A 72,089-nucleotide genomic window follows, 5' to 3' on the forward strand; every position below is an offset into this window, starting at 1 on the left:
CTTGCTGAATTGTTGCTTAATAATGGTAATGATAGCTGAACTAAAATTATGCTCTACACATTACTGTTTAAATGATTTTTCAATTGAGAAAGTAGTCAATGTTCGACTTTTCTCATCGGTATCAACAATGATAAATTAAAACACTTTTCAGAAGTATAACAAGAAATTTATTCGACAAGCATTGATTCCTTAACAAAAGAGTTTAACAAAACATTTGTCTGCATCTTATTAAGCTGGTGTATCGATAAGCATATGCTCCTGAACAATGTGCTTTTCACTTGTCATATAAACGCCTTCAGCCCGTCATAGTTTGACTCGGAATTTTGTTCGGATAATGGGATAAATCATGGCTAAAACTGTTAAGACAACCAAGTTATTAAAGAACCAATATTTTAAACGAATCACATAACATAAAACAGAATAGAAATATGTAGCTTAACATGGAGTGCCAAGAGACGTAATCAACGTAAAAATGAGGCATTTATTTATTATTATTAGTCGATTGTACGAGACGCTTGGATCGATGCATTTGACATTTCAGTGCTGTCGTGTTTACTGAATATTGTTTCCACAGTCACCTAGATAACCCAACAGCATTCAGAAATCGACACATTTCAAGTATCCCTTATCAAGATTCCATGGCAAAAGCATAATTTAAAAAATTGCTTAACGGATCTTCGACTGAGCATGAGTAGATTACCTGAACAGATGTTGTGAGTGCACCATGTCCAAGACCATACCGCACCACATGTTGTCATATATGACATGTATACATGTTTAAAGAGATCTATATTTAATAAAAAAAATATAAAAACATATTCATATCGCAATTAATACGTCTAAAAACAATATCTTCAATAACGAACAATATTTTTTGGCCGCATTCGATTCACGTTTTCTCATCGTGCGATAAAAATACTGACAGCGAAATCAGAATGGAAAACACGTGTTTTGGGCTGAACAGCTGTTCAAGTATAAGGCGTTGTTCAGTTGATTAGCACGTGCTTTGCTAATTCACCACTGCTGAACACAAGTTCAGGAGTGATCATTATTGAGTCATGGCAAAATTATGTTTTGCTTTGGGTGCTGCATTTCACCATCTCTAGGATGGCGCAGATAGGAAGGCATACGGCTGGCAATCGACAGGTCCCGAGTTCTAATCCGGATTTAGGCAATTTTATATGTAATTCTTATTTCATAATAGGTGTTCTCAACATGAGAGCAAATAATTATTCTCGTGAGAGTTCAACATTTTTGCATTTTATTTATTTTCAGTCATTTTTGCCAAAGCCCAATAACAACTTTCCTGTACATTTGTAAAACGCTTTGAAAACAAAAAAATAAGTTCCTGCACAACATGATGCTTTATAACTTCTCCAAATTTGTGTGAACAAAACCCGAACATAGGTTGTGCGTGAAAATAATTCAAATGTTATTCAACATTATGCTGAATTAATTCGTCATAATGGTGCCTGTTAAATGAGTGATTGTTAGTTGGGAGGACAGTAGAACATGGAATGAAAAAAGAGGACATGTCCTCCCAAAGGATACCTGTCCTATCTATTCCTCGTGCTTCTGAATCAAGTAAATACAGCTAAATCGCGGCTATTCGTTGCAGCTATATTATACTGTGTTAAGACTTGGAGAAAACACAATAAAAATATAATCGATTATTAAGACTAATCGATTAATCATAGCCGAATAATCGATACCGGTAATCGACAAGCATAAGCATAATCGATTACAGATTAATCGATTATTTGAAATTTTGCGACATCACTACCCCTTTCCTTTGTCTCGCTGTACTGTTGGAACCCGAGGTTTAACCCATTACACACACATACACATACGGCATTCTCACGTTCCCAATAATATAGAAGTGGGCGATATTATTCAGTAACCCTTGAGTGGCCTGTGACATTATATAATAACTCTTTCATACCGTAGTACAATTAGTACATCGTTACATATACAAATTACGTCACGATCAAATCTCCCGTTATATTTGAAAAGGGGCAAACAATTTAAAATTTCGTTTCAGCGAAAAAAAATGCTAAATTTGCTTCTGTTTTCAAAATAAAATTCACGATATCCTTTAAAAACAGACGTCAATCCAGGGCTTTCTCAAACAATGCCTGCTGAGATTCCATCGGATATTACTTCTGGGATTTCTCTAGAATTTCCAAGGAAAAGTCCTCCAGAGATTTTTTTAAATGATGAATTTCTGATACAGACTCACAGCAGTTGGAAGCTTCCAAATAAGATAAATTCATCTTGGTATCAATTGGCTTCTTTAGCGGTGTTGAGATAATTTTATATTCTAAATCTGCATGCCAAACTGAGCCGAAATCCAAATTTTCATGAATTTTGGTGACCGGGAACATATTTAAAAATCAAGTTGAAGTTTGTATGGGAGCAATTTGTTGAATCACCCCTCGTCGCATTTTGTACTGGGCGGAGCTGTCAAGCAGTTGCCCAGCTGTCAAAAGGTGATTTCAAAAAATATCTTTGAAATTAGTTTTAGGGATCAAAATAAAGTTCTAAAAATCTGTAAAAAATCATAGTGGCTTAGAAAAAGGTGCTCTTTCGTTAAAAAATAAAAAATCGATTAATTTTTCTAAATTTAAAAACCCAATTGGTATTCCTCCAAGAATTCCGTATGGAATCCTTCAGTCCACCTGGGATTTCTTCAGGAATTTCAGGGTTTCCTCTATAAATTTTCCAATATTTATTCTTGCAATTCATGAAAAGATTTCTCCAAGGATTTTTCTAAAGTTACCTCCAGAATTTAATCTTGGTGGAGCATAGGATGTCCTTTAGGGAGGAAGTCCCAAAAGTACTGTTGGAATTTCTCCAAGCATTCCAGGAGCTCCTCTTCCTTGAAGTTTCTGCAGAAACTCGTGCATGGATTTCTTCAGAGTTTCTTCTAGATATTTCTCAGGATATGTTTAGGGCTTTCTCCAGGAACTCCCAGATACCCGAGCAGGAGAGAATAGGTGCAAGGATGGAAATCTAGTGATCATGATCAGATTTCGAATGTGTCGCGGTCGAACGGCATCGCGCGATCATAGCAACAACGATAACATTTTGTCGTCAAGCATCATAACAAACTTCGGTCCGAGAAGAATGATTCGCTCGGCATGTGCGGGCGCGATGCGATCGTTATCATGAAGTCGAAATGATAAATTAGTGATTTCATTCACTTTTTGAGCATTCTTGGTGATTTTACTTCCAGATATGCTTATGAATGTATTATTTCGAACCATGAATGCGGCTTACGGGTGCATAAGTGGCAAACAATGTGATGTATAAAATTTATCATGACTTGTAACATGATCCGATAACGGGTCATCACGCGATAAAGCGTGCATCAGATGCTTTACAACGAGCATGGTGCGAGGCGTCGGCATCATGCTACTGCAAGAACAAGGCTATCTTGGATTATTCGTATCCTGTATCATTTATCGCTTGAAGTGATTTTCTGCCATCCTTGAATAGGTGTAAAATATTAAACTGAGGTATTATCCGTAGCAAGAAAATAGAGAGCGAAAATGGTGCAAATTCGCTAATAGACCTCCGCTCGTACGTTTAATCGTTATGGTGTCTTTTACAATAAGTGCGCGAATGGGCCAAAGAATATTGCGCCGAAAACACCAACACGATTTACCGTACTGGCGGAGGTATACGAGCACTCGCGCTCAAAAATTTTCGCGCAACGCATAATATGCAAAACCTGAAACAATAAATGGTGCCTGTTCTATAATTCAATAATACCTCAAGCAGTCCTCAATACCAAACCAATAACTCGTTGAGGTATCTTTGTTAATGACTCAATACCTTGTCTTGGTATGATATCTAATTCGTTCCTGCTCGGGTATAGACCTTCAGGATGTTCCAGATGAACCTTCCCTTATGCCAAACGTACGTCCGACGAGCGAATAGGAGAAGAAACGATATTCGCGTGTCAAAAATTTTAATGTCCAGCTTCACGGCATAGTATGCTATACACGAAGAATGATTTTTGACGATAGTTGCCCTCAAAACCAAACTAGCGACATTTAGTGGCGTCTGTCAGTTGATGTCGAGTTTTATAATAGAGTTAATAAACTATAGAGGACGAATGTCGCTGCTGTTCCCATTGTTCTCGTTCGCAAACATCCCGGGTATCTATCTGTCAAACTGCATACTTTTTCGCTTTGACACTTATATCCCTCCCTATCTTCGCCAGCAAGAGATGTTGCGGCGGCGACGCCAGCGACATTCTCCCTCTATAGTTTATTACCTCTATTAGTTTTATTCGATGAATGAAACGTTGAACATATTTATTTATTGCAGTTACCAAACCTTGTCTGTGAATATGTTTTGCTTCCTGATTTTTGGCCGTTCAGGCCAAATAAAACATCGCATTCTGTTGATAACGGGAATGTCGACTGCACACGGTGCAGTACTAGTTTGACGTATCTGTCATCTGAAGTTGCACCTCATTTTCCATCACAACATATCGCAGTAAAATAATTTTTATTATTATAATATTAATTATTAGTCTCGCATACTCAATAATTTCGAAATAATGGCTTTTCTGAACAAATTAGTGCTATTTGCCGGATTTCTGTCTCTTCTGCATGCCGCATATTCAGCAGCCCAACGTAAGTTGTATTAAATCCGCTCACTGGACCCAAGTTTAGCTGTAGTTTTCATTTCTCCACTAATTTTCAGATCGAGCTTACCTGAGGATTACGGATCAGGAGTTCACCAACCTCCCAGTGGATGTAAGTGCGGAATCGATTTTCATCAGTAAAATTGTTAACTCACAAATATTACATCAATTGCAGATCATATTCCAAGCAATTCTCAGCCTCGTGCTTATTATCTTCAACATTCTGCAAGTAGTGGGTGACTTCAAAGAAATTCGTGCGGCAGTGGACCTTCAAGCCAAGTCGTGGGAAACCCTCGGAAACATTCCTTCGTTTTACACCTTTAACCACCGGGGCAAAGCTCTGTCCCCGTACTATGAACAACCCAACCCGGCGGCGATGGACCGGTCGGATCTGAGCACTTTAGAATGAGTCAAGTCGTACCGTGCGCGCGGATGGTTCCATTTTCTAAGAATATCACTTGCCGAAAAATCAATGATTCTCATGTTTCGGACAAAGACGCATTCTATGTTAGGATGTGGAAATGCATTGAAATTGATTATAGGAAGTGTCACTCCGGAAAATGCAATACCATCGTCTAAGATACAAATTTTAAATTGTAATTTATTTGCACCAAAAATCTAATAAATGTAGTTCTCGCAGAGCTAAACATTTTGAATCTGTTAGTTTTTCGTTGTGTTTCCTTGTTTCAACATAAAGAATTCATCGATTTGGTAATTGTTGTTGTAATTGTAATTGTAATTTATTATCATAAACGTAAGCCTGGCGGTATAACCATTAATCAGGTCAAGGAAATTAATTTGGTTTAAAATTCTGCGAATTCAAAAAATATCACCCTCATTCTTGTTTTCAATCGTATCCACTTTCGAACGTAAATCGTTCGCATTCCCTCTTACGCCAGCAAAATTAAATGGGGTAAGGATTCGAACGAACTAAATCGTTCGAAAGCGGATACGTCAATAAACAAGAATGAGGGTGTATGTTTCAATCATTGAATGCAGAGCATACAAAAGGAAAGGCCATCTGCAGCAGCACATGGGAGTTTCAAACAGCATTTAAATTAAGTTTGGCCAACCACGAACTAGGAAGTTTGCCCGGTAGCGGTCAAACTCGATCAAAAATGATGACATGAGAGTGACACGGATGGGCCGATGGCCAACTATCAAATTTTTAAATAGACCGTTAAATCGGTGTACGATGGAAATCATTAGAGTGTTACGTCAGTTTGCCTCGAATAATCGCGCTGTTGTATTTTGTACACGTTGAAAAAAAAACTCGCTTTTTGTACTCCGCTTTAGTGTGGTCAGTGCTGCAATTTTTCGACTGGCCTTTATGATAGCGATATTTTGCTTTTTTCATTTTCTCCGTTTTGGTTTTCCTGTCAAAGTTGCTTTCCGATCAGCAACACGAGAGCGAAATGAAATAGGTACTCACACTCGCCCGCAGCGTGCTAAAAGCGAGAGCTGGCAGGGCTAAATTTCCATTCAATTTTCTGTATTTGAGTGTTTTCACCAGTGCTAACGTATAGGGCACTCACTCTCACAAGCCACCGCTTGAGACGAATGGCCTTTCAGCATGAATAGTGTGTGGATGACTGGGAATTGATCTTGTTGGGTCGCTCACGAATGGAGCTCTCGGACTCTGTCAGTTCTCACATCGAGGAACTGAAAACGACCACCGCAGTCATTCATTTTCGGCTGAAAAACAGGCACTGAGACTGATATTTTGCAGGACTGAGTGTGGTGCTGACGTAGGTAGCCAACCGCGTCAGTTACGGAAGGTTAAAACCACCGTCACGAAAAAAATCTCTCAATGCTAATCACGCTTCGTAATGTTTTTAGTGCAGACGTCTAAAAGATGCAAATACAAGTGCAAATACGACGCCATTTGCGGAAAAACAGAGTATTTTTAAACTGCTAACCGTTCAAAAGAGGAACTATGTAGACTTGACTAGAGTGAGACCGTGAGACGACTGTTTGTCTCGGCTAAAACCAGCACGCAAAAACGGCTACGCTCAAAAATGTGTTCGGTCTGCACATTTTTAGTAAACATCCATGCCGCACATGACTGTGTTGGAAACACACATTTTTTTTAAATTGCTCGTACGCTCACATGAGCATGTATTTTGCAATAATTTCGACATGGTAACCTCACTGGGTTTATAAACCACCTTCAAATACCGAAAAATATTGATATTTTGCAAAAATGTGAGCGTACGAGCAATTTAAAAAAATGTGTGTTTCCAACACAGTCCCTGTGCGGCATGGGCGCTACTCAAAAATGAGAGTTTTTATTTTAGAGAGAGAAGTGCGCACATGTCGGCTACATCTTGGATGTCAACTTCAATCTTGAACCCGAGTTTGAACCGCCTTAGTTTTGTTCTAGCCCACTGTGTAATAGTCTATGTCGACTTTAGCGACTGCTAAAATCATCGCATTCACTTCTTCGTTTATTTGTCATTTTACTTTTCTTTTCGTCAAAAATGTCATGAATTTGTTGTTGTTGACACTAGCTGATAAGAGAGTAAAATTAAAAATAATTTGTTCTGACTGGTTCAAAAAATAGCGCATTAAGTTAAAATATGAATATTTATCTTAAAAAATGGTAAGTACCGTTGTTACATTACTAGTTGAGTGCTTAGTAGTGAAATATTCACCTGTTCTACATTCCTACTCATTCTAGCATGCCACGAAATCCGTACGGCACCGTGATCTACCGCATGATCGGTTCTTCTGAGGTTGCAACAGCTTTGAGGCCCTTCTACTTCGCCGTTCATCCGGATCTGTTTGGACGCTATCCGCAGGAACGGCAGGTCAACGAAGACTCACTCAAACTGCTGAGCGCACATCTGGAATCGTTGCTGAATCAGCGACGGATTCTTCACTCGACGCCCAAAATACTCCCCTTTTACGTAAGGGCATCCAATCTGCCGGAGCAGCGTGGAACATTCAATTTGATCAAGGTGCCACTGGAACACACTATTGATACGAAGCAAGTGCTCAAGAAAATTCTAGAGGCATGCAATCTTTCGACAGAGTTTGTCGACAAAATGCCTTCATCCGCATCTGGTGCTAGTTCTGGTCAAAGATCAAAAACGGCGGATTATTTCTACCGCAAAAGAGCGGGAAATGGTGCTGATCAGGAAGAATCTACGTTCGAAAGTGAATTCGATATTTTCGAGTTCCGAGTTAAGAAAGCCAAAGAAAATGAGTCTTTAGGCAATTGGCTGCGCAAGCAAATCATTACGGCCAATGTTCGCACTAGAGCCCTTCAGGAGACGAAGGACGAAGTGGCCAAGTTGAGAGAGTCGATGACCCGTTCTTTGGGGGTTAAACATATTGAGTACGATTGCGGTTGGAACGTGGAGCATTTTCGAGGTTGCTTGAAAAGCTTAGAAAGACTGGTAGAGCTGCATCCGCAGGCGGTTGATGGTCTCAAAGACAGGGTTGTTGTGTTTGCTTCCTTTACTGGAGTGAGTCTCGATGGGCACGTGATGTTGTATACTGGAGACGTGCAAAGGAATTGGTTAGATGTAAGTTAATGATTATCTACCTATGGTTAAATACTTTTCTAATGATTTCTAATTTTGGTTTTCGATCTCTGACTATTCCACGATAGTGCAATTGTGGAACAATTGCATTTTAAAAACAATATACATATGGTATTTCTTTGTAAATGATTTTTTTTTCAACTTAAGTAATGCAGACACATTTTTCAAACCTGCTTACCCATGGAAAATAAATCCAAGCATTTTTTGCACTGCGTTAATATTTTGCAGTATTGTACATTACTTTTAAGTCATCCAGAGATGTGTTCGTTGGGTGATACAATAATATTGTTCAACAACGGATTGTTCACGAGATTGAATCATATTCGAGTTTTCGAAGCGCTGCTGTGTTATGTAAATGTCCCATACTAATGCCAGCATCTGTCGATTTCAGCTTCTGCTCAACATTGATAAACACGATGCATATCTGCGAAAGCTTCCTGCGTACGAATATGCGCTATCTCAGGTGCTACGCAATATTCGGATAGGTCGTCGTAAATTCATGCCAAAAGCCCAGGCAATGGCATACGCATCACACCTGCGTAAAATAACGACCAGTTTACTGGATTACCTGGGTAAAACAAAATACCCAAAAAGCTGGCCAACTGATTTGTCCAAATTTGAAATAGTCGTCGAATCCGAAGCTGGTCCCTTGATGGTTAGTCCCACCGGTCAACTGATAGTGCCCGCAACGTGTCCTGGAACGATTCTGATCGATTTTCTAACCAACCACATGGACGAGGCGTACGAGAAGCAGCAATCTTACAACCGCCAAAAGCACGTGGAGCGGGATCTCCACTCGCAATGCATCAAGCAATTCAGTCTACTTTCGCTAAGTAAAGACGACTCCGTGACTCCCGATCGGATGATTGAGTGCCTGCAGAAGTTGATCGCCACCCGTGGCTTAGAACTGAACGATATTAATCTCAATATAACAACCTACTATTCGGTCCTGAATGACGGAACCGTGTGCATACCATGGGATTGGAAGTAAATGGGCATAGCAGCGACACAGTCAATTGGTTCTATCAAAGCTTTATAGGTTCTTTTCCTAGTTCTAAAAGATTTTCATATATATCTTGCATGTGACGAAGTCAGTAACAATTAAAACTTAGATATTTTAAATTGAAGACAATAAAATTGTGAATAAATTTCAAACAACATATTTGCACTATTTTTCATCGATATGTCCAAGGATCGGTATATTAGCCTCACTCCATTCATATTCGCTCCTCTTTGCTGAAGCGAATCGAGAAAGATGCAGCATACGGATAGTCGTGATCAAACACGCAACCCCATCGCCAGCGGGAAGCGATGCGCCAGTTGCTTGACATGGATATTCATTGCCGTTCGTCGCAGTTTGGATCGCAAGCGAATGAATGAATGACGAATGGTGAATGCTGGTGAGCGATCGAAGCGGCTATTATCATAAGTAGAAGAGAATTTCTGCATGTAAAGCATACATTTTTACTGTATTGTTGTTGAAATGCTAGATTAGCAAAGAAAATAATACGAAAACATCAAAAATTCGTATGCACAATATCAATCGTATCACTCACGAATCGCATCACCGCTCGATCGCTTGCGATGCGAATGTGGACGAATGAGTAATTTCCAAGTGTGGCTTCCCACCGTTCGCCGGAGTTTGCTGTCGTCGCTGACAAGCATATACACAAACTAAAGCGACAACCGTTCGCTGCTGACTGTCTTCGAATGTGGAAGACGATAAAAAGTGGAAATCAGGAACCCTGAAGGTCTGTTTTATGCGCAGAACGTGACTACTCATACAAATAGTTTAAAGGTCCCATACAAAAAGTGTGACTAGGGGAGAGGGGATTTGAAAAAGGTCGATTTTTGCATGACATAATTTGTGTATCACCCCTGTGCATGAAAACAAAAGTATTTTCACATGGGAATGCAGGTTAGAAGCTGAATTCTTAAATTCTTCTAAAATATACAAAAATAAAAATACAAATACAAATATTGATTTTCACGGGTTAGGACGCTACCTCCTGTCAAAATTTCATTCATAAAATTGGCTCTAGCTCGATCGTAATGGACTATGAGTAAAAATGTAAAGTAAAATGGACTATTGTAAATTGCATTGTAAAAAATGTAAATGTTTTACAATATACTTTCAATTAGCTACACTATACCGCATTTAGTTCTTCACCACTGGACTGCGAACTGCGACTTCATAAGTGCGAAAACGTAAATAAAAGTGCGCGTTTGCAGCAAATCAGGTTGATGTCTTCGGCGCACTATTTCTTCAATCTATGGTGAACAAGTGCTCTGAAGACACCGAGTTGATTTGATGCAATGAGCCATTTTACGAAGTGACAACAATGTTGATGATGATATTGGTTTTTACGGGTTATTGGACACTACCTCCTGTCAAAATTCATTCATAAAATCGGCTCGTAAAATGGACTATCGCGCACTTTTATTAGCGTTTTCGCACTCGTGAAAACTATTGCGCAGTTCCCACCCAACTGGACCCCTTTCGCAATTAGTATAAGTGCGGGATCGTGAATAAAACTGCGATTTTGCATCAAATCGTTTCGGTGTCTTCTGCGCACTTATACAGCCCTTTGTAATCCATAAGTGCGCAGAAGACACCGACACGATTCGATGCAAAATCGCAGTTTTATTCACGATCCCGCACTTATACAAACTGCGAAAGGGGTCCAGTGGGGTGGGAAATGCGCAATACACTAGGAAAAAAATCTTCATTCCTTCTATGTGTCCGGGACCTCGTCCGGGACATAGATTTTTGCAATAGGGGTAAACAAATGTTTTCCATTAGTGCGACTCATACTTTTGATGAGGCACCATACAGCAACGACTCATACAATTTAGAGCACATACTATTCATGTGCTAATTTGCCTGCGTAATCGGGTATTGGTTGCATATACTTTGGATGTGGTTTGGCACATGGATATTTGCCATTAAGTATGAGGCAATTTTCCTGAGTGTAGTGCGATAGTCCAGTGGTGAACTAAATGCGCTATATAACCAAGACTATAATTGGGGAAAAAGTTTTGAAAACCTATTTTTTATGCCTAAATATAGCTTATCAGAATCTCATTCAATATTTAGTAACTTAAAGAACTTGTTGAATAAAAAAAAAACATAATTATTTTGAAGCACTTAAAAATGCCTATCCTTTTCCATGTAGTACAAATAATTTGTTTCAACAACTCAATTCTCTCATAGAGGCGCCGTCATCGCGAATAGTGTCAATGTATCAATTCAGTCGTTGATAGGCAGCATCCATTTATTACGTAACGCTAAAATCAACATTATTAGACCCCCCTCCCCCCTCCGTAACGCTTTTTTGTATGAAAATCCTAAATTTTTTGTATTGTGAAGACGAGGAACCGGATGGCAAACAAAACACGCCGAATAAACTCAAACAAATTTTATTGGTTGTCTTCGCGTTAACAATTTTTCTCGAACTGCTCGTCTCGCTGTTGGAGGGGTCCGCTCTCCAAATCTCTACACCCAACTCTACCCAACTACAATTACACTCTAAAGCAAAACATCACATTTCTTCGTTAATTCAAGAAGTTTACAGCTCGGCCATCCTGCACAAATTATTCATCTGCAAAGAAATTACTCAAATTCATCTTCCAAATATTCAATATCTTCGTAATCAACATCTGTATCCTCTTCCTCCAAATACTCCACATTCTGATACCCCTCTTCTTCTAATTCACTGTCTTCTTTCTCATCTTCCAAATACTGAACATCCTGATACTGTTCATCTTCTTTTTCTAATACACTAGTTTTCATTTCTTCGTCTTTCGCTTTCTGATATAGCCGCATGTTTAACGGATCGAATATCCCTTCAAACCTCGTCCCCGTTACTTGAAACTTATCAAGATCCCCCACCACATATCGGTTTTTATCCAGAACCTTCTTTACAATATATGGCCCACGGAATTTCGGTTTAAGTTTATTCCTTTCTCCCGGCACATTTACTCTCCTCAACATCACCAAGTCCCCTTCAGAATAGCCGGTATTCTTCTTGCAATGCCTATCGTACATTCGCTTATTGTAATTTTGTTGACGCTGGTTATGCTCAGCTGCCTCATCACGAAGAGTGTTTATCTCTTGCTTTTCCGGTTCGTCATTCAATTCCAATAAATATTGCGTCAGATCATGGTCAATTCGTCTTCGTTGCTCCACTCCGAAGAGCAACACCGCTGGGGTCTTTCCAGTTGCTCTATTGACTGTATTATTGAGCATGTATTCCGCGTCGGTAATGATCGAATCCCATCTGTCACCTGTCTCCTCGACGAGTTTGCTGATCAATGGCATCATAGTTCGATTATATCTCTCGATCTGTCCGTTGGCTTTGGGACATGCTGTCGCAACCTTAACATGGCGTATGCCATGGTCTGCTATGAATTTATTGAAGGCATGCGACGTAAACGCGGTGCCTCGGTCAGATATCAAAACCTTTGGAGTCGAATATGTGTGGAAATAACTTCGAAGAGATTTCATGACTTCAGTTGTTTTGGTCGTCTTCGTTGGATACAGTTTGATGAACTTTGTGCAAGCATCTACTACAGCTAGAATGTACTCATTTTTTCCCTTTCCCTTCTCCAATGGTCCGAGATGGTCAATATGCAGCACTTCAAATGGAACTTTTGGTTTCTCTACGCTGAAAAGTTCTCCATCGTAGCGTTTGTTGCGAGGATTGAATGCAATACAAGAAATACAACACTTGGCATGATCCTGCACCTGTTCTCGCATACGAGGAAACCAGTAAGTCCTTTTGATCAATCCGCAAACCTTGTCCACTCCGAAGTGTCCCATGTCGTTGTGGAACTTGTTGATAACCGATGGAACCATTTGTAAGGGCACATACAACAAGGACTTGTTACCTACTTTCTTGTATAAAATCTCATCCCGAACTTCGTAATCTTTCAATGATCCCAAACTCACCGCTTGCTTCAAATTTTCCACCGCTGAGTCTTGCAACTGAGCAACATAAAGAGCATTTTCAAAAACAGAAGACACCGTCCGATAATCCTCTTCAATCAGATGCACGTTTACCCGTGAGAGTGCATCTGCATGTTGCATCTTCAATCCCGACCGGTGCAATATTTCGAAGTCGAACTGTTCAAGGTATAACGCCCAACGAGCAATTTTGGGATTAACATCCTTTTTTTCCAACGTTTGCTTTAGGGAGTTACAATCTGTCAAAATTCTAAAACGTAGACCGAACAAGTAAATACGGAACCTTTGGAGGCAGTACACGATTGCTAAGGTCTCCAACTCGAAACTGTGCAATTTTGACTCACTTGGTGACGTTTTCTTACTGAGATACATAATCGGATGCATCAACCCATCATCTGTTTGTCGTTGTAGTAGTACACCACCGTAGCCTGCCGAAGAAGCGTCCGTATGAAGCTCCGTTTCCGCCGTTGGAGAATAGATTCGTAGAACTGGTTTAGAAATCAGTGCTTGCTTTAGCTTCTCTACCGCCTCTAGATGATTCCTTGTTAATACAAACTCTCGATCTTCCTTCAACAAGTCGTACAACGGAGCTGCCAAAATGTTGAACCCGCTAATAAACTTTCTGAAGTAATTAACAAGTCCGAGAAAACGTTGAAGACTTTTTCGATCAATTGGAATCGGAAACTCGCGAATAGATTCAATATGCCGGTCACTAGGTTGAATACTGTTGAACTTGACATCGTAACCAAGATATTCTGTACGCGTTTTCAAAAAATGACACTTAGATAGCTGAAGTTCCAAGTGATTGTCCGATAGAACTTGCAAAACCTCACTCAACGTTTGAAGATGCTCTTCAACGCTTTTCGAAGCGATCATCATATCGTCAATGAACACCACTATTCTCCCGTCCCGAATGAATGGATCAAGCACTTTAGTGAATCGCGCTACTTGGGCGGTGGCTTCTATATTCGTCTGTTTTCCACTATAACTCAGTCAATCTTGAACCAATTGACACAATTCTTGGAATGCGGTGAGATAGGTATAGTATCTACCCGTGTACAAAATTTCAAGTCAATCGGTTCAAAATTGACCGAGTTACAGTGGAAAACAGACGAAAATAACAGACGAAGAAAACCACCGCCCAAGTAGCGCGATACCCTATATACTTTACGAACATCGATGGGGAATTAGCGTACCCAAAAGGCAAACGATTGAACTCGTATTGCCCGCTGTTAGTCACAAAGGAAGTGTACTTCTTACTTTCTTCGGTTAATTCAACGTGGTAGAATCCATTTTTGAGATCCAGTGATGAAAAATAACGTTTTCCCTGAAGCTTCAAAATTTGATCTTCTATCACTGGCATGGGAAAGTGATTTCTTTCAACGATTCTGTTCAGTGGTTTGTAATTCACACACATACGGTAAGTATTGTTTTTTTTCTTGGTCAGCACTACACGCGAAGTATACGGCGAATCGCTTTCCCGGATTATGCCCTCCGCTGACAAGTCAGCAATGATTTTATCAAGCTCATTCTTTTCAACGACACTAAGTCTTTGTGGCGTTGCGGAGAAGACTTTGTTTTCCCTCAAACGTATTTCCGCTTGGTACTTGACCAAGGGAGCTGCCGGTCGTTGGCGTTCAAAATAATTTACCTTCAAAACCTCTTCAAGTTTATGCCGAAAAGAATACGTCTCGTTATCGTCACCCACATCAAGATTCGCATAATCAGCATGAAAAGTGCATGTCGACCCCATTTCCCCAAACATGGACCAATCAGAAAGCTTCGACGGATTATCAACCAATTCTGGAAGAGTGTTTACTGGGAATGTTATAAACTGAATTTGATTTTCCCTGAGAAAGCTTCTACCTAATATCAACCCTACTTGCATAGTGTCTTCTGACACGACCAAGAACCGTGCAGTAAATTGGTTTTGGCCAATATATACAAAACTGTTCCACTCACCCACAACTTTTACTTTTGAATTATTTATACCCACGATCTCCTCACTTGTTTGTCTAACCGAAATCTTAGAGGGTAGCAAATTTGATTTTATGAGACTAGCATAACTACCTGAATCCACCAGAGCTAACGCACGGATGCGCTCCTCAGCCACATCCAACTCCACCATCGCCTGAGATGATTCATCCACTGCTACCGCATTCAACGAGCCACCCTGGAACACCGCATTCGTTGAACTTCGTCCTGCCACTTTCGGCCCCACCTGATATGGCTCCTTTTGCACTGCCGAAAAACACTTCTCCGTCGCATGGCCGACCTTCAAACACCTGCCGCACCGCTCTCTACGTTGAGGTTTTGGACAGTCGATGGATTTGTGGCCAGGTTCTCGACAGTTGAAGCAAGTTACCTCAGTGCTGACCCGGCCGACCGGTTCACTCGTGGAGGTGGGAGCGATTTTAACGAATCTTGAAGGCGCTTGAGGGACCATACTCAAGTTAGACGCCACCCACTTGATATGACGCAACATTTCCAGGGTCGATTTGAATTGCATCGAGAGTAAACTTGAGTACACCTTGTCATTACGTAGTCCTTTGATGATGTACTTCATCGTCGCTGAAGTGCTGAAATCGCCTTTTTGTGCCATGGCGTCGACGCGATAAACATATGACTCGTACGACTCATCCTTCTCAATCTTTACCGCCTCCAATTGTCGATGTATATCGGCTTCGTCGAAGGTTTCAGGAAAGGCCAATGTCACCTGATCCTTGAACTGCATCCAGTTGAAAATTTGCTCCTCATGTCTCCGGTACCAATTAGCCGCTGCGCCGCTTAGACGAGTTGAAGCGTATAGTAAACATACTTGCTCCGACCAACCGTACAAAACGCGGAAATGATCGATCCGGCGTAACCATTTCACTACGCCGTCGCCTTCTGAATACTCCGGAATCAATTCTGGAGCTCGATTTGAATAGGTCGTATGTGCTTTCGTCGATATAAAATTCGATCAGTTGGATTCGCTTATTGAAGCGAAAGCTGTTGAAATTAAGCAAAACTTATACATACAGCCGATTCCTTACAAAACAGGCTTTCCGTTTAATCACTAAAAGTCCTCGAAAAATAATTAATATTGCTACAGTAACTAAAATAAACTGATCGATTTTTATATCGACGAAAGCACATACGACCTATTCTAATCGAGCTCCAGAATTTACCAACGTCGTGCGGATGAAGAGCGAAGCCGGTTGTTAGTGTTGGTGGTTGTGTTTGCATTGCGACGCCTCGCCTTTCGCCGTCGGTTCGATCGTCGTCCGTCTCGTCGCTTGTGACGTCAAAAAAATGCTCGTCCTCCGATTGCTGCTGTTTTTTCTTGGCCGCCATGTTTCTCGTCACTGGCATCGTGTAATACGATCCGTCGTCGCACTCCAAATCCGTCGGAGTTTCTGCTCTGGATCTTCCGCTATACACCGCCGGTACGTCCGGGGGAATCCCACTTCTGAATCTGAAGACGAGGAACCGGATGGCAAACAAAACACGCCGAATAAACTCAAACAAATTTTATTGGTTGTCTTCGCGTTAACAATTTTTCTCGAACTGCTCGTCTCGCTGTTGGAGGGGTCCGCTCTCCAAATCTCTACACCCAACTCTACCCAACTACAATTACACTCTAAAGCAAAACATCACATTTCTTCGTTAATTCAAGAAGTTTACAATTGATTGATGCACCAAGCGAAAAGAAGAAGAAGTTTTGACATCCAAGCGGTGTGCCGTCGATTAGATCCTCGTCGCTGATTGGTCGATGGATGTAAACGGCACACCGCTTGGGTGTCAAAATTCTTCTTCTTACCGTATGGTGCATCAATCAATAGAGCGTAACGCTCGGCCATACTCCCTAGAGCGTTACGTAATTTGTGGACGGCGCCATACTGGTATCATATTTCATCATATTTATTTTGATACCCAAAACCAATATCAAAAAGATTTTTTTTAAATCACCTTTTGACAGCTGAACAGCTCCACCCAGTACATAATGCGACGATAGAAGCCAATTGGCTCTTTAGCGGTGTCGAGATAATCCCATATTCTGGATCTGCATGTCAAACTGAGCCGAATTCCAAATTTTCATGAATAAATTTTGATGCCCGGGAACCAATTTTAAAATCAATCTGAAATTTGTATGGGAGCGAGTTGCCGAATCATCCCTCGTCACATTTTGTACTGGGCGGAGCTGTCAAGCAGTTGCCCAGCTGTCAAAAGGTGATTTCAAAAAAATCTCTTAGAAATTGATTTTTGGTATCAAAATGAAGTTCTAAAAAACTGAAAAAAAAATCATAGTGGCTCCTTGAGTGGCTCAGAAAAAGTTGCTCTTTTGTATAAAAATGAAAAAAAAAATGTTCAAAATTTAAAAACCCAATAAATTGAACTTAAATCAGGCCGAACATTTCAATAGGTCCTATCTGCATTTGAGAGACTCTCTTTATTCATTTTCTCTTTCAATTATTGCAATGTATTGGTAAACTTTTCAACTACTTTTGCAGTACAAATCAAAAGACGATTGATTTGACCATCGTTCTATGCAAGGAGATAATCATAATTCAAATGAACAGCTGAGATATTAACGAAAGAGAGGGAAACCAAAGAGAGCCTCTCTTCTGCAGATAGGACCTTTAGACATGTTTGGCCTGAATTCGATTATCTCATGAAACGAAGAGAACCATTTATTCAGGCCAAACATGTCTAAAGGTCCTATCTGCAGAAGAGAGGCTCTCTTTGGTTTCCCTCTCTTTCGTTAATATCTCAGCTGTTCATTTGAATTATGATTATCTCCTTGCATAGAACGATGGTCAAATCAATCGTCTTTTGATTTGTACTGCAAAAGTAGTTGAAAAGTTTACCAATACATTGCAATAATTGAAAGAGAAAATGAATAAAGAGAGTCTCTCAAATGCAGATAGGACCTATTGAAATGTTCGGCCTGAATTAGTCGGCATCACCCTAGAGTGACTGGAAGGGAGAGTGGCGTCAATGTCAAAATTGGAACAGCGATCATCTGTCAAATCCATACAAATTCCCGTTCCAAACGAGCAGGAGACCTGTCAAAATTGGAACATGACGCCACTCTCCCTTCCAGTCACTCTACATCACCCTATTAATCTCGCACACCGCTATATACTTTGACCGATGAGGCAAATTACAAAAAAACATCGCCTTAACATTTTGACATTAGCGACCCGTTAGCCGCCACCCGAAGCCGGACGGCCGCCATCACAAACGGCGGCAGCTCCCGCAACGGCGAACCCATCATCGTCCAGCCAGCCAGCCAGCCGTTCATTATACGATTGTTGGCATCGAGTAAAGAAGTAAAAGCGCAAGAGAGAAGACGTGAAAAAGTTTTTGCAAGTGAAGAATAAAATCAGAAAAATTGAACGGCAAAGCGGTTTAGCAGTGGAAAAGTTGCAAAATTTGAGGTAAGCCTACTGGCGAGTAGATTTAGCGCATCAAACGCTGGATTTGCACCGTAATTACGTGACTAATCTGCCGTCGAAATGTGATTACGAAAAATGGAACACGTTTCGCTGATGGCTATACATGGCAGCCCAAAAAAAAATTGAGAGCCGCTACGACGATCGCGGAAGGCCATATTTAATTTTCGTGGACTGAATTTTTAAACCTCCGATATTGGTTCGGTTGTCGTGAAATTACATAAAAATTCGCGTTTCGCAGTGGACAGATCTGTGTGTTTTCCAAATATTGTATTTTTCTGTTGCAAAAATGATTTAGCAGCAAGACAAAATTTTTGTGACGTCAGGATTTACAATTTTCTTTTGTCTCGCGTAGCCACCATCCCCATCGCCATCGGTAAAACAAGTAAGAAAACGAAGCTCGCTGTTGGTTGAAAGAAAGTGCAACACAAAAGAAGTGGCAGAGTTTAGAAATTTATTATATTTTTTTGCCACTAGGTACCCTTTTGATCGACGTGGTAACTGAATTGAAATGGTACGGGCCACTGGATTTATTATGCTTAAACTGGGTGTTGTTTTCTTTTTGTTCTATCCGGTTAGCTTCAACTTTGACCCCCCACGATCCACGGGGTCGCTGGATTTGTATCCAATTTTAAATAGTATACCAAGAGTTTTGAAGTGCCTTCTGGTTAACGTACAAAGCGAAGGACGGGGGAATTTCTTCTTTTTAGCATTGCGGTTGTTATCTGCTGCTGCTGCTGTGTATGCGTTTTGTACTGTTGCCTTGCTTGCTATTTTTACGTGTAATCGTACTCCATTTTTGACGCTGTGGCTAACATAACCTCAACAACACATCGATGGGACTCGATTTGAATGTTTTGTTGTTGAGGCAGGAAAACGAATGAGGAGCTTCATTGTCGTAGATTTCATCTTTGTATCAAGACTACCTGGAAATCAGTGGAATGCCGGGGGTTGGTTTTAGATATAAAAAAATCAAAAGTCTTATACAAGTTATAGGTAGTAAGTTTTTTTTTCTTTGCGTTGTCTCTTCGGACGGCTAAGACCGCTCACGGTACATCTCGCCTGGTTATAGCAAGTTGAAATTATGGAATTCCTATGTATACGCTTTATTTCTAGCGTTATGTCCCACACGAAGAAAAATAGATCAGTAAACACGAACAAAAATTCCAAAAATCCGGAGTAATTCGCGAATAGGGCGTAACTGACAAAGCAATAACATTGCGAAAACAACAACCGAATTTGGCTGATTCAATTTCAATTCCTATTTAGGGGTAATTCAGAGGAACTCAACATGAACAAGCTTAAATGACACAATTCTGACACATTTTCTTGATTTTCTAATAAAACAGTACAAATTTGTTAAATTTTGCACTAAAAATTGCATTTATTTAATTACGCCTGAATTGATACCTAAGAATGCTAATTTCGCCCAATACTATGCGCCTCGAATCGATATCATTTTCAGAATCGCCTTTTACTATTCGCCTTGTTTATGATTTTGACAGAATTTCGCCATTTGCTTTCGCCGTGTTTACGTTTTGATTTCAGTTTCGCCTTCTACTATCGCCGTGTTTACGTGTTGATTTCAGTTTCGCCTTTCACTTTCGTAAACAAAACACCAAACAAAACAAAGGAGTACAAGGCGTAATTCTTGTTTTTGTTCGTTTGGAATAGAATTGAATTACGCCTTTCACTCAATCAGTGATTTTCAATAGTTAGAAAAGTGATATCAAGGAAACTTTGTGAGGATTTAGAAGACAAATCTAGCATCTTTTCACTCCTGCAATTACTCAAATTGTGTACATTTTGTTGGTTACGGCTTTTTCGCTAATTATTACGGAAATTAGTTTGATTCATCCAAGCTTAAGATCCCAGTAGACAAAATTCGATCGAGCCAAACAAGATGTTTGAGCATTGGTTTCTTTTTGGACAAATACCTATTTCAAGCATAACTTTTCAATCCGACGTAACTCGCAAATGTAAACAAATCCGGGTTTTCAGCTGCATGTATGATTCATAAAGCAAATTAAAGAATCCACATCAATGTTTGATGATTTATTGCTTATTTTGTTTAACTAAGCATATTTTACGAAACGACGTATCTAACTATTTTGAAGTTTACAACTTTACTGATAGATACACCGTTTTGATATATGAGAAAACCAAACGACGTATCTAGCCAAAATCCAAAGTAACAGATACACCAAACTGGCACCATACAAAAGCGACGTATCTAGCATGACGTATCTCTAACCAACCCGGTGTTTGTGTATTTTTGTTAAAATTCATTGTGAAAGTGATATGGAATGAATAGGTTTTGTTGCTTACCTAGTGCATGCTATATCCCTGGTGATGTAAAGCACGAAAAAACTTATGAAAAGTCTTTTTTATAAAAAAAACTATTTTAGTGAAATGGTCGTCAACATTGACCATGAATTTTCTCAGATCAGTGAAAAATTTAGATAGGGGAAATTACCTATTCTCGGCCGTTTTGTTCTCTTCGTCTAAGGGTTTTTTTTTGAAACCTATTGAACTCAGGGTTGGTCTCAAATCCTTCCCAACTAAGCTGAATTATATAGCCAAGTTTCAGGCAATTTGACTGACAAAAACCCCCCATGACGAAGAGAACAAACCTGCCGATAATACCCATTGTCACCCTACGTCGATTTGAAAAATAGTGCTTGATTTGACCCTCTGTACTAACAGCTTAGGCTATGTCTCCATTGGGATATTAAAAATAATTTTAATCAAATTTGCCAGTTCGAAAATTATTTCAAAGTTCGAAAATCAATGTGCTGTCAAATTTAATTTTTTTCTGGTGCAATTTAAACACGTCAATGTTGATCGATGTTGACAATTTTGCCTACACCAAAAATGTTTCCGCTCAAAAACGAAAACTTCTAGGAAAATTTAAAAACAAAATACCATTGACATAAGCTGATTTTGCCTTGAAATTTCTTAGATGCTTACCTCATTTATTTCTCCAGGTTGCCTGGAGATTCCTGGAGAAACTTCCGGAAAAAAAGTAGAAGACATTTGAGAGGAATTTCTGACAAAACTTGGTGGCTTGAGAATTCTGAGGAACTTCCGGAGGAGGTCCCAAAAAAACCCTAGAGAAGTTGATGAAAAAACTTCCAGAGAAATTCAGGAACTCTTGGAGCAATTAGTGGAAGAATTTCCGGAAGAAATGCAGATGAGAAATTCTTTGAGGAATCATTCCATTTTTTTTTAATCCCTGAAGGAACTTCAGGAGCGATTCCTGGACGAAATATTGGAGAAGTTTTTAGGAGAAATATTTATAAGAAGTGCGCAAAGAAATTTCGGCGAGGAATTTGTTCCAGGCACTCCGGAGGAACCCCTAAGAAATTACTTGATACTTCTAGGGGAATTTTCGATAGAATCAATAAACCGAATACATACTAGGGTAATTTCCCAATTGTTGCACGGCTAAAAACTCACCTATTGTTGCACACTCCATGTTATTCTTATGAGGTGTGCAATAATTGGCGAATTTTTAGCCGTGCAACAATTGGAAAATTACCCAAGTAGAATTCACAAAAAACTTTCTGGGGAGCTGAGAAAATTCCGGAAAAAACATTTAAAGGAACTTCTAATGGATTTTTGGAAGGTGTTTTGAAGAAGTTCTTGGATATCACGAGAAGGTCTTGTTTTACATTTCCTACAAATTGCTTCGTTGCACTTCCTTATGTTGACTTCATATACACAAAAAGGGAATCACTCCGTTCGATCGTGTACGATCACTCCACTATCTATCTATGTACAGGTATGTTCCGTTTTTATCAACACGGTCCGCGATTTTTAGTTGACAAAAACGGAATAGGGTGCCTGTACCAGTTATCGCACCACCTAAGAAAAACTATTTCTACAAAAATAAGAAGAAGACCAACGAATGTAAACAATAAGTCAAATGATAGATTAGTTTTCATACTTTACAGGAAAAATATAAAACCGGAGCCAAAACTACTTTTAGTATTTATTACGACGTGTGCCAATGATAGGAACCCTGTACCAGTTATGGACACATTTGTTAATTTGGGTTCCACTTCGCACTATTTACATGCATTCCTTATGGGATTTGTCATAACTGGTACACTATGGCGAAATAGGGTGCAAGGAGGCCGAAAAGTTATGGAAAATGATTTATTTCTACCATAATTTGAGCAAATTGTAAAGTTTGAATGATTGCAATCATCTTTTGCGATCGTGATCTGTTGTTCACGATTTTTTTTCTTGTTGATTTCTTTCTTCAAAGGTTGAAAATCAACTATGGCGAATTTGAGGTACTATAGCCATAACTGGTACACTGAGCCTAGTGATAAAAACGGAATAATTTTCTTTGACAAAATATTTTGCAACATTTTTATACAAATTGGACTATTTCCTGTAGAACACATTCCAAAAGTAAAAATATGCAGTTTATAATGAAATTTAATTGTTTTTGATGTCTTTTAGCACATCTTGGTTGCACAGTTCAAATTACAGTTTTCTGACTGTGACGTCGACAAGAGGTTTTAGCCACCATCTTAACAGATTCCTATGAAAGTTTCAACTAGGATACTACTTGATAATTCATGGGCTACAACTCGTAGTGGTGAGTCTACGCCGAACGAAGCATTCGCATCCACTAGTCTCGGTCCTGGGCCAATCGCTTCCAGTCACCCTCAACGTTTAGAGCCCTTAGGTCCTCCTCAACTGCAAAAAGCCACCGTGTGCACGGCCTACCACGAAGCCGACGGCCCCTACCTGGTTCTCTGCTGAATATGGTTTTAGCTTGTCGTTCCTCCGGCATACGAGCTACGTGCCCACACCGCAGCCTGCCGTATTTTATTCGCTTCACTAGGATACTTGAAGGATTCACTAGGATACTTTTCGAAAATCTTCAGGAAATTTTCTAAGCAATCACCTGTATTTTCTCCAGAATATTGGATTCTCCAAGAAGTTCCTCCAAAATTCCTGTAGGTTACCTTGTACCATGCCGCTTGTTTATCTATTGGAATTCGATAGGGGGTCCTCCATAAATGACGTAGCATTTTTAGACGATTTTTGACACCCCCTCCCCCTCGTAGCCTATTTTCCAATACCTAAAACATGGCTCGTAGCATAATCAGCGGCTGCCCCTCTCTCCTAAAATGCTACGTCATTTACGGACGGCCCCTAAGAATTTGTAGAGAAAAGAGGTTCTGCCCCTTATGGTTTCTTCAGAAATTTCTGCTCGGATCAACCTAGATGTCTCTTTTTTAAATTTCTCCTGGAGTTTCTTTGGGGATCCCTTAAAATATTCCACCAGGAATTGGAATTTATTAATCATACTTCTGCATTATGTTGGGAACAGCTCGCTGACGTTGTGTACGGTTTGGGTCTGGAATGGCCCTAATGCCCAAGGTGGGCTAAAAAAATCATTCTGGGATTTAACCTAGGTCCTAGTTCATCAATTCATCCAAGAGTTGCATTGGAGATTCACCAAGATTTTACTTTTGAAAGATAGGAGTTTCTCCGTTTCTTCAAAATATCCTACGGGAATTCTTCCAAAACTGCTTTCTGAAATCCCTCCAGGATTTTATTTCTGATATTTCTCCAGGGGTTCTTTCTGGGATTCCTTCAACAATTTTTTCTTGAATTTCATCAGAAGTTCTATCTTGGGTTCTTTTAAGATTTTCTTATGATATTTTTTTACTTTGTTTTGGTATTTATGCGCAGTAGAAACATCTACACCTACTGGAACTTTCACAGATTTTCCAATACGATTCTATCTTTCATCTTTGTTATTTCCTCATGATTACTAAATAAACCAGCCTTGAGCTGAAAATCTCGTTAATAAAGATATTATTGCAGTCATAATCAGGGCGCAAAATTTTCGAGCAGACGAGCTGAAGTTCACCGTGCGGCAATTTTCATTCACTTACCTGCATATTCATGTTCAGCTGCTCGATACTCGTTTGTCAATTGAATGAAAGTCAATGAATATTTGTAAACATCTTACAAAGTGTTAAATTGCTGATGAAATATTAACGTTTCGATTACATTTAACGGTGCTTTACACAGATCTTTTACCATTTGATTGTTGTGGACTGTTTTTGGAAGGAATCGTAGCCATAAACGTAGGTAATTATGGAGATGTTTCTCGATCCGCTTCATATTCAATGACTACGAATTGACTGACTGTGTGAAGAGGGAGAGCGAAAATGAATTTGTTTGTTTTGAATATTCAGTGCACAATCATTCAAATTCGTGCTGTTTTCAGTCAATGACTATGAACATTTTGCACCCTGGTAATAATTATCTCCGATTTCTTACTGCGTTTCCTGGGAATCTCCCAGAAGTTTAGTCTAGTAATCTTCCAGGAATTCTTAATAATTATCTCCGATTTCTTACTGCGTTTCCTGGGAATCTCCCAGAAGTTTAGTCTAGTAATCTTCCAGGAATTCTTACCTTAAATCCCCCAGAAGTTTCTTCAGGGATGATGTTCTGTATAGAAAACTCCGGGGAGTTATTCCTGAGGATCCTCCAGAAGTTCCTTGTGGGAATCATTGAGAAATTCTTTCTAGGAAACATGTATAAATTCTTTCAAGAAATCATCCAATTGTTCCTCGAGGGATACTTTTAGAATTCATGGGATTTCTGTAGGATTTTTTGGGAGTCTTTTGTTTCTTCTTGGAATCCTTCAGGAGTTGCTGGAGAAATTCCCAGATCGTTTTCCAAGATCCTAGATTCCTGCTTCTTTGAGAAACTTATTTCTGGATGATTTAACTCCTAATTCATCTAAAGGAGCTTCTGAATTATTTCCTGACGATTTTTAAGAAGAAATCCATTAAGGAATCTGGAGGAATACAAGAATCGCTAGTAGAAATTACTGAAGAAAATCAAAATTGAATTTTTGGAGCAAACCAAATATGAAATCTCAGATATATAATTCTATAGTAATCTCCTGTTAGGCTAGCAAATATTACTGTTTCGATCTGGAAAATTTGGACAGGGTATCAAGGATGACAAGAGAGATCTCTGGTGGAAGTTTGAGCCCCGTCGGAAAAAAAGCGACCAGTAGAGAAGAATTTAGCATAATTGCAAGAAAACGTGTACAAAATCATGTAAAATTTATTTCACTTGAAAAGTCTTGTAAAAAAGATTGTAGTGTAAAAATTCCGGCAAGGACAGGCAAAGAAAGCCCTAAACTGTTAAAGTTCTCGAAAAACACTTGAAGTGGCAGGCCAAGTTCCAGTTGGTACGTAGAGCTGTAAAGAAGAAGAATAATAATAATAATAAGAAAGGGAAAGAAGGATCTTCAGAAGGCAGTTCTTGGAGGAATACTTAGATGGACATCCTGGAGCAATCCCTGGAAGGGACATCAATTGTTCCCTAACACTTTTGTTACACTTGTAAAATGATTGAATTCACTTGTTACCTCCTGCCACCTTCTGTCAGATTTTCATTAATTAAATTGGCTCGGTTTAATTTTTCTATTGGGCTATTGGTTTACTTTTTCTCATGTTCAAATAAGAAGTTGAACTATACGTGAGAGATAGCATGAATTAACAATTTTTACAGCTTGATTTACAGCTGAATTTGAAATGTGTTGAAAGCTGCTGTGGCGTATACGTCTTCTATGTCATCATTGGTGGTTGCTTCAAATTCATTCATGGATGCATTGCCTCAAGATTAATGTTAAAACGATCAACGATCAATTCTGACTATACATGTCAATGGTTGCTCCTCCGTGATTGATCTGAACTGGTACCACCAGTTGCACTGTGATCTAACTGAATAAGGGGCTGGGACATTCCACTTATTCTCAAAGTGCAATTTCAGCAGCTCATGCATATTTGATCAATAACGGCGCCGGCCAAGTCCTTATAGTCAGCTGGGAAGGGAAAGGAATGTTAGAGTGTACTGGTTGTTGCTACTAGAGACCGAGAGCACTCTGCGTCCCCACAACCCGCACGGACTGGGGTATTTGTTAGACGGAAAGGATGGTTGGGTCGGTGATGCGATCCATGGATAGGGTTATTTATAGTGTTCGTGATAGATTGTGTGGTGAATAAGGTCAAGCGGCACAGCACGCTTTGGTTGCATAACCTATAGGCGTTATATATACACTGTGCTGTGAGTGGAAGTTGGAAGGGAGGGAAACGACTTTTTTCAATTCGTTTCTGGTTCTAGCGATGGCTATGAACATATGAATATACATGAGTTGTATATGTAGAGAAGAGAGAGTGAGAGAAAGTGGATAGAAAGATACAAAGTAGGACGAAAAGGACGGACCAGGGATTGAACCCATGACCTTCTGCATACGAATCAGAAGCGGTAGCCACAAGACCACCAAGCCCGTCTGCATTGCCTCAAGATTAATGTTAAACTATAAATAATACATGTTCGAAGGAACAAATTTGACAAAAACTTTAGTGTTGACAAAAACGGAATGAAATGTTGACGAAATCGGATAGTGACAAAAACGGATATTGACAAAAACGGAACATACCTGTATATATATAAATGAGATTAGGGTGAATATACAGGTATACTTCGATTTAGTGGACATTTCAATTTTTGAAATGTCTATAAAATCGAATTTTACATAAAATCGAAGCAATTTTTTTTATTTTATTTTTATTTAAATTTTATACAAATATGTACCAAAACATATGAAAACTGCATGAAAATTGAGTTTTCGATAAAAGTTTTTGTCATATATTAGAATAAACCACTATCACGCTGTTAATTTTGGTACTATCAAAATCATTTGTCGCCAAAACTATGTACCTATGGTTGATTCAAAAGCCAATATTTTGATCAATGGACAAACAAAATAACGTTATTTGCATAAATGTCCCAAAAAATTTAAAAAGTTCAGAAATTCATTCAGGGATTCCTTTGAAAATGTCTCCGAAGATTTATTTTTCCTTACGAATTGCTTCATAAATTCCTCCAGGGATCCCATCTGAAATTCCTCGAGGGGTTCCCTCGGAAATTAAGAAGCTCGTGACAAGCATTTGATGGAGCATGGTTACTGGATGTGTAGTATTTGCCGAGCGATCTTGCGATTTTGTTGCAATTCTGAGGTGTTAAATAAAATTGGGCAAACGCAGAATTTTCAACTTTATAACGACGGTGTCCGAATAAAACTTTCCACATTAAATCATTATGTTACACAATATTTCAGAAAATCTCCCATGTGTTCATCCAGAAGAGTCTCAAAGAACTATTTATCAATTTTTTTTCAAGATTTGCTTCACTAATTCCTCCGGCACGGTGTGCCATAAACCGTTATTAACAAATAAAAACGTCCACCAATTTGGCAACCGTCATTCGAAAGATATACTACCCTAGTATCTACTCTGAAAATTTGAAAATCTTTCATCGAGGGAAATTGAAGTTTTTGTCATTTGAGCATATTGCGTTATTTCTATAGGATTTTCTTATTTGAGTAAATATGCACATATCGTGGTTCTACGGTCATTTATAATTTCAACCCAAATAAACATTAGTTTTTCAAATATTAACCAACGTGTATGATGTTTAGGCAAAGTTTCTGCAAATTTGACAACATTTTGTTAAATTCCTTCCTTTGAGATTCCTCTCAAGTTACAGTTATTTGAATAATTTATTCTATTTCCCTAAATTTTACTTATAATCGCTATAATCCAATTATTTCCATGCGACTATCAAACCCGTATAATGTCATCAGAACAAAAATTTTACCCTTTTCAGAAATTAGTATTTAAGGTTGAAGGATTCGTCATTGATATAACCGTCATCATTGAAAATTCAAAAGCAGTTTTCTCATTCAAATCTGAAAATTTCGCTTTGTAAATGTATTCACTGTATTCCATTCTCCACCCACAATACAGTGAATACATTTTCTCTGCGAAATTTTCAGTTTTGGACGAGAAAACTGCTTTCGAATTTTCAATGATAACGATTATTATCAATGACGAATCCTTCAACCTTAATATTTGTGATTTTTGATCCCATTTGCGATAAATTGTAACCATTCTATTGATGGGTTTGATAATCACAATGGTATGGGAGCTTAAGACGTTTGTAAAATAAATTTGAAAAGTGTATCTTTCGAGTATCTTCTTACGAGTTGAATCAGAGCTATTTAACTACTGAAATTTCATCAATGATAAGAAATCCTTGCGTTCGTTTTTATACGTGGCGCCCTTTTTTTGAAAAGGTGATTTTTCCCATAGTAAATTGTATGAAAACTTAAAACGGCTGGCTCTAAAGTATAGTTTCTCCGATCGTGCTGAAATTTTGCACAGTTGATATAGGGCCAAAATGGAACTCAAAAAGTGCGCATGAGTGAAATGTCTATTTCTACCCATGCTAATAAATATTGTTGTTGTTACAATTTCAAACACCTCGTGACAGTTGTTTAAGGGTGTGAATATGAGATTATCACTTAATTTTTGATAAATTGGAGTTGATACCCAATACCTATAGCTTACTTACTGATGGAATATATATACTTTTTTAAAAAGATCGGTTCCGTGTTAAAGACACATTTTTACTTTTTTATAATAGACTAGAACATATTTTAAACATGTGGTAGATTTTCTTCCTAACACTTTCTCAAATTATTTTATAAATGTCTTAAACTCTAAAGCCAGCGTGACTATCAAACCCATCAATATAATGGTTTCAAATTTATCGCAAATATTCCCAACAATCTAGTATATTCAATACAAATTGCTAAAAAAAAATGTTTTGATGACGTATACGGGGTTGAAACTTGTGTGTAAGTAACTGGATTATAGGTAACATATTGAGGAAATATGTTGGGTTATCAGAGAAAACTATTCAAATAGCTATAACTTGTGATTCCTCTAACAAAATTCTCAAATGTCAAATTTGCTGAAACTATGCTTGGATATCATACATGTTGATAAGTATTTGAAAAAATAATGTACATATATTTGTAGAAATCATAAATGGCCATAGAACCACGATATGTGCATATTTACTCATATATGAAAATTCTATAGAAATAAAGCAATATCTTCAAATGACAAAAACTTCAATTTCCCTCTATGAAAGATTTTCAAATTTTCAGAGTAGGTACTAGGATAGTATATCTTTCGAATGACGAGTGCCAAATTGGTGGACATTTTTATTTGATAATAACGGTTTTTGGCACACCGTGCCGGGATTTTCCACAGATCATTTCGGAGATTGTTTGAGAAATTCGCCCAGGGATTATTTCGGAAATTCCTCAAGTAATTTATTCATAAATTTCGCTGGCACTCGAGAATCCTTTGAAGATTTCTTTAGAAAATCTACCAAAATTTCTTCAGAAATTCTTTTGAAACGTCTTTCTGTTTTTGTTTGCGGAAATTTGTCCGAGAATTCGGCCAAAAAATCCTTCACGGATTCTATTAAAATATCTTCCATGGATTCATTCGGAAATTTTCTTCAGAGGTTTGTTTAGAAATTCCTTCTATTCTATAAATCCCACAAAGAATTCTTTCAAAGCATTTTTCATCATTTAGGGTCTTGTACCATTTGGGCAGGTGTACCTATTTTGGGCACTTAGCGCTATAACTAAGTCAATTTCAAACGGATTGATTGAAATATCGTATAAGGTATACCGGGGCAAGCTGAAACGGGTGGGGCAAGATGGAACCAGTGATGGAAAACAGTGAGGAATGCAGCTGAGCAGACACAAACGCAAAGCTATCCTACTCGTGAACAACAGAAGCCAGAATATATTCGCATTTGCTTCACTCGCGAGCTAACGAAGCTGGTCGCACTCGTGATTGATTCGCGAAGCAGCTCTGAACATTTTTCAATTTTGTGAAAAAACAAATTTACACGGCCGACAGATTTACTTTTCAGGAACTATAAAGCACAAAACACTACTATCTGATGGATAATTACTTGTTTTGCTATTAAAATCGCACTAAAATGCAATTCCCGCATCTCCACTTGTTCTTCGCGAATAAAAATTCATGAGTGTTTTTGTTTTTGTTTTGCTTCATACTCGCGAAGCAAGCGGGTGCGAATAAACTCACATACGGCTTACTCTCGGCACCGTGAGTAAACCGTTTGTTGGTTTTACACTCGCGAGTTGATTCACGATGAGAGTGTTTCCATCTCTGGATGGAACACGAAGTTTTGAAATAGATTTCAATACAATTTTGCAATTTATCCTTCGCTAAAAGATGGTTACAATCAAAAACTATGTGTTATGGCGATCAAACTGTTTGTCATTAGAAAACATCATGAAAACCTGCTGTTTCATCTTGCTTCGCCCGTTTCAACTTGCCCCGGTGTACCTTATCTAACTCTATGCAAAAACTCAAATCAATCGATTTGAAAATGCGGCAAGTGCCCAAAATAGGTACACCTGCCCAAATGGTACAAGACCCTACTTCAGAAAAACTTCCTGGGAATTCTCAAGAAATTCCTCCAGGAACTCTTAAAAAAATGTGAAATCCATTCGGGGATTTGCTGCAGGGATTCTTATAGAAACTACTCAGGGGGTTTCTTCACAAATTTTTCGAAGGGTTCTTTCAGAAAATATCCAGTGGCTTAAATAATGAATTCAGAAAATTTCTCTAAGAATTACATTGAAAAAACTTCCACAGATTTTCCGATAATACTTTCATGAACCATTGCTGAAATCAATCCTAGGATTCATTTAAAAAATCATTCACGAGTTCCTGAAAAAATCTTCCAGGTATTCTTAAAGAAATTCAGTCAGTCAGATATTTTTTTTTCACAATATATTCTAGGGATTTCTTTAGACTTTAGAATGTCATTTAGAAATTTCTCCAAGAAAAACTTACACGGACAATTTATACATATACATATATTATTCCAGAAATTCATCTACGAATTTCATCAGATTCGTTTAAGGCCCCTTAGCGTGTCAGCTCAAATTTTGCTCTTCTTATTTGATTCTTATTCCAAACAATCATCAAGCACGATAGTAGTTGTGCAGCCTTTCAATACCAATTCCATAAACAAACAAACAAAAATAGCACCTCTTTGTCTCGGTACCTCCAATGTAAATATTTCGAAAATATGAATCATTTGAAAGCAACTCTAGCAGTAAACTACTCTACTTCAATGAATAACAAGGAAACATATCCAAATGTCACGAAAAATGTTAGATTTTATATGTAACAAGCTAGAAATGATCGAATTATTTTGGTACGCTCTCCCACTGTTTATGTTTGCTGCAACAGCAGTGCTGGCGGACCGCTTGGTGAAGATTTCGTAAATTATAATGCTTTGCTCAGGGTTGCAAAAAAATGAAAGCAAGCAACGAACGTGAGTTTTTGTTTTTGTCTTTTCACCACACCGCTTCTGACGTTAAAGCCTCTTTCCTTCACGGAGGCGGGGAGAAGAGAATAAAAATTCTCTCGTCGCTAACATCGTGGCGACGGCGAGGTTCAATAACAACATTTTCCCTGTCATTGGCACTCAAAAGAGAAAATTCACCACGCTTGCTTATGGGCCAGTCGCATTCATGCAGCCGTTGTTGACATGAAGCATCCATCAGCGCAGAGCGTGTGTTGATGACGGTGGAGTCATTACGTCCACAAAGTAGTTGAGTTTTTCTGTGTTCACTTTCAAGTATCTCACAGCGGAGCTGAAAATGAATGCCCAAAGCATTCAGTTCAGCAAAATGTCATTCAATTGAATTTGATTTTTTCAACCCTGGCTTTGCTTATTTCACTAACAATTGTGGTAAAAAAAAATAAAAAATAATCACCCCACAATTTATTTTTGATTTTATGACTCATAACCAATGTGTTTGACTGAATTTTTTAATTGATTTCGATCAATTTCATTGATGCTTTGGCCAGCAGAACTGCGTGCAATGATCGATGATTGTGCGCGCCAAAAGACATCACCGCGCTGCCGCCGTCGTCGTTGGTACTGCACGGAACCGCCAAACTACCCAAAATTGAGTTCTTTTGACGCAATCCCATAGTTCGGCCCAATAAGCCAAATTTGAGTAAATCGATTAAACTCACACTAGGTAAATTGCCTTCACCTCCAGCAAAAACCAAGCATAACTTTTCAATCCGACGTAACTCGAGAATGTAAACAAATCCGGGTTAACTGCTGCATGCATCATTCACAAAGCAAATTGAAGAATCCACATCACTGTTTGATGATTTATTGCTTAATTTGTTTAACTAAGCATATTTTTCGAAACGACGTATCTAACTATTTTGATGTTTACAACTTTACTGATAGATACACCGTTTTGATATATGAGAAAACCTAACGACGTATCTAGCCAAAATCAAAAGTAACAGATACACCAAACTGGCACCATACAAAAGCGACGTATCTGGCATGACGTATCTCTAACCAACCCGGTGTATGTGTATTTTTGTCAAAATTCATTGTGAAAATGATATGGAATGTGTAGGTTTTCTTTCTTACCTAGTGCGTGCTATATCCCTGGTGATGTTAAGCACGAAAAAACTTATGAAAAGTCTTTTTATAAAAAACTATTTTAGTGAAATGGTCGTCAACATTGACCATGAATTTACTCAGATCAGTGAAAAAGTTAGATACGTCGATTTGAAAAATTATGCTTGAAACATTTACTTAAGAGTAGGTAAATTCAACCCAAGACCCCCCCTCATTCAACCCAAATTTGAGTAAACCTGCATTTACCCAAAATTGGCTTATTGGGCTCAAGGACCCCCATTGGGTAGATGCATCTCTGTTTGTTTTTGACAACATCGGTGAGGGAAAAAAGGAAAACAACCTAATTTTGGGTAACTAGTTTATTCGATATACTCAGCTTTGAGTAAAATCGACCCAAAAATTAGGTAGTTTGATTTCTCCGTGTGCGGTGTGGGTGGTAAACACCGCCGACCACATTTTGAGTGCGGTCGAAGCAAATCGTTAAAAATTTCTACTTTCGAGTGAAATAATGCTTATGTCGAATTCGTTTATTTGCACCGCCTGCACCGCTTTGCCACCGGGTGTAGCAAACTTGCACCGAAACCGTTCGTTTATTCGCAGGTACTGTTCTGTTTTGACACCCGATTGGCACCGGTGCAAGAAAATGCTACACCCAGTTTGAGCGCGGTGTTAGGGTAATTCATGTATTTTGGACAGGCTGAGGACAACGTTGAAAAAATCTTCCCCTTGCTTCCTTAGAAAGCAATTGATTATTTTGCAAAGTTACCAATACGCTTATAATATGATTGTACTTTGTGTTCCTAGTGACAAAAACCTTAACGAAAGCATTTTAAGATGCGAAAATCACAATTTTCGATCGTCTGTATGAATTGCATTTTGGACACCGAATATATGTTTTGGACACCCTCAGGTATATATAATTTGGACAGGGCAATTATCTCAATGTTTAGCCATGAATACTGCTAAATCATGGAAGTAGCATAAATTAACAAATATTTTCTTACAAATAATCAAATTTCTCCGCTTAACAGGCATCTATTTTAATAACTATTACAGTTTTTGTTAAAATCGAGGAAATATCGCCAGACCCACAGAATACGCCTTCAAGTATGCAATCGCACAGCATCCCCATGTAGTTCGTCAGATGACCAAAATATATTAACAGTAGAAACCATGCAATGTATTTTGGACACCTCCTATTTTAAGCGTTCTAGATGAATGTTAAGAGATTGGCTGCCTAATGCTCCTTTATTGAACATTTTTCATTGCAAAAAGGCTTTTAAATTTCTTACGATTATTAATTTAACCATTTTGAGGTGAATATTGTATGTGACTATGAAGTGTATGTCGTCTTGCATACCTGTGCATTTGAGGGGTTTTAGAGAAATAATTTACATTTTCGATAATTTTGAAGTAAACTCTTAATTGTTAAGCGTATTTTCAACGTAAGTCATCAAAATAGGGTCTATTTGATCCAATAATCGATATTGAGAAGTATCTACTTTTATTAGCTCTCCGGAACATGGCATACATTGCCGTGCATGTCCAAATTATATACATGTCCAAATTATATTTTTTACCCTAGCAGGTACAAAGCTAGTTTTACCAATACATGCATATCGCTGAACTTGTATCGTGGTTTTGTTTTGGTGGGAATGATGATTTTCTCTTCGGCATTAGGTAAACAGTTTTCTTGGATAACAGCAAATCTGTGCGTTTTAAAATTATTTAAACTTGATCAATGATTATCACGTCTTTCAATCAACTTCTGAGGAATCTTCAAAATTTATTGGTAACATGAAATTTCAAAAAGTTGATTCAACGTATATTTTTCCCATTACTATTTTTTTTAAATTATCGCAAATATGTGGATTACTTTTAATGATTTCAATCATTAGAATTTTCTGTCGCATGGTGATCTATTAATTATGAAAAAAATTGACGTAATAAAATTTTGATAAGCCCAGAATAGAATAAAAATCTATTCATTCAAATTGTTTCAAAACCGTAAATTCTGTTTTTTTTTCTTATAATAAATATTGAATTTTTGAATTACATTGAAAGTCAAACAAATCTCACTAAAGGATGGTTTAAGCGTTTTTAATATAAGTTGCGTTTCAATAGCGTTATGTTCTAAAAAGCATTTATTTATTTTTCTTTTCACGTTTTAGCTAAACGTTTTTTATTGAACTGCCATTTTTTTGTGTTAAATGTGTGCACGTAGACCGTTTACAATTGTATGTTAGCATCCTTTTTTATTAGGCAACGGAAATTGTTAAATTCTAAAAAGCTGCTTTAAATTGAAAAATTATGATATTACGAGAATTTGAAGAAGATAAATAATGTAGGAGTGTTAAAAAATTGGATAACAATTTTCAAGTAACATTCATTATTACAAGTTTATCATGTACAAGTGGATTACTGAAAACTTTTAAAATTGTTAAATTGGATATAGAAAGTAAAAAATAAAAATAAATAAAAATAATTTTGTTCATCACGGAAATCATGAAAACATTGATTATGTTTATTTGTGATATGCTTTATGGTGACTCCCTGTATCACTCCTATTTCAGCACTTCTTTTTCGATTCTTATTTCTAACAATCATCGAGCGCAACAGTAGTGGTGTTGCCTTTTTACATTTGTTCTATAAACAAACAAACAGAAATAGCACCTCTTTGTCTCGCTTTCACCAATGTAAACATTTCAAGATTATAAATCATCTAAAAGCAATTCAAGCAGTAGACTACTCTGTTTTGCTAAATAACAATGAAACATGTTTCAATATTACAAAAAACAACCGATTTTTTTGTGAATTAAGCTAAAAATGATCGAATACTCCTAGTATGTTCTTCCGCTGTTGACGTTTGCAAGCAGCAGCAGCGTTGGCGGACAGTGCGGAGGAGATTTCACAAATATAAATTGTTTGCTTTTATCACTATCATATGTGATTCAAAGTACAACAATAATCATTCGAAGAATAGTTTTCGATTTTACGACGAATAATCGATAAATTTGAGTTGACCATTTCAATGATTTTGATTGGATTTATTGATGAATTTTCCCGCAAGATCGACATCACTGCGTTCAATGATCGATGATTGTGCGCTGGATGGCACCGTCGCGTTGCGCTGCTGCCGTCGTCGTTGTACTGTGGTGGGTGGTAAACATTGCCATCGAACTCTTGGTGCGGTTGAGACAAATTTGAATAATTTTCAAGTTTGAGTGAAAATATTTCTTTGTGGTATAGATAGTTCGAAAGAGAATTTTAATTGGAATAGTGTGTTCTATATTTCTTTTCAAAATATCTTGCGTGAAGTGGAGAATTTTAGAGAAAAGGTAAGCGTCGATTTTCTTACGTGAATGTATTAGTGCAATACTGTGTAAAGTTGAATTTGGATGATGATTCTGAAGAAGCCATTTTCTGATGACACAAGAAAAGGCCTTATTGTTTTCATTGACGCTCTCACGCGCTCTTACTAATACCATCATAAGCTGTCAACAAATTGCACCGAAGCCGTTCGTTTTTCCAGTGTCAATTGCTACACCGGTGCAGTGCACCGTCGAGAATAAACGAATTCGACATTAGAAATCGTGATTGCTTGGAAAGAGGCTTGTATTTGAAGCCTTAAGGCCCCTTAGCGTTTCATCGCAAAAAGGCTTCTTCAAAATCATTGACCGAAATCAATTTTACACAACATTGCACCAATACATATTTGTAAAAAATCGACACTTATCTTATTCTATAAAATTATCAATTTCACGCGAGATATTCGGCATAAAAATGTATTCACACTACTTCAAATACAAGCCTCTTTCCAAGTAATCACGATTACTAAGCATTAGTTCACTCGAAAGTAGAAATTTTTAACGATTTGTTTCGACCGCACTCGAATGTGGTTGGCGGTGTTTACCACCCACCGCAGTACCAACGACGACGGCGGCAGCGCGGTGATGTCTTTTGGCGCGCACAATCATCGATCATTGCACGCAGTGATGTCGATCCTGCTGGCCAAAGCATCAATGAAATTGATCGAAATCAATTAAAAAATCCAATCAAACACATTGGTTATGCGTCATAAAATCAAAAATCATTTGTGGGGTGATTATTTTTTAACTTTTTTACCACAATTGTTAGTGAAATAAGCAAAGCATTATAATTTACGAAATCTTCACCAAGCGGTCCGCTAGCACTGCTGTTGCAGCAAACATAAACAGTGAGAGAGCGTACCAAATAATTCGATCATTTCTAGCTTGTTACACAAAAAATCTAACATTTTTCGTGACATTTGGATATGTTTCCTTGTTATTCATTGAAGTAGAGTAGTTTACTGTTTGAGTTGCTTTCAAATGATTCATATTCTCGAAATGTTTACATTGGAGGTACCGAGACAAAGAGGTGCTATTTTTGTTTGTTTGTTTATGGAATTGGTATAGAAAGGTTACACAACTACTATCGTGCTTGATGATTATTTGGAATAAGAATCAAATAAGAAGAGCAAAATTTGAGCTGACACGCTAAGGGGCCTTAATATAGATTACTCCAGATTTTTTTTCAAAGCATTCATCTAGAAAACCTTTCATGAACTTCCTCAAAAATACTCCATGAACTTTTTTTAGAATTCGGTTCACGAATATAAGTATCAGAAGCTCAAAACTCCTTCAAATTTTTCTCCGAGGCTTTTTAAAGAACAAGAATTGCTTTAGGAATTCTACCACAGATTTTTAAGGAAATTCACAAAATTTCTTCTTGTTCTCTTAGATATTCCTTCGAAACATTTCTCTTCCAGAAATTGCTGAAAAGTGGACGCATAAGTTGCACGTTTTATTGGAAATCCTATGAAATTTGAAAATCGCTCTGAAACAAAAATTAGTGGTCAAATTCAAAATTGGTTGATGTTAGAACACGATTCGGCATTTATGCTTCATAGTTGAGACAATACACTTTTTCGAACTTTGGACGATTACTCGATTGCCTGTTTTTGCACATGTGACATTTATGCGTCCACCGGCAGTGCAGCAGGCATCTACCAAAAATATCAGGAATATAGTACAATGGGCACGATTGGTGAAGTACTAAATTTGTAGTGATGGACTGAATTTTTGTATGATGAGAAGGTAAATTCTTCGTTTTTGCGAGGAAGTCGTGCAAAAAGCGTAGGTATTATATTTAATTCCTTGTCTGATTTGAAGCTGTTTGAGCAAAACATTGGAAAATGTGTTTGTTGTTTTTTTTTTCATTGTCATTTTTACAGCACAGTTTTCCAAAATTTTGCTCAAACAGCATCAAATTAGACAAATAATCATAACACCCACGCTTTTTTGTACCATTTCCTTGCAAAAACGGAAAATTACCTTCTCACCATACAAAAATTAAGCTCATTACTATAAATCTAGTACTTCATCGATCGTGCCCTATTCTCGGTGAAGTTATAAGAAATGTTAAAAAAAAGTTTGTTAGAAAGAAAAGTTTGACGAATGAACAGTTTGCATGCATTCGTCAAACATGTTGTAATTGCTAAGGGATGTGTAAAAAATATCGCCAGAAAATCACCCCATGTGTCGCAATAAACTCAATGTGATCCTAAAGGTACCCCGACATACTGGAAAAACTTGTAATTAAGAAGGCACGAAATGTTGCTAATTGGCAAATTGAGAGATGAAATTTGTGAAAAAAATCGCGTTCTGGTGGGATACGAACCCACGACTTCGTATTCGCTAGACGGCGCTTTAACCAACTAAGCCACAGAACAGGTAATGGTTCTGCGGAATAGAAAGCCAAACTGACTCCGAAGCCGCACCGTGAACACTCCTATTTCACAAACTCATCTCTCTTTTCGGCTTAGATGCCAATCCACAACATACTCCTACCCCGACATATCCTATTCCACTAACACGCCCAAGTTTATCATCACAGTTCTTACCAGATTTAATGAATCCCAGATAGAAAACTAAGCCTTCATTTTTTTTTTTTGTTTCCTTCAACAGCTAATCTATGCACCTGAGCAAAATCGGAACGACGCATACGAGACTGCACCCAAACCTGCAGGAACATTTCGGTGTTCGAACCATCCTTTGCGGGACACTGTCCTCCGGTAGTGCTAATCAGCAACCGCCCAGACGCGTTGTCGGTAAAACTGTGATCCTCTGAAGAAAAAGAAGAAGTTCTCTGTCGAATCAAAACGTTGACATAACAAAAAAAAACAGACATTCGAGCACAACAGAACCCAGCCGACGTTTTGTGTCGAGTTTGCGGTAGCTCACCAACCAATTTATTAAAGAAAATAGCAGCACATTCAATTGTACAGATAAAGACTTATCAAGCGTAATATTCATACAAAGTGCATGGTGTTAAAAAAAGTTTTATAAGTGATAAGAAGAGACGAAACCTATTAGAGCAAAAAGAAGGAAAAAACGAAGAAGTGAAGAGAGCAAGACTTTTTAATTTATTATTTATATATTAGCTGTAAAAAGTAAAACAAGAAGCAAAACAAGTTGTAAGCAGTTGAACGAAAAAAACGGATCCAACACTACGTGAGAAAGCGAATGATACCAAGATAACAAACAACAGTGAGTAAAACGCAATCCTAACGATAATTATTCAAAAAATAATTTAAAGTTTTAACCTGTAAACAGAAACAGGAAAAGGTTGGAGAGCGTTGTTTTTTCCGAAGAAGCAAACAAGAGCGGCCATCATCATCCCCGCCAGTCATTTTTAGACTATTGGAGAATAAAAGCAGTGACGTTTGTAGCATAAGTGTAAAAAGAATCCATTTATAAGCGCAGAATACTAGTAGAGTTATAAGCCAAGCTAGACGCACTCTACTACAATCATCATGATGACTGAAACGCTGAATTCTAATAATCACCTTAGCCAAAAAGGGTAAGTCAATTGGGCAATTGGGGTATACGCTAGTAGATGATGTGGAATATTAAACTAAACGTTGTTTATTTTTTACTTTCATTGCAGCGAGAACAAAATGGATGACATGGGATGGAAAGCCAAACTCAAACTACCGCCCAAAGATAATAGAGTTAAGACAAGTGTATGTATTCCCTCGTTCACTACTGTCCGTGCATTTTTTTATTAGCTTTTTTCTGTTTGTTCCACAGGATGTAACGGATACTCGTGGTAACGAGTTTGAGGAGTTTTGCCTGAAGCGGGAATTGTTGATGGGTATCTTCGAGAAGGGCTGGGAAAAACCGTCGCCAATCCAGGAAGCGGCCATCCCGATTGCACTAGTCGGTAAGGACATCTTGGCGAGGGCCAAAAACGGTACCGGCAAAACGGGCGCGTACAGCATCCCTGTACTAGAGCAAATCGATCCGACCAAGGATTACATCCAGGCGCTGATCATCGTGCCGACGCGTGAGCTGGCACTGCAAACATCACAGATTTGCATTGAACTCGCGAAGCACATGCATATCCGGGTAATGGTGACCACCGGTGGAACCAACCTCAAGGATGATATTATGAGAATATATCAGAAAGGTGAGTTCTAATGTTCGTTTACAGATTAATGTCAGATTTTACATGATGAACAATCTCTCAGCCATTGAGATATTCCTCAGGGATGCTCGTTGATGCAAAAACTTTAGCCATTTTTTCTGATTTGATATGCTGTTATCAAAGCAGTGAATTATTTGTTATGAACCGGAGCTAAAACCTTTTTTCTCTGCTTTTACAGTTCAAGTGATCATCGCTACGCCCGGCCGTATACTGGATCTGATGGACAAGGAGGTAGCGAATATGGCCAACTGTCGTATGTTAGTATTAGACGAAGCGGACAAACTACTGTCGCAAGACTTCAAGGGCATGCTGGATCATGTCATAATGAAATTGCCAAAAGAGCGTCAGATTTTGCTGTTCTCGGCGACATTCCCACTGAGCGTAAAGAACTTCATGGAAAAGCATCTGCGCGAGCCATACGAGATCAATCTGATGGAGGAGCTCACCCTAAAGGGTGTGACACAGTACTACGCGTTCGTCCAGGAGAGGCAGAAGGTGCACTGCCTTAATACCTTATTTTCCAAGCTCCAAATCAACCAGTCGATCATCTTCTGCAATTCGACACAACGTGTCGAACTGCTGGCGAAAAAGATCACCGAGCTCGGCTACTGCTGCTACTACATCCACGCCAAGATGCAGCAGGCGCACAGAAATCGCGTTTTCCATGACTTCCGATCCGGACTGTGCCGGAATCTGGTCTGCTCTGATCTCTTCACGCGAGGTATCGATGTACAGGCTGTGAACGTTGTTATTAATTTCGATTTCCCCAAGATGGCAGAGACCTACCTGCACAGAATTGGCCGATCCGGACGTTTCGGACACCTCGGTACGTATTATTAACGTGCGCTGTCCAATATACATAAATACAGGGCTGTTACAACTACGCGGTTTTCGTCAATTATCTAAAAAAAAGTGTTACTATCTGCCAAAGAAAACTATATGATTCTAGTTGTAACATTTTTCTTAAATTTGTAGGGCGGCATCCTTTTGTTACATACTAGGACTAGGACAATTATTTTTGATTTCTCTTAAGGCAAAACTGGAAGCATTTCCTCATTTTTTTGATTTTTTTTTTATTAAAATTTAATTTAATAACAAAGCAATACTTAAATCCCTGGCCAAGTTCGCAGGGGTTGACGGTATTAAAGTGAAGGAGTTTCATTTTGATTATTGTAATGTAGTGTTCTTTAGTGAAACATATCACCTTTTTAACACTTTAATGCGCCTCCAACGGTTCATCACGAACCGGCTGCTGCAGATGGAGTATGGCTGATCATATGCATCAGACATGCTCGATAAACACGGAGGAACCGCCAGGGCTCAGTAGAGTCTATTCCCAAGCAATAGTTCCAAGTCGGTTGGATTTGAGAAGGTTTTGATGATCGTTACAAATCCTAATAAAAGTTTTATAGGATTTGGGACTGGTTTTGGAACCTATTACAGCCAGCTGACTTCAAAATGTTGTTTGGGCTCTATTTCCCACGTTCTCGGTTGATTTTGATTAGTAATTTATTAATGTCATAGTCGCTTTTTCGACTTTCTACAATGTTATACTTTATTATATTTTATTTAAATAAAGCAATTAAAATCAACCGAAAAATTAATAGTGGGAAGGAGATTTGCAGCACTTAATTGTGCTGATAGATTCGAAGCTAACGTGCGAACACTTGACGTGACAGTTTGGACTGGACAAAAAACTGATTGCTTTTTATTAACTGAACAACGTTACTTTTGTATGACTAGGTTGACATTTCTAGGCCACGCATGAGAAAATGGCATGGTTTATCTTGATAGGACCGATAGGACAGAACGAATTTGAATATTCTCGGATACTTTTTCAAAACGACGTATAATACACACAAATCCTATGTTGATACGTCGTTTTGAAAAAGTATCCGAGAATTTCATAGTATTTGCAGGGGGATGAATACATAATAGTTGACAAGCAATTTTTGTTTATCTCTTAGATGATGTTATGACACCAACAGAAAAAAATATCAGAAGTTCAGTTACATGTTTCTGTAGGTTTTGGACCGATGACATTTTAAGGACACAAGAGATGAACACAGAGAAGTAAATATCAAGAAAACAATTTGACACAGAATCGACTATATTTTAACATACGGGTTCGACTGATTCGATGAATCTGTCTAGAAGTAACTAGAAGACAGTTGACGCTAAGATTGGAAAAAAAGCTTGCAGTTGGGACTATACTACAATAATGGCCGATAGGAAACAATGCGCTAGACAGCATTATTATTTATTTTTTAATATTTACCCGTAGGCTTTTCGTCGGTTGACAGTACAGTATTTAGCTGTGTACGAAGATACGGATTAGTTGGTGTACAGATGACAGGGTTCTCACGGGAAGTGCTTCAAGCGAGGCTTACATAACAACTGACAATAAAGAAACCTATTTTTCTGGACTTTCTACGCAATGGACATCTGACGGAACACACGTGTTTTCGTTAATCACCTAGGCATTATTAAGACATGACGTATGTGCATGACGGAATAACTAGCAGGACACAGTTCCAGACGTCTCTTTTTAATAACGATATTCAGCATATTTCCAATAAAACTACACTTCAATAAAGCAAAGACTAAAGCTGCTATGATAGAACAGATCAGAATGACTTAATTGACTTATTGACTACATATTGGAGATCTACTTCGAATAACTGACAAACTGACAAGAACCTAACTAAATACATGGACCATACTACAAAAAAAAAAACAATTGACAAAAAGAAAAAGGGGAAACTTTTATTAAAACTATTTTTGTTCAACGCAGGCCAAAACAGTGTCGACTTGGGCCACGATATGCCTACGTACTTCTGTGTGTTGAAACAAAAATAGAGGCTCATAGAAGCAAACGTAGGGAAAGGGTGCGGTGTTAGAACATAAGCACAGTGTGCTACCGCCGTAATCACTATGAAAAAAAAAAAAAAAAAAAAAAAAAATAACAAAGCAATACTTAAATCGGTTTTCGTACACATGTAGAGTAGATCAAGGTATTTTCTGATTTTTTTTTTGTAGAGGGAAATGTTTATCATTTTTGTAACCATGTTTCGTGAAATTTTGTTTAAAAATGGTTTCTGCAAAAACGAAAAACATTTTCCGCCAGGAAAAAAATCAGGAGATACCTAGATCCATACTCTACATGTATACGAAAACCGATTTTGAAAATATTGTTTCGTTTAAAAAATAAAAATATTAGGAAATGCTTTCCGTTTCGCCTTAACTGCTAATAAACATCATAACGATTGGGCATTTGCCATCATACCTCATATTACCTACCTAGTTATAAACTGTTATCTTTCTCCTTTTTCAGGTATTGCCATTAATCTGATCACCTACGAAGATCGATTCGATCTTCACCGCATCGAGAAAGAGTTGGGCACCGAAATCAAGCCAATCCCCAAGGTGATTGATCCCGCCCTTTACGTGCCTCGACCAGAGGATCAAAACAGCACACAGGAGGAACAGAACATTAGCAAATAAGCGCCATCATTAGCCCCCACTAGTAGTAGGCAGTAGTATGTAGTACATCGTCCGAGGGCCGCTGGGACAAGTCCCTTGGAATCTGCACCCGACCGACAATTGTTCAGCCATAGGCTGACCCTGCAGTTGATACATGAGAACATAGAAAAAGTAAACCAATAAGAAAAGGATCACCTGCCCGACGTCGATGTACTTCAAAGCTACAGACACAACCACAACAGAGAAATGGAGTCTTCAAATTATTACACTTTTTTGTTAAACGGAAGGAAAACTTTTTAAGAAGCGTTCTTATGGAAGAAGAAAGATGCCGATGAATTCAAACAAAATATCCACAAACTTAAACTACTATACTATCGTGCGGATGAGGCGTATTGGGATGGAAGTGACTGCTGAGCGAATCCGAGGAATGACCGAAGTGCGTGAATGGGCGTGTGCTAGGAGGAAAAAATCGCGTGGAATCAAACTATCATCATTGTCGCTGTGTATATTGGGAAAAACAAGCAGTAGGAATAACTTCAGCACTTTTGTATCCCAATAAATGGTAGACGAAACTAGCAAGAGAAAGCAGGAAACACTTCAGGCGGGTGCGTAACGTAGGCACAGCCCTTGCCATTCAGATTACCGAGCTGGAAGCTTATGTAAATAGGAAAATTGGAACAACCAGTTGGACGCGACCATAATCGATGTAGCCGTGGATGAAAACAAGTAAAAAGAGTTCCTGGAGCCCAGCATGGCCGCATGTGCCACGTTATCATCCGCTGCTTTTCATCTAGTGTATTACTGCAATACATCCATCAAAAACAACGGCACTCAACTACTGCGAAACCAAGCGAGAGAGAGTATACAGAAGCAGCGCTTTACAAACTTAAGAGACGGAGAGCAGATACGTTGATCGGTAAGAAGCAAGTTTTTTTTTTTAAATAGTGAAGAATTCGAAAAGGAAAATACACAAACAACATACAACAACGGCAGATCAATGTGCAATCTTACACTGACTGTGGAGCTGATGCTAATGGTAAACAACAGTTCACTGTTCTTAGTGGATCAAAGTTAGTCTCGGGTTTGTGAAGAAAGTTTCACGCAATCGCGCAGTCCACTGTAAAACGGGCTAAATTTACTGTCTTCGTACTCATCTCAAATGCATCGTCAAATTCATTTATAGTCCCTTTTTGTATTTTTTTTTTTCGTTTCGTTTATCATTTCCGTCAAAAAATGAATTGTAGAAGTTCAAGAAGATACTGTTTTTGAAACGTTCAATTTGGTTCTGTACTCACGATGGAGGAGCCGCTCATTGGACACTAGAACACAAGAAGAAGCTAAACCTGTTCTAAATCTATTGAAATGTCGCTATGTTCAACAGAACCAAGTCCAAGATGTGCTTTCTTCCGCCGGTACTTTTTCCTCTACAATTCAATCAAAACATTAAAAAATTATGAATCAATAGCATATTGTTTATCATCGTTTCCAAACTCGCATCCACGTAACGTTTATGAGGTATTTATATATTTCTTTTTTAAAAATTCTAAAGCAGAAAAGACCATTTCCAACTCACTTGGAAGTTTGAAATGCTTTTTCCAGCTGTAGATACTGATGTTCAAAAGGAAAATTTATATCGCTTTCGTACGGATGATTTCCGGTTTCATTTCATTATTTACTGCAGAAATGGCATATACGACATCAACTGAACTGGAAATCAAAATACCATCACCGATTTTGAATGATTATGCTTGTCATGTTCCAGATCAGTTGCCGTCGCGCTGTTTCGACAAACAACTTATAGGTTAAGAATTGAGGAGTCGGTTCTTCGTTTAAGAAGAATTGATTCTTCGCTAGGACACTAGTACACAGGATTACAATAACATACGATCTGCGGGTGCTCTCATTCTGCTTCATATTTGGACTGAATGGAATTTCTAAAACAGCAAAGTTTCCGCTATCCAGTGTACTTTAAAAAAAAATCAGAAGCTGTTGACCGCATCTCACCATCCAACATATTCAAGCGGCAGCACTTGGGTTAATAATATCATAAGTTTAATCCTAAACGAAATTACACCCAAGAAAAACAAACAATTGACTCGGGTGTTGAGAATTTGTTAAGAGTTGAACACGGTTAACTATGAACGTACCAGAAATCTATCAGGGTTATTAAACCTCGAAAATTGTGAATCAAAATCGCAACACCAAAGTCAGCAGTTTTTTTAAACTATGTGTTCTTTTCTGAGCCTTGAAGGGAATATTAGTGTCAACATCTTTTCCCTTTCAAGCGATACTCAATTGGTGGCATTTTGGAACAACATTTGATAAAAAAACGGGAAAATAAGCCCGACTCCAGATGTGATAAATCGTTTTCTGAATTATTCCTAGTAGAATTAGCACTGATGAAATTGGCGAAATAAAAATACTAGCGATTGTCAACATAATGGAACGTGCAATTTGAATTTACGTATAAGCTTACCAGCAGCGTTTCAATAGCATCGGCGCATCAGAATCTCCGGTACGTAAATTTGAATTGCAGGTAGAAGGAAGATTCTTGACTTTCCAAGTTGCGAAAGTCTCAACATTTACAGGGTGGGTCGTTTGTGCAGCAAGCGTATAACGAAGCAATCGAATATTAAATATCTGAAACAATGGTAAATCCAGGCAAAACAATTGTGATCTCTATCAATAAAACAAATTATAGGAAAATACAAGTCACTTTCTTTATTGTACTGTTTGACTTAGAATTTTGCTGATGATTTTTTTCCATTGAAGTGCAATCTACATTTGTATTTTCAGTATTTGAATGCATTGACTGCCACTGTTTCGTACTAAAAGATTCTACAAAAGGTACAGTTTTTTTAGACAACTTTCACTTACTGAGAATTAAAAATAGTCCTTGTTTTTAAAGATTCATCATTGTAGAAGCATTTGTCTTGTTTTGAATAATAAATTCTATTTTCAACATTGAAATTAATGTGCAAGTAAGAGAGTTAGACCGGCGAAGAGAAAACAATTACTTCATAGTACCTGTTATTTACACGAACTAAGGAAGATTAATGCCAGAATAGAAAATATTCCAAACGGGGTACGTACCAGTCCGACGATCAGACCACAAACCGTTGCCTCATTTTGGAAAATGTACGGAGATTCATCACAAATCAAAGCCAAGTTTTCACATTTCAAAAGAAATCCTCTCTCACCGTTTGCCTTACACGTACGATTTTCTAGTGTCAAAATTTCCGCGTAGCGACAAGGATCGCTCAGAGATTTCAGGTATGCGTCCAAATTTGCTCAAAACAACAGTTAACAAGCCTTTACTACTAGTAGGTGAGACATTTCCATACAAATCAATCCATCTTCGATCAGATTACTTCTTGTGCCCGGGATAGCAGTTTTGATTGGCTTTGATTTGTGAGATATAAAATTAAAAAAAAAAACCGAGACACTGAATTGAAAAAATTAGTTCTAAATCTATTTCCTATAATTTCAAATAGAAGTTTAAGGAATAAAATCAAACAAGGAAAACGACCGAAGCGAAAATAAGTGATGTGTGAAAACAGATGAAATCACTGTACCTGATATTTGTTATTGTGAGAAATATGTTTAGAAAAGATTTTAGATCAAAAGATGTGAAAGAAAAAAAAACAAAAAAAATAAAACTGCTATCAACAACCGAACTTTTACAGTCTATATTTAAAAAAAGGAGAATGAAAGAAAAATATTCCTTATCCTGAAGTAAGTTATTTACTACGTAACTTTTAGTGTTGAGCACCCACGCTGGTGCAGAGAGCCGAAATGAAAGATCTCCATCCATGGCAATAGGACAGATCGGTGAAGTACTAGATTTGTAGTAATGAGCTGAATTTCAGTATGGTCAATTCTCCATTTCTGCAATGAAATAGTACAAAAAGCGTGGGTATTATGATTCCTTGCCTAATTTGATGCTGTTTGAGCAAAACTTTGGGCAACAGTGTTGTTGTTTTCTCCATTTCTTGCAACATAAACAACATAGTTATCCAAAATTTTGCTCAAACAGCATCAAATTAGGCAAGGAATCATAATACCACCATGGTGCGATGACGTCACGTTTTCGATTCCCGCATCTTGTACCAATGTTTAGGGAACTCAAATGCATTGTCAATGGGGGAACCCAATTGATGTTGGCTGCAAACAATCCTATAGGGCACTGCACGCCGCGGTTGCTAGGGAAAATTTTTCTAAGTCCTTGACGTTTCGTGGCCTTGTTGTTTACGATTTGGACTTAGAAAAATTTTGCTGGTTTTACTGAGGTGCACCCAGGTGGGCAGGGTGGCTTTGATTGAAATTATCAACGCGTGGTTCGTGGGTGGCGGAATGCGCGCGTTCGGGCTCCTACTTGCAAGATTATGAAACCTGACTTGACTACAGTTATGAAGTTCAGCAATTTGTAAGGCATGATTAGCTGATGTCAGGATGAATCATTGACCACATGGTCACCACTGGCCACTCCGGGAACTTCCGGGATGACCCGAAACAACCTGGAGAACCGGTGATAGGGGTCAATTACGTTTATTTAGCAAAACATGATGAAAAACACCACGGCTCTTTTTTTATGATTTTTCGTCAATTCACTTGTGACTGCATAGCAATACTGGCCATGGTTCCCATGTGCCACTTCCGAAACTTCCGGGATGCCCTGAAGAACCGACATTAGAGGATAATCATATTCTAACAGAAAAATGTGTCATGCGACGGATCTTCCTTCATGAATTTTCATAGATATGTTTGAGGTTGTATCGATGCTAGACATGGCCCCCATTATTGGCCACTTCTGGAACATCCAGGTACCCCGACGGAAACGACAACAAAAGCTAATTACGATCATACAACAAAACATGTAATGTGACCATCATGATTTTTAATTCCTATGTATGTGGTCGTATCAAAAGTGGCCACACTCTTGGTTGACCATTTCTGAAACTTTCTAGGGCGCCCTGAGGGAACCGATGGCCAGAATCAATTTGGTTCATTCAGCGACGGTTTCATCATGTTTTTCGAGAATATGCTTTAGCAGTAACCTAAAACTTAGAGAATGCCCTCAAGAGACTGATGGCATATTGAACAAACGCGTTCATATGACAAAATGTGGTGTGTAACGCATCTTGGCTAGGTCCAGATAAATATCTGACAGGATAAAATAATGCCTGATGGAACTTCCGAAGGATTCCCTGGCGTAATTCCTGGAGGAATCCCTTTCAAAACGTTTGAAGGCATCCTCAACGGAATTTCTTGAGAAACGTCCGTCTGGGAATTCCTCCGGGTTCTCCTCCTCCAATTCCTCCAGGAGTTTCTCTAAGAGTTCATCCTAAATTTTTTCCTTGAGTAAGTATGAGAGTTTCTTCCAAAATTTCTCCGGGAATTTCTTCTGTAATTCCGCACAAAGTCCTTCCTGGAACTCCTCTGGGAGTTTCTTCTTAAGTTCCTCTGGAATTCCCCCGGCAGTCCCTTTTAAATTACACCAGGAGTTTCACGTAGAATTTCACTGTGAGTTTGTCATAATTTCCCCCGAGAGTTTATGCTGAAATTCTTCCACAGGCAGTTTCTCATGAAATTCCTCCGGGAATTTCCCCAGGAATTCCTACGGAAGATGCTTGTAGAATTTCTTTAGTTCATTCTAGAATATCTCTGGAAGTTCCTTCTGAAATTCCTCCGAGAGTTCATCCTGGAATTCTTCCGGGAGTTCACTCTGAAGTTCACGCGGAAACTCCAACGGTAGTTCGACCTAGAATTTATCTGTGAGTTCGCCATAGTATTCCTTCAGAGTACCATCCGGGAGTTTCCTCCTAGAATTCCTCTTGAAATTCCTCATGGAACTTCCTGGATCCCAAAAATGCTTCAGGAGTTTATCACAGAATTGCTCGGATGTTCCTCTTGAAAAACGTCCGGGAGTTCCTTCAGGAAATCTTCCGGAAGTTCCTCTGGAAGTTCGTCCAGCAATTTCTCCTAAAGTTGTTTCTGGAATTCTTTCTGGAAATTCTTCTGGAATCCTTCTAGGAGTATCTCTGGAGTTAATCTGAGAATTCCTCCCAAAATTCCTCCTTTCTTACCGAAATTTCTCTGAAGGGTCACTTTGAAACACCTTCTGAAATTCCCACAGGAGTTGCTCGTGAAATTTCTCATTAAATTTCACAGGGGACTCTACTTTTATTTCTTAGGGGGGTTTGCCTTAGAATATCTCTAGGAGTTTCTCCTAAAACTCTGGGACTTCCTATTGAAATTCCTTCTGGAGTTCCTCCTCCTCTGAGAGTTCACGCTGGAGCCCCTACGAGAGTTCATCCTGAAATCCTCCGTTAGTAAGTCATAGTATTACTTCGGATTCTCCACTTGAATACTCTCCACGAGTATCCTCCTGGTACCTCTATGAGAGTTCCTCGTAGATCCTGGAATTCCTCTATGAGTTCGTTATATTATGTCTTCGGATGTTCCTCTTGAATACCCTCCTGGAATTCCTTCGAGAGTTCCTCATGAAATGTTACCAGGAGTCCCTTCTGAAATTTCTCTTGGAATTCCTTCTGGCAGATCCTCCTGGAAATCATCAGATAGTTCCTCCTAGAATTCCTGCGGAAATCCTTTCGGTAGTTCCTCCTGAAACTACTTCGTGAGTTCATACTAGAATTTCACAGGGAGTTTCTCATGATATTCCTGCGAGAGTTTATGCTGGAATTTCTTCGGGAGTTCCTTCTTGAGTTTCTTAGGTTATCCTTTTGAAATTCCTTCATTCCTTTGAAATGCCTGATGGAACTTCCGGAGGATTCCCTGGCGTAATTCCTGGAGGAATCCCTTTCAAAATGTTTGAAGGCATCCTCAACGGAATTTCTTGAGAAACGTCTGGCAAAATGTTTGAGGAATCTCTGACTAATATATTGAGGAAATCTCTGTTGGAATTGTTGAATAAATATCTGGCAGAGATAATCCAGATGCAGTGCATTGCCCTTGCGGAACTCCTAGATGAATCTCTTTAAAAAAAAACCCAGATGGAATTCAAGAGCAGTAATTTCCGTAAATTTTAGAGGAGTCCTTAGCGGAGTTCCTGTATGAATTTCTTAGCGGAGTTCCTGGATGGCGGAATTCCTAAAGAAATTTTGAGAGGAATTGTAGCAGTAATCACCTGCAGTACTCTTCTTTTTACCCCCGCTGTTGGGGGAATGAAGCAGCACTCTAAGAGCAATCCCTGATGGATTTCCAGGAAAAATCCCTGATAAACACCACGAAGAATACCCTCCGGAACTGTTGGAGAAATTTCTGGAAGAACTTCTAGCTGAACTTCTGAAGCAGTTAGTGGTGGAATTCAAGATAAATTACTAGTGAATCTTCAGAAAAATCCCTGGTGAAACACTACGCACAATCCTTTACGAAACTCATGGAATGATACATGGTGGAGCTTCTGGAAAAATAACTGGCACAGCATCTGTCAGAAATCACTAGCGCCACAAATTATTTTTAACGACTTTTGATAGGGATTTCAACAGGAACAAGACCAGGGAATCTCCCAGAAGTTCCTTAACTTTGGTGTAGCTAGAGCGGCCACCAGGATCCGAACAATCAGAGGAACATTTGAAGAAATACTCTTATGAACTCTCGATGGTATTACAGGACTACCGAAGGAATTCTAGGAGAAATCGCCATAGGAATTTTGGGAGGAAATCCCAGGGGAACTTCTACGGAAATTCCAGGTCAAACTCCCGTGGGAATTTCAGGAGAAACTTCCGTTGACTTTCTAGGAGAAATTCCACGAGCAGCTTCCGCAGGAATTCCTCGAGGAAATCCTGAAGGAATTTCAAAAAAATAACCTAAGAAACTCAAGAAGGAACTTCCGAAGAAATTCCAGCATGAACTCTCGCAGGAATATCATGAGAAACTCCCTGTGAAATTCTAGGATGAACTCACGAAGTAGTTTCAGGAGGAACTACCGAAAGGATTTCCGCAGGAATTCTGGGAGGAACTATCTGATGATTTCCAGGAGGATCTGCCAGAAGGAATTCCTAGAGAAATTTCAGAAGGGACTCCTGGTAACATTTCATGAGGAACTCTCGAAGGAATTCCAGGAGGGTATTCAAGAGGAACATCCAAAGACATAATATAACGAACTCATAGAGGAATTCCAGGATCTACGAGGAACTCTCATAGAGGTACCAGGAGGATACTCGTGGAGAGTATTCAAGTGGAGAATCCGAAGTAATACTATGACTTACTAACGGAGGATTTCAGGATGAACTCTCGTAGGGGCTCCAGCGTGAACTCTCAGAGGAGGAGGAACTCCAGAAGGAATTTCAATAGGAAATCCCAGAGTTTTAGGAGAAACTCCTAGAGATATTCTAAGGCAAACCCCCCTAAGAAATAAAAGTAGAGTCCCCTGTGAAATTTAATGAGAAATTTCACGAGCAACTCCTGTGGGAATTTCAGAAGGTGTTTCAAAGTGACCCTTCAGAGAAATTTCGGTAAGAAAGGAGGAATTTTGGGAGGAATTCTCAGATTAACTCCAGAGATACTCCTAGAAGGATTCCAGAAGAATTTCCAGAAAGAATTCCAGAAACAACTTTAGGAGAAATTGCTGGACGAACTTCCAGAGGAACTTCCGGAAGATTTCCTGAAGGAACTCCCGGACGTTTTTCAAGAGGAACATCCGAGCAATTCTGTGATAAACTCCTGAAGCATTTTTGGGATCCAGGAAGTTCCATGAGGAATTTCAAGAGGAATTCTAGGAGGAAACTCCCGGATGGTACTCTGAAGGAATACTATGGCGAACTCACAGATAAATTCTAGGTCGAACTACCGTTGGAGTTTCCGCGTGAACTTCAGAGTGAACTCCCGGAAGAATTCCAGGATGAACTCTCGGAGGAATTTCAGAAGGAACTTCCAGAGATATTCTAGAATGAACTAAAGAAATTCTACAAGCATCTTCCGTAGGAATTCCTGGGGAAATTCCCGGAGGAATTTCATGAGAAACTGCCTGTGGAAGAATTTCAGCATAAACTCTCGGGGGAAATTATGACAAACTCACAGTGAAATTCTACGTGAAACTCCTGGTGTAATTTAAAAGGGACTGCCGGGGGAATTCCAGAGGAACTTAAGAAGAAACTCCCAGAGGAGTTCCAGGAAGGACTTTGTGCGGAATTACAGAAGAAATTCCCGGAGAAATTTTGGAAGAAACTCTCATACTTACTCAAGGAAAAAATTTAGGATGAACTCTTAGAGAAACTCCTGGAGGAATTGGAGGAGGAGAACCCGGAGGAATTCCCAGACGGACGTTTCTCAAGAAATTCCGTTGAGGATGCCTTCAAACGTTTTGAAAGGGATTCCTCCAGGAATTACGCCAGGGAATCCTTCGGAAGTTCCATCAGGCATTATTTTATCCTGTCAGATATTTATCTGGACCTAGCCAAGATGCGTTACACACCACATTTTGTCATATGAACGCGTTTGTTCAATATGCCATCAGTCTCTTGAGGGCATTCTCTAAGTTTTAGCAGTAACCACAAGCATATTCTCGAAAAACATGATGAAACCGTCGCTGAATGAACCAAATTGATTCTGGCCATCGGTTCCCTCAGGGCGCCCTAGAAAGTTTCAGAAATGGTCAACCAAGAGTGTGGCCACTTTTGATACGACCACATACATAGGAATTAAAAATCATGATGGTCACATTACATGTTTTGTTGTATGATCGTAATTAGCTTTTGTTGTCGTTTCCGTCGGGGTACCTGGATGTTCCAGAAGTGGCCAATAATGGGGGCCATGTCTAGCATCGATACAACCTCAAACATATCTATGAAAATTCATGAAGGAAGATCCGTCGCATGACACATTTTTCTGTTAGAATATGATTATCCTCTAATGTCGGTTCTTCAGGGCATCCCGGAAGTTTCGGAAGTGGCACATGGGAACCATGGCCAGTATTGCTATGCAGTCACAAGTGAATTGACGAAAAATCATAAAAAAAGAGCCGTGGTGTTTTTCATCATGTTTTGCTAAATAAACGTAATTGACCCCTATCACCGGTTCTCCAGGTTGTTTCGGGTCATCCCGGAAGTTCCCGGAGTGGCCAGTGGTGACCATGTGGTCAATGATTCATCCTGACATCAGCTAATCATGCCTTACAAATTGCTGAACTTCATAACTGTAGTCAAGTCAGGTTTCATAATCTTGCAAGTAGGAGCCCGAACGCGCGCATTCCGCCACCCACGAACCACGCGTTGATAATTTCAATCAAAGCCACCCTGCCCACCTGGGTGCACCTCAGTAAAACCAGCAAAATTTTTCTAAGTCCAAATCGTAAACAACAAGGCCACGAAACGTCAAGGACTTAAAAGAATTTTCCCTAGCAACCGCGGCGTGCAGTGACCTATTGGGTGGGAATAGGGATGTCATATACGTGCATAATACCCACACTTTTTACACTATTTCATTGCTGAAACGGAGAATTGACCTTCTCACCATACTAAAATTCAGCTCATTACTACAAATCTAGTACTACAGCAAACGTGCCCTATTGCCCGCCATCATTTTCTTGACTATAGTATACGAATTATGTACCGCAGGCATGTATTGGTGAAGATCCGTTGAGTGTTCGCCAATGATACACACCAAGTTTCATTGGCGTACAGCAGCACAGATTTCACGTTCGAGATGAAAATACAAATTTTGGTGCGTCGACTAACCTGGATGTTTTCCTATACATTTCTTAACCCCTTCCCGACCACGACTTCTTTCAAAGTTTTGAATGCTAATAAATGCTTTGAATAAAAAGTGCTCAAACAAAAGTTGTTAGAAATCACTTCGAAACCGTAAAAAAAGTTTTTGATTGTTTATCAATAGTTTCACTATTGAACCAATAATAAGAGTGTATGAGTACTTTAATAAGCTTATAATCTTTCCCCAAACGCTTTTATAACATGTTCAAGTGAATTGGTTTAGGTCGGATTCGCCAAAAAGTGATGGTGCTCTACATACACCATGAGAGTTAAAGGGTTAAACTCGCGTTAAGCAGCCCTCGCCTTCTTCATTCGTGCACCTATGTCGATCTTGGTGCCGCCATTTGACTACCAAGAAATTGAAAGCACTCAACATTCTCCACTGCTTGTCCAGCTACCGTAAAGCTGGAAGAGTTGACCATGTTTATATCCAATGACGTTGATGGTAAGACCTGCCGCCGAGGAGCGATTGGCAAGATCATCGAGCTTACTCTGCATATCAGAGCGCCGTTAAGCTAAGAGAGCAACGTAATCAGCCAGTTCGAAGTCATCTAGGTGCTCCATGGTAACAGCAACGCACGATTTGGTTCACGATCAATCGCACCTACCAGGATCTCATCCATTACAATAAAGGAACAGTAGCGGTGATAGGATACATTCTTGACCCACTCCAGCAACAACCCGAATGAGATCGGACAAGCCACCGTTGTGCAGTGCTCTGCACGAAAACGCCCTGTACTGTGTTTCAATGAGGCCTGAGAGCTCCCTGCGACGGTCGAATTCTTTTTCGTATTCAAAGAACACCAGGTAGAGAGATTCCTGGAATTCGAGAACAGTAGGTTGTTGGCCCAAGGACCCCTTGGGGCCGTTCATAAACCACGTAGACTTTTTGGGGGGGAGGGGGGGGGGTCTGGCCAAAGTCTACGCTCCATACAAATTTCAAAATTGTTGTATGGACAAAAGTCTACGAGGGGGGAGGGGGGGGGGGTCTGAGATGGCCAAATTTTGGTCTACGTGGTTTATGAACAGCCCCTATCCACCGTGGTGGGGCTGCCATCTTAGGTATAACTTCCGGTGGAGGAGCATTTCATACTCAGCGGCTGGATGCCAGAACAGACGCTGTTTGAGCCGCACCTCCTTGGTGAACAGACGCTTGGGACGTACCTCCCCAATCTAGCTGAAGTCCGAAGAACAACAGTAGTATGGGACAAACATTAAATTCTCGCTCCAGTCGACTTTTTTGATTCCATTTAGGTCCCATATGAACTGTGCAAAATTTCAGCGCAATCGGTGAAACTATAATTTAGCGCAAGCGGTTCAAAGTTTTCATAGGATTTACTATGGGAAAAGTTACACTTTCCGATAAAAAATCCCAGAGGCCGCCGCTTGTCTCTTTAATTCGAATCGATCAATGCTTCTTGTAGAAAAATCATTTATGAAACTTTCCTTCGAAGACCGCAAAACAATTGGATGCTTGTGGAAAAAGTTATTGATTTATTACCAATTAGTGATCCAACGAACGGCTTTTTGTTTTGTTTTATTAGTAGCACTGTAGCTGCTGCCTTGGCTGCTGCTGTTTCTGGGGGTGGTGATGCCACCCGCCACCCCATGCAGCAACGGCAGCAGCAGTGCTGCTGATAAAACAAAACAAAAAGCCGTTCGTTGGATCACTAATTGGTAATAAATCAATAACTTTTTCCACAAGCATCCAATTGTTTTGCGGTCTTCGAAGGAAAGTTTCATAAATGATTTTTTTACAAGAAACATTGATCTATTTGAATTAAGGAGACAAGGGGCGACCTCTGAGATTTTTTGTTTGAAAGTGTAACTTTTCCCATAGTAAATCGTATGAAAACTTTGAACCGCTTGCGCTAAATTATAGTTTCACCGATTGCGCTGAAATTTTGTACAGTTCATATGAGACCTAAATGGGATCTAAAAAGTCGACTGGAGCGAGGATTCATTTTTTCCATACAAGCGAGTCCCATACTAATGCCCAGGTTGCACTACCAGCGAAGCACATAACTCTTAGCTGGCGGTCTTTGTCATCGCTTGACCCGTGGAAGCATGAGGTAGGAACTTGTGAGGACCAGAGCTATGTTGGACGCTCTCCTTACCGACTCACCGTTTTCTGCCTTCCTCTATATGCCCAGGGTGTCTACTACCTGGAAAAACCTGGAAAACCTGGAATTATCAGGGAATTTTACTCGACCTGGAAAAATCCTGGAATTCTCAGGGAATTCTGGTGACAATCAGGGAATTTCTGTGTTTATCATTTCAATACAAATTTTCAATTAGAAATGCTTCAAAGCGAATAAAAATTTCGGCTGCTCCGCTACTAACAACCCGCTTGTTAAATATTATTTATCAGATATTCGTTACCCTTGACGTTGAAACTAACTTGTATTTTCCGCAGCATTCTCCTATTTAATGTTTTACCTATTTCGAACTGAGTCGACATGCTTTTATGTTAGGATTTGGAATTTTCAAACCTTTCAATCTATTGCAGCCTTAAATATTGGCTTAGTGATTTAAAATGTATAAAGCAGAATTTATTGAGGTTTGCCCAACAAATTCGCAATTGCCTGTAGATATTGGAAAATACCTCAAGGAGCTTAAATATATATTTTAATCGTAGTTCCTGAAACTCCCGCAGAGTATGATCAACTGGAACTCCTGGCGGATTCGATGTTAGTATTACTAGCGAAATTAACAACTAGATGACTTCTGGAAGAGTTTTAAAATATTTTTCTGACCGTTTCTGAAACGTTTTTAGAACAACTCATAAATGATTCTAAACAATGTTTGAAAGAATTTTCAACTCTCTCTTTGCCATAGTTGCTTCTGATCTCCACAAATTTTGACGAGCTCGAGAGAAACTATTTTCAATGATTATAATGCAATAGTTTTAGAACACGGTTGACAACATATTAGTATATTCTAATTGTTAATTACTTGTTTCAAGAGTAAAACTATTGACAACCAAAACTTTCGAAATACAACATTTTCTTATATTAATTTTAACAATAATCCACCTGTAACAATATTTCTTCATAAACTTTTGATAAAAACGTTGTTTTATCATAGAATAATCGTTCAAATTTGTTGTGGAGAAAAGAATTAAAATATTCTGAAGGAATTCCTTTACTTAAATTTATGTGAACATTTTTTAAATTTTCAAGTGTAACTGGCAGTATTATTCAAAGTCAATTTTTTTGAAACTATGAAAGGATTTTTTGACTGAAATCCTATAAACATATCTAACAGTTTTGCTAGCAATTTTTATAAAAGGAGAAATCGCTGGCGAAAGAAATCTAGCGAACTTCCTGAAAAATACAATATTGAGCGATTCTTTTGCGAAACCAACGAAGGTCTTAGAAGTGCGCAATAACTGAAGCGTGAAGGGTTTCTTAGAGGATTTGTTCAAAAGCGTTAACTGCATTTTTTTTTTGAATTTCTGACAATATTTAAGAAAGTTTGCTCAGGAACTACTCGGAAGATTATCTGCTGGAACGGCCAAGCTTAACTTAACTTCTTGTTATTTTCCTTGCTAAATTACTTCAGCAATTCATAAACAAAATTTTCATCAAATTATGCAGAACATTCTGCAAAAGTATCACCAGGATCGTTTTAAGAATTCCATCAGAAAATCATCTCGTGCTTCCGTCCTAAATGCTGGCGGAATGTTGTCCTTAAATGTCATTATAGTTGGAACTAGAAATTTACCAAAAAGTTGCGTTTCCACGAATTTCTAGAAATCTGAAATCATGTTTAGTCAGTGGCGATTCCCTAACCTCGAATCTACCTGTTCAACGAATGTAAATTCTTGAATTTTCTCAACAAATTGGCTTGTATGTTGTAGAAAATGACGAGAATAGCTGTTTCCATCTATTTACAACATGATTCTGGTCCTGAATCTTCCGCAAATACAAGTTTTAGGGTCGTTGAACAGGTAAAAAGTGAGGTTACGAGACGCCACTGTGTTTAGTTTAGTCAATTTGTTAAAGTTTTTTTTTAATTTCTTTTTATTTGTGAATTTTAACTTAGGCTAATTCTTCACTTTTTGTTAAAGTTTCTTGAACCTGGAATTATTTTCAAATACCTGGAAAAATCCTGGAAATATCAGGGAAATTCATTTTCATAATTGAGTAGACACCCTGATGCCGTCATTCATCAGTTAATGTTGAATAAATAAAAAAAATATTGGAAAAGTTATTTAGGCGCTGTCCATAAACTACGTAGGCTTTGTTAGGCCATCTGCTCAGACCCCCCTGCCCCATCGTAGACTTTTGTCCATACAAAATTTTCGAAATTTGTATGGAGCGTTGACTTTGGTCAGAACCCCTAACAACACATTCTTTCACAGCTCAACACGCAAAATCAATCTCCCACCTTCCCTCATCCTTAAGGCCACGCAAAACTTAAAAGCCGCATGGCTAAAGAGGTTGCAATGCCTACTTCCAAATTCCGCGGTGTATTATGGACGATCTGAGTTCTTGAACTTGCATTGGAGACTTGGCCCCATGACCCCCTTGTGCATCAATAAAATAAAATAAAATAACAAAAATCACGCGAAAATAATGTTGAATTTCAGCACACTCTGATGGGAATAAGACAAACTCTCACAACGATCGCGAATTATCCTACTCAACACTTACTTTACTTACCGATCAGGCTAAGGCCTGGGTGGCCTCTGCTGTACATAGTAGCCGTCTCCATTCCACTTGGTCCATAGCTGTTTGTCTCCAGTTCCGCACTCTGCGTAGGGTCCGCAGATCGTCCTCCACTTGGTCGACCCACCTAGCTCGCTGCGCTCCACGTCTTCTTGTACCGGTCGGATGACTCTCGAGAACCATTTTAGTCGGGTTGTTATCCGACATCCAGATGACGTGACCCGCCCACCGTAGCCTCCCGATTTTCGCGGTATAGACGATGGTTGGTTCTCTCAGCAGCTGATGCAGCTCGTGGTTCATTCGCCTTCTGCAAGTCCCGTCTTCCATCTGCACTTCGCCGTAGATGGTACGCAACACCTTCCGTTCGAAAACTTCAAGGGCGCGTCGGTCCTCTGCACGTAGGGTCCATGTTTCGTACCCATAGAGGACGACCGGTCTAATCAGCGTTTTGTAGATAGTTAACTTCGTGTAAGGCAGCATCCATTTATTACGTAACGCTGAAATCGTGTCTCGCTTCCGCATCGGCACGTCGGCCGTCGGCCATTGCGTAGTGAAGTGTTCAGAGAGGTAAGTCGTGCTTTTGGATTGCTGTTGATCGTTGGGTGATTCCTTTTGGGAATTTGAATATTAAACGATTGTAAACCGATGCGTTGTGCAGAAGTATGAAATAAGTGAGAACTTGGCAAATCACATTGGCGATCCTGCCAGGATTCTATTTTGAAAGTGAACATTGCAATACAAAAAACATGGAATCACCCGGCGAATCGAAAAAGTGACTCCCAAACATTGAAATTAGAATGTTTCGACGATTTTATTAAATTTGCAGTTGCATAGTGAACAAACTGTTACAGTGCGAGTCGCTTGTGTAGATATTTTGATTCTCTTACCGGTCGGTTTTTGAAGGATTGAGGGAAAGTTTTGCTATTGTATGTTGCTTTCATAACAATACGCGCTGCCAACTTCCAGTCGGCATTTCTGAATCATCGCAACGAATCAAGCACCACCTCTGCTGCTGTTTGTGTTAGTGAGATCGGAGAAACGTCAGACTCCCGCCTGCTGATTGGCTGCGACGACTCTGGCGACGGTTTCATCCGCGACGGATTGAAATCGTCGCGTTCGATAAGAGGGAAAACCATCAATAACTATCAAATTATGAAGAAGATATGAACTATAGATAGTAGAGTAAACATAGATCTGCGGACATCACTGAGTGAAATGTTTCAAGCGTGCGAATAGTATTTTTCAGGAGTGCGACTGTTGAATATGACGTCATGCGCTCCATTGTTGTTATTGGAATCGTGACGTCATGCTCGTTTGGATACAAATTTTGACAGTTCGTTTGGATACAACGGATTCATCATCGACGGATCTATGTTTACTCTACTATCTATAATATGAACGTGTATTGCAGTAATCGCATAAATGTGTGGATTTCAATGATTGCATTTAGGGAGTTGGTAAAGATAGTAGCAGTTAACCCTCTACTTCCCATGGTTGCTCTAGAGCACCATCAATTTTCGACGAACTCCGGACAAACGGAATTAGATGAATATGATGCAATAATTTTTAGAATATGATTATAACCTCATAAGGTTAACCCAACTACCACCTACTTGATTCAATAGTTGAACTATTGATAAACAATCAAAAACCTATTGATTTACAACCAAAATTTTTTTTTTCATTGATTTCGAAAAATTTAGCCAATTTGCAATAACTTTTGTTCTACCACTTTTTTTCGGAAACGCTTTTTGGGCATAGATATAGCCGTTCAAAGTCGTGGGAAGGAAAGGGTTAAACAAGATAACTACTATAGTGAACTGTCGAAATAGAGTTCAAAGGTTATGACATTTAGAAAAGTTCAAGGGCGCGTCGGGACAACCGCCAAATTTGAGGTCGAAGGGCGTGTCGGGACAACCGCCGGATAGGAAATTGAGGGCGTGTCGGGACAACCGCCGGATAGGAAATTGAGGGCGTGTCGGGACAACCGCCAAATATAAAATAGAAGGGCGTGTCGGGACAACCGCCAAATATGAAATAGAAGGGCGTGTCGGGACAACCGCCAGACATGAAATAAAAGGGCGTGTCGGGATAACCGCCAAAGTTGAAGTTGAGACATGAATATCTGAAACTGTTGAGAAATTAGGGCAATCCGTCGAAACATTGCTAATTGTCGAAACAACAGCCCCTGATAATATCAAAATTATGACGTGAATTGCAGGTTATTATGGCGTTGACTTCGGGGAGTTGGACAGACAACATACGGAGGTATCAAGCGATCGCGAACGATCTCCATTACCAAGAAGGAGTATTAACGAAACTTGGACGTGCAGTAGACCTGTTCACTTTTTTTGACCTACCCGTGTCACATCAAATTATCAATCCACATGCAAAAACAAGTCTTCAGTCCAAAAATGAGCCAAATTGGTAAAGGTTTAGAGGTGTATCAAATCGATTTTGTGTTTTTTCGAGCATTTTCACGAAAATGTACTCCAATATCCAAAAAATTCCACCGAAAAGTTACCAAAAACACCGTTAAAATATAGTTGGAACAATACTCTACAACTTTGCCGAAGACACTACGGTGTTTAAATTGCTTATTTCAAAGATATTCAACAATTTTCGTTAAAAAATCGCGAAAAAATACAATATTTTTACGGTTTTTCATGTAAAAGTCATGTAAATTTACATTGTTTTAAGTGACTAAATTAATTAGCTATTGCTCCTATGTGTTACGAACATTTCGTCCATACATCATTTTAGTGTAGGAATTCGTTTTTATTGACTAATTATCAAAAGTATGTCACGTTGATACTAAAAATCGCATAGAGTTGCCAGCACAAAATTAAACAAAGTTACCCATGATTAAAACGTCATTACATTTCTTTGTCGCATCTGCATCAGTTTCAATTTGGTGTAGATGGTTGAGCATGAGACTGCCGATTCGAAGATTCAAGGCTCGAGCCCTGGAATAGGATTTTTTGCGTCTCGATCCAGCTATAAGTTAATGAGACTACGCTCTGCATCTCATTGCAATTTGGCATCATAGCCTTGTTTCGAAACCGTAGAGTGCATAGTACGAATGAAGTTTCCCTTTATCGTGTAGTTGTGTTGCTTGTGGCTAGATAGATGGAAGTAATCTCCACAGTTGTATGATAAATTTTGCATCCAGAAGCAGTTCCATCATCGTATTGAATTGTTTTAGCTAAATTAATCAGTATCAAACAGATGTCCAATATTTCGTCCAGCTGATCTCGTCGACACGATTTCTTGTCAACAAGTAAACTAAATATCTAGCTAGTCTTGGAATGGGCTTAATTGGCAGGTCCCGATCATCATTATTGCGAATCTTTTCTGAAATCCGCATACCGGCCAACAACTCGTGCGCCGACAACCCATGCGCCGGGTTGTGCGCCATACAAAATGTAAATAAACAAATGTCGAAATGGTTCGCGCCAAGAGCTCTATCTCGCTTAGGGTTCGGTTCCATTTTTTGTCTAAAACATTGAACTTCCTTGTGTCTGGAAATAATGTACAACAAAAATATTATTGACGGTAACAACGCTTTTACTTCATTAAACAACTGATTAAAAGTGATTTGGCTAGTGAAAAACTTGGCGCATAGGCAATCGGCGCGCAAATTGTGCGCTGGTGTGCGGATTTAAGTTAATCGTCGCAAAGTGCCCAACACACTTTATACCCTGGCGCGCAACCTAGAGGTCGAAGAGAAACTTGTCGAAATGCTAAAAATTCTCGAGAAGCTCAATATTTGGGAGATTGCGTGTAAGTCATGCACACTTAATCTCCAAATTTGATCTCGGTAATAACAAATAACGAACTCGGCTTCGAGTCCGTATGAAGTTGATCATCAATATTAACTTCTTTTCTCGATCAGCCTAGATAGCTGTGTAGTGTCGGTAGCGATTGTCTCGATTGGCTAAGAATAACACTACGGACCGCCTGTTCCGGTGGTAAGAATCCACCAACAGGTGACCCCTAATTCATGGTGTGATGCGGCTTTATGCTTACCGTGCCTAGGAATGAATGGCTAGGGGGGTCTAATAAAAACCTAACCGCTAACGGAGCCTGTGGAGTACCAGGGCGCCCTCCACAGTATGTAGCCCTTACTGCGCTAACCGGAGCAATGGTGCAGTGGACCTTGTGTTTCTCCGAGACAATCAGCTGCCCTTCTTTAGTCTCACTTGAGGCTAAATAAGGGCGGGATTATGAAGATGTTGTTAATTAGTTTAAATTTTCACCTATATGGTTTCGCAATCTGCGATTTACACAGTGTATTCTGTGTATCCTCGCCTTTGGCGTTTTCCAATCGATACCGATTTGGTTTTATTGTTGCTGTTCTTTGTTGTGCTGCTGTTGCGAAGAGTTTAATCTTACCTAGTTTGGGTAGTGGCTACGGTTAGGATAGCTCAGATCAATCTTCAGCATAAAAGAACAGCAACGATCAATCTTTGCAGACTTATGCAAAATGGTACAGCCCAAGTGGCCTTGGTACAAGAACCTTACTTTCGTAAGGGAAATTTCTATTTAGGAAACCTTGTGAACCCGGTGTTTGCCACTTTCAGTAAACATGAAATGGCAAACTCGCGTGTCATGCCTCGAGCCTGTGTGCTTGTCAACAACGCAATAGTTGCTACACTCATCTCTGAACTAACTACCAGAGATGTATGTGCTATCACAATTGATGTATCTGTTGGAAACCTCAACAGGAAATACGTCTATTGTTCTGTGTATTTACCACATGATGAACCATCCCCTACGGATGCTTTCAAACAAGTCATCGCATACTGCACTTCAAAAGGCCTTCCGCTAATTGTTGGCAGTGATGCTAATGCTCACCATATCATCTGGGGCAGCTCAGACATTAACTTGAGAGGCTCCAGTTTGATGGAGTACTTAAGTAGCACAGATCTTGCATTACTTAACATAGGCAACCGCCCAACCTTCATGGTATCTGCTAGAGAGGAAGTGTTAGATATAACGCTTTGCTCTAGCAGAATTAGTCACGAGCTGACCAATTGGCATGTGTCAGATGAAGAATCTTTATCTGACCATCGCTATGTCTTTTTTGAACATTTAAATGTTACTTCGCAAACATTGCGTTTCAGGAATCCTCGGTCAACAAACTGGGATCTTTATACTGATTTGGTTGCAGCCAAATTTCATGAATATTCACCATCCATTGACACTCCAAGTGATTTAGATGATGCCGTTGATACTACAACGACCTTCATCATGGAAGCTTTTGAAGAAGCATGCCCTCTACGGTCTGTGAAGATCACAAGAGGAACCCCTTGGTGGAACTCTGATCTGGCTAAACTCAGGAAACAATGTAGAAAGAGTTGGAACAGACGACGTTCGGCTGGTTCGGAGGCTTTCAGGTCGGCTCGCAAGGCCTACAGGAAAGCTCTCCGGTCTGCTGAACGATCCGGCTGGAAAAACCTTTGTACAAATGTTTCCAGCTTGAGTGAAGTCAGTCGGTTAAACAAAATCCTTGCGAAATCTAAGGATTTCCGGGTGAACGAACTTCGTTTGCCAAATGGCGATCTGACTTCCTCTGATGAGGAAGTTCTGGAATGCTTATTTAGCACACACTTCCCTGGATGTGTGGATATTACATCTTCGGATGATCCTGATGTCTTTTCTTGTAGTTATGATTCTTTAGCTTCGGCTCGGAGTATTGTAACTATAGAATCGATTGAGTGGGCTCTTAATAGCTTTGCTCCTTTCAAATCTCCTGGGGCAGATGGGATTTATCCTATTTTGCTTCAGAAGGGATTTGATTATTTCAAACATGTTTTGAAAAAACTACTTGTTTGCAGTTTTGCTACAGGGTATATTCCCAAATCCTGGAGGGATATTACTGTAAAGTTTATTCCGAAAGTGGGTCGTGCGTCGTATGAAGAAGCAAAGAGTTTCAGACCTATCAGTTTGACCTCTTTTCTTCTGAAATGTTTAGAACGCATTGTGGATCATCACATCCGTGATGTTCATCTGGCCAACGTGCCTCTTCATGTGAACCAACATGCCTACCAATCTGGTAAGTCCACTGTGACTCTTTTACACAAGGTTGTTTACGATATCGAGAAAGCATTCGCTCAAAAGCAATCTTGTTTGGGTGTTTTCTTAGATATCGAGGGTGCCTTTGACAACGTGCCTTTCGATGCCATATTGGAAGCCGCACGGAGTCATGGTATATCTCCAATGATTTCCAATTGGATTCACCAAATGCTCAAAAACCGATATCTCTTCTCGACATTGCGTCTAGCAGGGATTAGGAAATTGAGTGTTTGTGGATGCCCCCAAGGGGGAGTCTTATCACCGCTTTTGTGGAATCTCGTAGCAGATACGCTATTGAGGCAACTCAATGATAGCGGTTTTCCTACTTATGGTTTTGCCGACGACTACCTAACATTGTTAGTTGGTATGTGCATCAGCACCCTTTTCGACCTGATGCAAAACGCCCTTCAGGTAGTTGAGGGTTGGTGTCGCCAATATGGCCTTTCGGTTAATCCGAGTAAAACATCTATTGTTCTTTTCACGGAAAGGCGAAACCGTAATGGCGTTCGACCTTTGCGTCTCTTTGATTCTGAAATCGATGTGACTGAACAGGTAAAGTACGTTGGAGTCATTCTTGATTCCAAGCTTTCCTGGACACCTCATGTTGAGTTCAGAATCAAGAAAGCTTGTATGGCCTTCGGGCATTGCCGGCGTACTTTTGGTACAACTTGGGGTCTAAAACCCAAGTATATCAAATGGATTTACACAACTGTGGTTCGGCCAATATTGGCTTATGGATGTCTTGTGTGGTGGCAAAAGGGTGAAGTGAGAACGGTCCAATCAAAATTAGGCCATCTCCAAAGGATGTGCTTAATGGCGATGTCTGGAGCGTTCTCTTCAACTCCTACGGCAGCGCTAGAAGTTCTCTTTGACGTTGCCCCACTACACATTCATCTCAAACAAGAAGCCCTTTCTTGCACTTACCGGTTACGGGTACTCGGTCTACTAGAGGAAACTCCTGTGAACCGCAGTTCAACACACACCTCGTTGTTTCCACTTTTGGTGAATTGGGACAAAATTGTCCTTGCTCCAAGTGATCTTACAATTGCTTGTAATTTTCCATATAGGACATTTTCCACGAAATTCCCTTCCCGGGAAGAGTGGACATCTGGTTATCTGGAAAGAAGTATTTCAGACGACATCGTATGTTACACTGATGGCTCCCTTCTCGAAGGTCGAGCAGGTGCTGGTGTGTATTCTCGTGAGCTAAGGCTGTATCAATCTTACTCACTTGGTAGACACTGTACCGTTTTTCAGGCCGAAATCTTTGCTCTTATGTGCGGAGTGCAATCAGCACTTCAGCAGCACGTAATGGGCAAAGTAATATACTTCTGTTCAGATAGCCAGGCTGCTATTAAAGCACTTGCTTCGGCCAACTCCAGGTCGAAGATAGTTATCGCTTGTCGAACTCAAATCGAGGAGCTGAATTCAGCAAACGCTGTTCACCTTCTATGGGTACCTGGTCATTCTTCCATCGCTGGAAATGAATTGGCTGATGAGTTAGCTCGCTCTGGAGCATCACATGACTTCATTGGCCCTGAGCCAGCTATTCCGATATCGAAGTGTTGGATTAAGCTTCAGATTCACACCTGGGCTGTCACTCAACACAGACAATATTGGAATAGTTTGGAGTCATGTCGTCAAACCAAATTGTATAGTGCTGAGCCATCTCTACGGGTGGCGAAGTATCTAACTAATCTGTCTAAGCAGAATTGCAGCATGCTGGTCAAAGCATTGACTGGCCACTGCCGACTCAGCTATCACATGGCGAATATTCAGCAAGCTGATTCATTTGCCTGTGATAGCTGTGAATCCGATTATGGAACTTCGTATCATTTGATATGTAACTGTCCAGTTTTCGCGCAACTGCGTTTCCGAGTATTCGGTAAACACTTATTAAGTGAAACTGACTTCAGAAACCTGAATCTTCAGGATATTCTGTTGTTCTTAACCCGCTGTGGTAAAGAGCTATAGGCTCTCTTTCGCTTTATGCGTTATTACAGTGCCCTTTTCAGGGCGCTGTTTGAACCCATTGTGGTACGCTTGTGCGTTAGTACCCTCTTCCTGGGTATTTTTCCTATTTCCCTACCTGTCCCTATCCCCATCCAAATCCTTTTTCCTTCCTTTTCCCTCAGGTAGATGATGAAATAGGCTGTTATTTTGGCGATGGCATAAATGTCCCAAATGGAGGATAACGTGCCTCTGGAGCCGGCCTTCTGATACCTGATACCCATGCGCCGGGTTGTGCGCCATACAAAATGTAAATAAACAAATGTCGAAATGGTTCGCGCCAAGAGCTCTATCTCGCTTAGGGTTCGGTTCCATTTTTTGTCTAAAACATTGAACTTCCTTGTGTCTGGAAATAATGTACAACAAAAATATTATTGACGGTAACAACGCTTTTACTTCATTAAACAACTGATTAAAAGTGATTTGGCTAGTGAAAAACTTGGCGCATAGGCAATCGGCGCGCAAATTGTGCGCTGGTGTGCGGATTTAAGTTAATCGTCGCAAAGTGCCCAACACACTTTATACCCTGGCGCGCAACCTAGAGGTCGAAGAGAAACTTGTCGAAATGCTAAAAATTCTCGAGAAGCTCAATATTTGGGAGATTGCGTGTAAGTCATGCACACTTAATCTCCAAATTTGATCTCGGTAATAACAAATAACGAACTCAATCGGTAAAGGTTATTTTGACTGAAATGTCGTTAAAATTTGACAGTTCATCAAAAACACCTTGTCAAAATTAACGAAATTCGGTAATTTACGTTCATTGCTGATTATCGGCAAACTTTTTTTGCCACAGCAATCGGCAATTCTATCATGTTGCTGAATTTCGGTAAAGTGCATCTGTCAAAAGTGAAAACGAAACGCGTTGCCGGCTGCCATCTTAGAAAAAGGAAAGGAGCAAGGATTTTTGAAGCTGAAATGATTCGTGTAAGTAAAGCAATTAAACTCGCTTTTAATCAATGCTGTTTGTGCTTCTGCTATTAATATGCGTTTAATTAGGGTAATTGATCCGATCATGGAGGAGTTAAGCGCTGGGTTCATGTTTAAACCACAATTGTATCGCCCCAAGCAAACTTTTTACATGGATTGAATTGAAAATAATAAAATCCATCCTTAATCTACGGGAAAATAACGAAATATTGCCACTTTGATGTTGTTATGAGCATTTTATTCGTTTTTATCTGAAAGATCATTGTGTTCCTAATGTTGCGGTATGTGTTCCTAATGTTGCGGTATTTTGTTCCTATTGTTGCGGTATCCCATTGAAATCATATGGGATACCGCAACATTAGGAACACTACCGCAACAATAGGAACACAGCAGCAAACACATTTATGAAAATATTTTTTTAAAATAGGTTTTTGGGCAAATCTTAAGCAAACAAATGGTGCAATCTCATAATTTAAGCACCATACATCTATTAAAAATACCTTTTGGTAACATTTCAGTCGAAAAAGTGCTCAATTGCCATTACCGCAACAATAGGTACTACCGCAACGATGGGAACAATTACCCTATTAATGCCTCTTATAATTTTCTTTCCAGTTCGTTGTTTTGAAGATAGAGCGCTGCAGGAGTTCCGGATTCTCGCTCCAAAAAGGTGCCAGTTTGTTTGCTGCCTGACTTAACCAGCAGAAGTTAGCAGCCCAGAAGCAAAATAGTCAAACAAATACAAACCACCGGAAAAAAGGCCACCCGCAAAAGTGCTCCCCCGACCGGCAGAGCCGCATTTTTACCGGTCGGGAGTGGTGTACGAAAAATCCGTCGCTTCCAAAGGTCCGTTGTCGTTCCAGCGCTCGGTGCGTGTTTTTAAGATAGATCTGCGCTTCGAATGTACCGCCGTTGATGCCCTGCAGGAAGCAAGCGAAGCGTACCTGGTCAGAGTGTTCGAGGACACCGTCTGTACGCGATTCACACCGAGAACTTCACCATCACGCCGAAGCGTACAAGGAGTAGGAGGAAGTGATCCCGGGGGGTGTGTGAAATTGTGTTTTTACTATTGCGGTTAGTTGAAGAAACCATTTCGAATTAAAAAAAACATTTGAGAAACTGTATATTTTCCGTTATTTGCTTGCGTTAATAAAATTATTGACGTAATAATTTTTGTTTTATTTTACTTCTTCTTAACAATAAGCATGAAAGAAAATAAACTTTTACTGAATTTCGGTAATAATGTATGCCGAGGTTTTCGGCAATGCATTACCGAAGCACTCGTCAAAATTTGACAGTTAATCTTTGTCAAGTTTGCAGGTTAGTCGGTAATTTGAACTTTTACCGAGATTTTTACCGAGCTCTCAGCTGTTGGATTCTCGGCGATTTATTTTGCCGGCCTCGGCAAATTAAATTAAGTGTGTGGGCCATGGCTCATAGCAGATTCATCATCCTAACTGCTACAAAGAAAGAAAAAAAGTTTATTATGTATTTGAGATTGAACCTGGGACCTTCTGATCGGCAGGCTCGAGCCTTATCATCTGCGCCATTTCTGATACTTGAATCAAAAGACATTAGAATACGATGGCATGACGTCTTAATCATGGGTAACTTTGTTTTAATTCGTGCTGGGAACTCTACGCGATTTTTAGTATCAACGTGACATACTTTTGATAATTAGTCATTGAAAACGAATTCCTACACAAAAACAATGTATGGACGAAATGTTCGTTACACAAAGGAGAAATAGCTAATTAATTTAGTCACTTAAAATAATGTGAAATTACATGACTTTTATATGTAAAATCGTAAAAATATCGTGTTTTTTCGTGATTTCTAAACTAAAATTATTGAATAACTTCGAAATAAGCAATTTAAACACCGTAGTGTCTTCGGCAAAGTTGTAGAGTATTGTACTAACTATATCCAATAGAAATACACTAGAACTCCAATGGCGCTGTAGTCACTTTTCTTATTTAATTATTTTATAAACTTTAATTGCAATAATTTACTATTTTAAAGTGTGCATCTTGTAGAGGACCTTTTGTTATGGTAAACAAAATTAACTTGACACTTCTAGTACCGCTGCTGACGCTGTAAGGGCGTGGCAAACTAGATGTTGGTCACACGAACAGTCGCGACATTGGACTTCTGTGGCTAGTTATTCTACTCTATATCCTAACGGTATTTTCGGCACCCTTTCGGAGCAGTTTTCTGGATTTATGAGTAAATTTCTGTGAAAACGGTTAAAAAAACACAAAATCGATTTGATACACCTTTAAATCTTTATCAATTTGGCTCAATTTTGGACCGAAGACTTGTTTTTGCATGTGGATTGATAATTTGATGTGTCACGGAGAATCGGAGAAAAAAAGTTTCAAAGTGAACAGGTCTAATGTGCAGTTATTCCTAATGAATTGCGCCGAAAAACCCTCGAAGTTGCGCATTCTGGCCATCCTTTGTCTGCTAAACTCAAAAGCATTCTTCGAGAACGCGTTTGGTGGCCAGGCATGACCTCAGATGCCGATGATTGGGTGAAATCCTGTAAAACGTGTGCTGTAAATGGAAAACCAGAAAAGCCCACTCCAATGCAGCGGGTTTTTGCTCCTAAAACTGCGTGGGAGACGGTGGCTGTCGATTTCAACGGCCCATATGCAAAATATGGAGGGGTTTCCATTCTCGTGGTCATAGATTATAGGTCCAGATATGCTTTTGCAAGACCTGTTAAATCTACTAGTTTTGAGCACACCAAGAAGGTTTTGGACGAAATTTTCGAAAGAGAAGGCCTCCCAAAAGCCATTAAATCCGACAACGGGCCTCCGTTTAACGGCGAGGATTATAAGGCTTACTGCTCTGCACGAGGTATCCAGATGATTTTCTCGACTCCGTTTTTCCCCCAACAGAACGGTTTAGTTGAGAACTTCATGAAGGTCGTCAACAAGGCCATGTGTGCTGCAAATTCAGGAGGTGATAGTTACCAAGAAGAACTCCAGGCAGCAGTCCAAGCACACAATTCAGCTGCTCACTCGATCACTAAGATGCCCCCAGAGGAGGTGCTACATGGCAGGAAAATACAACGAGGTTTACCTTTACTGAACCGCGGGAAAGTGGACATTGACGAAAATTTGCTCATGACAGAGCCAAAACTTACTCCAAACAACATGAAGATGCAAGACGTGGTGCAAAGCCTTGTAAAGTTCTTGTAAATGATACCGTTATCCTTGAACGCCATACGAAAACCAAGGGCCAATCAAGATTCGATCCCAAGCGCTACACAGTAGTCGAAGAGAACAACGGAAGTTTGGTTTTGCGCGATGAGGACGGTGTTCTGGTTCGACGTCACGTTACCCAAACAAGGAAAGTGGATAAGTGGAGGAATCTTGAGTCACCAGCACCAGATGCAGCAGATCTGACCAACCAAGACACTTCTCCGTTAAAACGCCCAACTCGCGAACGACGAGCTCCAAGACATCTTGATAACTACGTACAGCCTGTCGAGAAGTTTTAGTTTAAAAGGAAAGGAATCAGCAATCCGGTTTCAAATTGAACTAGAAAAACCGGTGTTCGAATAAATGAATTCTACTCAAGGGGTGGATCACTCTTTGAACATCTGATGCATCATCAACATTGCTTGCATTCAAATGCATTTGAATGC

General features: G+C 39.3%; 3 protein-coding genes and 1 long non-coding RNA gene across 7 annotated transcripts; 3 read left to right on the forward strand and 1 right to left on the reverse strand.

Moving 5' to 3' along the window:
* Positions 1–4,468: 4,468 nt before the first annotated feature.
* Positions 4,469–5,304, forward strand: LOC109433573 (ER membrane protein complex subunit 5). The gene is made up of 3 exons (XM_019710012.4): positions 4,469–4,646; positions 4,717–4,769; positions 4,833–5,304. The coding sequence occupies exons 1-3, from the start codon at positions 4,571–4,573 to the stop codon at positions 5,064–5,066; spliced, it is 363 nt and encodes a 120-aa protein (XP_019565557.2). The 5' UTR covers positions 4,469–4,570; the 3' UTR covers positions 5,067–5,304.
* A 1,802-nt stretch (positions 5,305–7,106) lies between these two features.
* Positions 7,107–9,365, forward strand: LOC115266793 (T-cell activation inhibitor, mitochondrial). Its single transcript, XM_029873376.2, has 3 exons — positions 7,107–7,259; positions 7,338–8,187; positions 8,597–9,365. Exons 1-3 carry the CDS (start codon positions 7,237–7,239, stop codon positions 9,194–9,196), a joined length of 1,473 nt encoding a protein of 490 aa, XP_029729236.1. The 5' UTR covers positions 7,107–7,236; the 3' UTR covers positions 9,197–9,365.
* A 9,068-nt stretch (positions 9,366–18,433) lies between these two features.
* Positions 18,434–47,690, forward strand: LOC109433584 (ATP-dependent RNA helicase me31b). Of its 4 annotated transcripts, none has more exons than XM_062850003.1 (7): positions 18,434–18,594; positions 39,009–39,594; positions 39,657–39,903; positions 39,991–40,066; positions 40,134–40,512; positions 40,709–41,356; positions 43,865–47,690. In XM_062850003.1, exons 3-7 carry the CDS (start codon positions 39,857–39,859, stop codon positions 44,032–44,034), a joined length of 1,320 nt encoding a protein of 439 aa, XP_062705987.1. In that variant the 5' UTR covers positions 18,434–18,594; positions 39,009–39,594; positions 39,657–39,856; the 3' UTR covers positions 44,035–47,690. The 4 variants fall into 4 exon arrangements, with proteins under 4 accessions (XP_062705987.1, XP_062705986.1, XP_062705985.1 ...); XM_062850002.1 differs by having other exon boundaries at positions 39,009–39,590; positions 39,640–39,903; XM_062850001.1 differs by having other exon boundaries at positions 39,009–39,590.
* On the reverse strand, positions 46,134–55,457 carry LOC134287645 (uncharacterized). Its single transcript, XR_009997428.1, has 2 exons — positions 54,395–55,457; positions 46,134–48,189 (listed from the first exon to the last, which is right to left on the reverse strand). It is a non-coding gene; the product is annotated as an uncharacterized LOC134287645 (long non-coding RNA).
* Positions 55,458–72,089: the final 16,632 nt, after the last annotated feature.

Source organism: Aedes albopictus, chromosome 2 (assembly GCF_035046485.1).
Source record: "Aedes albopictus strain Foshan chromosome 2, AalbF5, whole genome shotgun sequence".
Lineage (NCBI taxonomy): Eukaryota > Metazoa > Arthropoda > Insecta > Diptera > Culicidae > Aedes > Aedes albopictus.

What these genes read in the sequence shown, in the direction of transcription:
- LOC109433573 (XM_019710012.4), top strand. Translation starts at nt 4,571, where the DNA reads ATGGCTTTTCTGAACAAATTAGTGCTATTTGCCGGATTTCTGTCTCTT. An exon ending in CGCATATTCAGCAGCCCAAC is followed by an intron (nt 4,647 to 4,716) that starts GTAAGTTGTATT and finishes ACTAATTTTCAG; the next exon opens with ATCGAGCTTACCTGAGGATT. An exon ending in TCACCAACCTCCCAGTGGAT is followed by an intron (nt 4,770 to 4,832) that starts GTAAGTGCGGAA and finishes CATCAATTGCAG; the next exon opens with ATCATATTCCAAGCAATTCT.
- LOC115266793 (XM_029873376.2), top strand. Translation starts at nt 7,237, where the DNA reads ATGAATATTTATCTTAAAAAATG. An exon ending in AATATTTATCTTAAAAAATG is followed by an intron (nt 7,260 to 7,337) that starts GTAAGTACCGTT and finishes TACTCATTCTAG; the next exon opens with CATGCCACGAAATCCGTACG. An exon ending in TGCAAAGGAATTGGTTAGAT is followed by an intron (nt 8,188 to 8,596) that starts GTAAGTTAATGA and finishes TGTCGATTTCAG; the next exon opens with CTTCTGCTCAACATTGATAA.
- LOC109433584 (XM_062850003.1), top strand. Translation starts at nt 39,857, where the DNA reads ATGATGACTGAAACGCTGAATTCTAATAATCACCTTAGCCAAAAAGG. An exon ending in AATCACCTTAGCCAAAAAGG is followed by an intron (nt 39,904 to 39,990) that starts GTAAGTCAATTG and finishes CTTTCATTGCAG; the next exon opens with CGAGAACAAAATGGATGACA. An exon ending in CGGACGTTTCGGACACCTCG is followed by an intron (nt 41,357 to 43,864) that starts GTACGTATTATT and finishes CTCCTTTTTCAG; the next exon opens with GTATTGCCATTAATCTGATC.